Genomic DNA, 72,089 nt, shown 5'->3' with positions numbered 1-72,089 from the left:
CGAAGTTGTGTGTATTGGTTTTCACCCTCGGATCGGGTACAGTTACATGTAGCTGCAGTAGTTGCGCTGGCTTTTTCTGCCGTGTTGGCTGTCCTACAAAAATCGATTGTGGATGTCATATTTAGGTTTGATAGCAACGACTGTACTGACGTTACAATAAGTTTCATAACATTTTTGAAATAAAAAACAAAGTAATGGGTTGGTAACATTTCGCAATGTCATTGATGGTTTCCCTAGAAATGTCAGAAATATATGTAATACCGTCATTTTGCCATTTCCCTTACGTAATGTGCCTATTTACATATGATAGAATTTAGTTAATGTGTAATATTTGTACATTTTTGTTACAAAATCGATAAAAATGGTGTGAAATGTGAAATCATTTTGTGGTATTAATGACACCAATTAATACATAGCTTTCAAAGCCTGTTGTGTCTACAGAAGAAACCTCAGTATTTAGGGGAGAGAGAGAGAGAGAGAGAGAGAGAGAGAGAGAGAGAGAGAGAGGAGAGAGAGAGAGAGAGTAGAGAGAGAGAGAGAGAGAGAGAGAGAGAGAGAGAGAGAGAGAACTTATGCACAGAAACTGATCAGAATGGCTTGTCTCAGGGATACATTGTGGCAGATTTTAAATGCGGCTATAAAGTGAGAACAAGTGTAAAAAACTCTTGTAACTAAATACTTTGTACTGCACGGGACAATTATTTCTCTATCCAGAGCTTTCGACAACTATCCAGCCGTCTTTATCAATGGTGTTGATTAGCAAGTTGATTAGGAAGTTGATACCGTCCGCCATCCCGATTCAGCGTTGGTTTATGTGCTCTTATGTATATCACTTCCTTAATACCTCTCTTGAACCAATCTGGCTCCCGATCCAAGATTTTCACATTTTCTACCATGAAATTATGACCCGGGGAATCATTGTGAATATGTATAGAAACCTCCGAAGTGACGCAGCTTAGACGCCGATGTTCTTTCACTCGGGCTTGCAAAGATCGTTCTGTTTCTCCGATATAGTCCATTTTGCATTCATTATCTCCACAACCCTCACATCGGATGTGATAAATAGGACCACATACGTCTTTCGATGTGTGGGATCCTTCGGGCATACCAGTAGTTGCTGATGGTGTTAAAGGGCTTAGCGTGTAACTGCACACCATATGTTCTGAAAGTGTGCTGCAATATTTCTGTTAGGTTTTTGATGTATGGAGCTGTTACGTGCACCTTCTTTTGATTTCCATTCCTCAGTACTGAGTTAGTGTGGACCTTCTCTCTGGTACGGGTTGCCTGCTTAATTGCTAAGGATGGATAACCACAGTGATGAAGGGCATTGTTGATGTGGGTTTTTTCCTCCAACCTATCAAAAGGATCGCTGCAGATGAGATCTGCCTGGCGATGGAGGGTTCTAACTACCCCCATTTTATGAACGAGAGGGTTATTTGAAGTGAAATGTAAATATTGGTCAGTGTGTGTTGATTTCCTAAATACCTTGGTTTTTATCTGGCCATCTGGGCGTCTGATCGTCTGAACATCCAAGAACGCCGATGCGTTATCGTGCTCCCTCTCCGTTGTGAACTTTATGTGTTGGTCCAAGTTGTTGATATGACGCATGTACAATGTATCTGTTAGTAGTATTGAGACGAGACACGTTCTACATAGAGGTTTAGTGTGAGAGCACAAAGCAACCAGCATGTGAAGTTATTGCTCCGAATCTACCTAACTCTGCATTGTAACGGGTTACATTCTATGCTTTACAATTTTTCGCCATTGGACTTTCCTAACACGATAACACTGAACATGTTTCAAACCTATGCAAACATTGACTACTTTCAAACTAGCCTATTAATCTAATCAAATTTACATACTGACCTATTCCTCTCGATTCAATAACTGGAATTCTGAATGTCGAGTTTTAACAACGTCACCAGCGAGGCAAAATCTCTTGCCCGTGAAGCATCAAAGTAAACTCAGATGTTACAGCCAAAGTCAGTCGCACATCCTGTCACACGTATGAGCAGCTTTTCACATGTGACGAAGGGCTATTTTTCTACAGGACTTTATTTCCTTAAGGTGTTGTGGCATTTTCTACCCTTCTGAAAGAAGAGTAGCTACAGGTCAATAACAAGGACAACAATTGGCAGATGGGGTACCAAAACGAGTAATGAAGTTTTATTTATTTTTGTAAATCTGCCCCGACTCCGGAACAAGCCAGTACGTGATGTCATCAAATGTGTGAATTCAAATTTATTTGCAACACATTCGATCAAAATATTACATTATCTTCTTTGATATAATAAGTAATAACGACACATTGTGTCAACACAGAATCTATCTGCCTTGCATCATTATTCTAGGACTCCACGTCAAGATAGGCGTCAAAAATTGAGCATATATATTCATGTTTGTCGTTTACGTTCCTGTACATGCAGAACTGTGCGTCTGAAGAGAATGTAATCTTCCCCGGTGGATTCCAGTACATTTCTTTGGAAAGTCGTTCTGGACACTCCTACAAAACGTTGATAGGGCAACAAAGGAATAGAGGTAGCTTTATGCACCGGCATTTATTCAGTCATTTGAGCCACAGGGGTTTACCGATACACAAACTGTGTGCGTGTGTGTGTACTCTGATGGCAAGCTTTCTCGCGAAAAAGATGTGAACGGACATGAGAAACATTGCTTGTAGATTTTGAGCAGTCTATGTCGGATGTAAAAAGGAACCTGACAATGCAATGTATTTGCTGCGTAGGTGGTGTCCAAGGAGGCAAGGCAGCTGCTTGGAGAAGACCTGATCAAGTTGTTCATGGGTCTTGCTTCATGATATGTACAATGAAACTTCATTGCAAAAATTGTAAGTATCAGGTCAATCATAACATGAATGTAGATGCTATTGGTATTATTCTCCTGCAATACTTAGTTTATGTTTGGAAAACGTAAATTTACACACCCATCTTTGGTAAAAATGAGGTATTATATATCGGCATTTTGGACTTGCGATGATGTGGAGAAAATTACATTGTTATCATTTTCAATACAAAACGCAAATGTGATTTGTTACGTAATTACTGATAAATATTAGAAAAGTGACGCTCATGATTTTGTAAAATGCTTAGAATTGAGAATCTTTTTTCTATTATTTGGAAAATCTCCAGGATAAACATTACGTATCTCGTTTGAAGAGAAACTATTACGCATGCGCAAGAAGCAATTTCAAATCAACAAATGGCCATAAAATATTTCCACAGTGACTATATAAACGATTTCCTCGACACGTTTTACTCCCAGTAATGCAAAGCTACTCTTTTTCTTCAAAAAGCTATTGGTTGCTTAATTAGTGAATACTTACTTCCATGGTCAGCTCGTTGCATATGGAAACTCCAATATCACCATCATAGTATTATCCATATTGCATTTTAAGCATTCCACAGCAAATGTATCCTTAATCTTTGTTCCCGGAAATCAAAACTTTAAGCGATAGTTTCGACATGGGGATCTTCTGCCAGGGGCCCCTTATATGCTAAATACGAGGAAGAAAATAGGGTGCACGTCATTGCAATGTACGCGCCAGACGATTGTCATTCCTTTGTTGATTAGTGAAATTTATGAGAGAATTGAAACTCGTCTGCTCAAACATGCTGTACAATTTCAAAGTTCATTAATTTTCATACCATAAAAGTCCTAAACTCTTGTTGAAATACGTAATGAAAAATAAGCAAGACATATCAAAGACTCTTTTTCATACATTGACCAACTTGCTATCACTACAACGGCAATTTCAAATAACAAAATGATTCTTCATAAGTATAAAATAATTCTTAAACAGAAACGAGGTCCAGATTCTCGCAGTCACATTTGAAATATAAACAAAACGATAGGTAATGAAAATCATATCTTAAATTAATTACATTCTTCGTCATTAAATAGTGCTTTCATGTTCTCGTATTGTTGTTAGAAATGTTCACGAAACCATATACTGTGAAAAAGTATTTCATATGGATTACATTCACCGTCATCAATTTGAAAAAGCACAATCTGGTAGATAAATCAAGATTCCTTAACAATTCGACACGGTGGTTTCAAGGTGGTACGAGAAATGAGTAGATTAACATACAAGTTGTAACAAACATTTAAAAATGCTAGTCATATACTTTTTGCGAAATAAGATTGTCGTAACGGTCCTAGGATTACCATGAAGGGAAATCTAACCAAGCAATAGAATGTTGAACATTACCAGGTCTAAACTTTCAAGTCCATCTTCCACCACGGCAACAGCTCTGAAAGTTTTACTTTTACCAATATGGGGTCCAAGAACCATGTAGTTCGAAAATGTCTTCATCGGGGTTATATCTTTGATTTTATCGGGCAAGGCCATCAACTCATCAAAGCAGTCGACTCCTGGCGTTGCGACCACATTCCAAATAGCATCATCGTATATTTTCCCGACGAGATGTGTACAAAAATCCACGGCTTAGAATGAAATGGCAGGTCGACACTGTCGTCAGCCAATGTGACAGCAAAAATGGTTGCGATCGCAATTGTAAACCTCATTTCGTTTCCTAAGTGAGAAGAAAATATTTGTTATAAAAAAGACTGCCGATAGATTTTGAATGGTCAATTTGCAGGGCAAAAATTAACATCACAAGGTGGGCATTTTTGTGTTAAATGTATCTTGGGGGATAATGGGATATCCTTAACAAGGTATTAATATGTAGGGTATATTTGCATAATTGATTGCTATAGATGAACTTTTCAAAACATTATTTGTATTAGGGAGGACAAAATCTACCGGGCGTGCTTGCATTGTGTACTTACAAAGTGCAGCGGCTCGAAAGGCTTTATCTGATTGGTAAATTGCGATTACGTACAGCAACTGACCGGATCTTAACCGATGGCTATTGTCTAACCTGATTAGCATCTAATTTGACGAAAGCTTCCAAGATACTGCATATTAGCCCACTGTATTCATGAAAAGAAAAAAACTATGAAAAAATAGTCTAGCAATATTGTTATTGACAAGTTGGACGAGTTAATATATGTTGAACTTCAGTTTCAAAACTAGCACTACAGTAAGGCTACGGAGGAAAATGAAGTTAGTGTTTATCCATTTAAATCAAATAGACCATATGGAAGATGGAAGATCATATTATCGCCTCTTTCACAATTCACAGATGCTTTGCCAAATAGCATTATAAGTATTTTTCACTCACTTACCTTCGCTTTCACTGCTTTGTTGTGAGCACTTCGTCAAACGAAAATGAGAAATTTAATTCATTCAGACACTGGGGGAGGTCTTGTGTCATTTATTGACTTCTGAAATAAACGTCATTTTCAAGCAGCCATTCAGAGATCTATCTCTCAATTATGCAATAAACCACCCTAGCACTGCGACGTACATCAAACTATAATGCATGCAATAAAGGCACACATTTTACAATACCTTTACAGCAAATATAGACATGTATTTTAATTTGTATTTAGGGCAAATAAAAGGCAAAAAATAAAACATCTGGCAACAAATAGTCCACTATGTATTTTCTTCTTGTATTGACCTGTATAAGGACTAAAATAATTATGTTATAACTACTAAAAGAAGGTTCGATTTGTCATTACTTGCACGAACAAACCCTCTTTGAATCAATGACTTATCATGTATGTTTGTGTCCTAAATTCATGCATCTAATGTATATATTTCTCATGTATTTCGGTGGCCTAAATGTATCCTTTATTCTATCTGTACTTTACGTGCACGTGTCGACTTTCAAATATTATATGTATCACAAATCATGTATAGTCATAGGTATAACCTATGGTACACACAGGTTATTGCCTTGACAGGGGCGATTGGGCGATTATTTAGAAAGAAAGCGTCTACTGTCAGATTATCTTTCTTTAAAAAAACACAGAATACAGATTAGAGCCTACAAGCAGAATGTGGCTTGTCAAGTAAAAATGACTATTTTTATGTTTCTTCCTTGTTTCGTTCTTGTTTTTTTTTTATTTAATAGTAAGTGGACATTTAACAATATCCTTGTATGAAGAGTGACCGGAAGCAACCAGTAAAGTCATAGATAATAAGGTAGTAATATATTTGACGGAAATTTGTCTTGTTTTTAATGAGCTGAGTGTACACGTTGTGGAAGGCTTGGCTTGCAACTAATCTGACGCACACAGGAAACAGACAAAATACATAAAACTCCAAGCTACTGGTGAATTATAGTTGAGCTTAAGATGGTTTGTAGTTGCGGGACAAGTCACATTGAGAAAGGTAGGAATTTTGTCTCGAATATTTTACGGGAAGTCTGTGATTTACTGGGTGTGCATAAAAGTTATACTACCCCAGATAATCTTGTGAGAGATACGATTTTTCGATAGTCAGTTCCATGAAAGCTTACATGGTTTCAATAAAACACCAATAAGATTGGTATGAAAATATCAGTCTAGCTACGGTATCATATCGTCCATGCGTACACCCATCTACAGAGGAGACCCAAAAATCTTTTGATGTTGGATAGGAAAATACACTTACCGTCGGATGTCATTTACCACAGATATAACAACAGAAAATGAGGTTCTCATAGTACCGATTATGTCACAAAATCGAAAGATAAACTACATGATGTTGGTGAACATGCTAGAGAGCAATTACAAAATACTACGCGAAGACAGACAAGGCGTTGTGACCGATTTGCTGCAAAGCATGGATAAAAGGTATACAGTCACCTGTAATCTAAATATGCCCATATATGGTCAAAGGGGCGTTCCTTGGTATTCAGAATTCCCATTTGAGGGCGCTGTTTTTAAAAAGCGGCCACCCGCTTTAAAATCTGTGATTGGTTAGATTTTCTCTTTCCATGGTAACTGTGGCAAAATTGGAACAGGTGACAGTACACTTTTAAATGTTGGTGAATTTGTCCGGGTTAAAGGTGAAACACGTCTCAAAGGTTTGTCTCAAAATTACAATGAGCATGAGGGTCCTTATTTGATAGTTGATAAGATCTTGATAAGATCTCAGATGTTGTGGATCAAATTTCATTGCACGGTTTCGACACTTTCATCACTGTTAAAGAAAAGATAATTCTTCATTTTCAACTGTCTGCATAAGCTGTTTTTTTATTTAAACAAAAAAGACGAGAAAAAAACAAAAACTTTATACGAAACGTCTTAACATTCAATCAACATTATCTACAATTTAAAAGCTAGTACCTTGTTTTTGAAGTACATGACTTCCAATTTAAAGTACAGCTTATTGTCGCCGAGTGTGAACAGGTGTTTTTGGCTCCGAATCACCTTCTTACGAAATATTTGGCATATAACACTCAAGTTCATGTTATCAACAGTCAAGTATATATCGGGTTTTACTCACTCTTTATTGAATTCTTTATTCCCAGTAATATAATAAAAGTGATTACAAAATGACGAAAGTGATTACAAAATGCGCACTGAATAATAAATCGTGAGCACAGAATAAATAAGTCGTGCGCACGGAATAATGCAATCTAGGCCTAAGTAACGCTCACGAGAAAGATTATGTTATCTTGGATAAAATGAGGAATAGAGATAAAGCGAGGCCTATACATACCTATTATATACATATTTGCGAAATTCTGTAAGTAGGCCGTTTTTGTTCTATTCTTTAATATCTGCATACCTTTGGCCTTTGACTTGATATTTTAAAACATTATTGCTGATTTGCCCTTCGTAGATAATATCGATGGATGATGCAATGTTAGCAATAATGTTTATGCCATCATCTTGCGACAGACTTGTATCTATGGAGTTTTGTCGTCAGCTACTACAAGTTGGGGAAGAGACAGACAAAACGATGACATTTCTAGGCAAAATAAAGAAAAAGATTCGCCAACAAACACGAGTCAAACCACAGAAACAAGAATCATCATATGAGGAAGTGGTACCTGACAATAACGACCGAAATACCGACAAAATGCCGTTGAGCTAGAAATAAGCGAACCACAAAATCGCTTAAAAAGTTGAACTGAGATGGTTCAACTTTGAATACAACCTCCAGTCCTCTAAACAACTATGCAGTAAGAAAGGTGGTGGTACCAAAAGTCTCTCGGTGGAAATGACAAAGCTGAAGTCTGATCTGCCTGAGTTGGGAAAAGAATTCTTTTCCCCACATGGTAAGCCAGTAAAAGGGGAGTAAATGAGTGTGATTTGAGAGACAGAGATGGAAACTCTGTCGAGGAGGAGTATAATGTAGGTCAGATGCATGATAGAAGCCGTTTCCGGACTTTGCAATTTTCTATGGCCCCAAAGAAGAAAATCAAGTCTGGTGATTATGCAGCTGACCTGGATTGTGCAGTGGCCTCCACATCGACATCTACCACCATGCTAGACACTAACGATGAATTCAACGAAACAGCAAAATGATGAAAAAACGGTAATTCCCGATTGTTACTATGAATTGCCCTGGTTTTAACATGGGTCCGATGAATACCGCTGATGAAGATGTAATCGCCCGTAACACGGAAGATCGTTATGCAAAAGGGTGTGATAACAGTTCAAACATGGGACAGTACGGTAGCATTCAAGGCATTTTTGTAACTGAAGAAAATAACTTATCTCGACCCACCACTTGAACCAAAGGGCTGCATCAAGAGCTTCCAGATAGCGTGTCATTGCTCGAAAGTTACTGATACACCACTGCAACATTGGAGAATCAATGATGCATTCAGTGACCCGAGTATACTCGATGATAGCATTACTCCAGAAGTATGTGGGAGTCGGTTGCTCGAATAATTGTGAAAGGTTGGCAGCAAGTCAATCATTTCCAAATTGGATTGGCCCCATCTTTCATTTACGTGCTTTTCGGTGACTCAAAAACCCTTCTGGATATATACATGCTTTTTTATCCGAAAGTGAAAGAGAAATTTTAGGGAAAGCGATGGATAATTTTCAGGCAGTTGATGCAGAAGAGCTTGTCGATGTGCTTGACAGCCATCAATGTGGAAAGATGCCAACGGCTGACAACGTTCGCGACATAATCATAGAAATCACGCACAAAGAGCTTGTACAGGAGCCAGCTTTTGTAGCTGATTCCTGGAGACCCATACTACGACCTGTTGCCAGTGAAATGGATGCTGTTACTCTCTCAAGAGTCTATGATGAAAAAAATGACGTCGAGAAAAGTAATCAAGAAATTACTTTTCCCTGATCCCATGAGTAGCGAAGGGAAAACTGTCGCAAACCACCTTCAGCGATTTTTAGAGAAGTAGACGGCCAATCTCTGAAGTCCTTTCTACGGTTCTGTACCGGTGCCGATATTATGCCCGACAACCCAATCAAAGTGTGCTTCGTAAAACTTAACGTCCAGTATCACACAATTTGCCAGGCAAGTCGATCACCTCGTCAAAGCAGTCAAGACTGTCCGCAACGACCAGATTCCATATTGCGTCATGTTACACTCTTTTGACCGGGTGTTGACATTCCCATGGCTTCGAATGAATACGTTGAACTGCATGACCGTATACCACAGTGATAAGAGTGGTTAGAACAAAGAAACAACCTCATGCGCTTTCTAAAAATGAGAAATCCTGGCTTCATGTGACGATGGAAATTGGGCAAGTATGGAGTTCTGTCAGACTAAGGTAGACTCGTCGTCATTTTCCTACGTTATGTGATCTGAAGTTTACGTATGCTCTGTTTAAATCCTGTGAATGAATCAAGTTTTAAAGATCTTGGTTTTTGTGAAATACAAAATAAATATTGCTTTGCCTTAGAAATTACACAGGCAGCAACACACTTTGATTCTCAGTTAGGACACTTGCAATGTGCCCTTGCCCCTTATTTTATGCTTGAATTTGAAAAAAGAATGATTTAAAGTTTCTACGCGGGAGTTTGATTAGAGTAACATGAACACTTTCAGGTTCCGAGTGCATAGTACCTTAATGAGCTTGTTACTGCCAAGAATGGAAACAAGTTTACCAGAAGATAAATTCAAAGAAGGAAATACGGTGTCCCAAATCGGGGTTCGAACCTACAACACACGGCATCCAGTCACCTAGCGGAGAAGCAACAGACAGAGCCGCTCGAAATGTTTGTTTGTTGATGAGATGAACAAATCAGTGCAAATTGATTTCATGGCAAAGAAAAAATACCCAATATTTTTAAATCTGTATAGTAACTTTCTAAAGTTATGGATACTGAAACAAATCGACAAGTAGAAGCATTGCTTTTGTATTGAATGGTACTTTTCGTATCGGAATCGATTAACTCTAAGGCAATTGTTTTTTTGTTTTTTAGTTCGTTTCTCATATAGCACACAGACACACACACACAGACTCTTGTTTGCATCATAGTACTTCTTTGCTTTGCTAAATAGCATTATAAATATTTTTCAATCACTTACCTTCGCTGACACTGCTTTGTTGTGATTACTTCGTCGACGCAAAATCCGAAATCAATTAAACTCAGTTATAAGATCTCATGTCATTTATTGACTTGTGCGAAACAAACTCTATTTTGAAGCAGCCATTCAGAGACCTAGCTCTGAAATTATGCAATTCACCATCCTAGCACTGCGACGTACATCAAACTATAATGCATGCAATAAAAGGACACATTTTACACACTACATTTACAGCAAATATAGACACATATTTTAACCTGTATATACGGCAAATGAAGGCCAAAAAACATAGTCCACAAGATTATTACTATGTATATCTGCTTCTGTTGACCTGTATAAGGACCATTATAGATACCTTATATAAATACTTTAAAAGGGTTAGATCTGCCATTGTACAAAATAAACCTCCCTTTAATCAATGATTTACCACGCATTTCTATGTCTAAATGTCATGGATCTCATGTATTATTTCGTATATATTTCGGTGATCTAAATGTATCGTGCATTGTTTCTTTATTTTACATGCACGTGTCGGCTTTCAAATGTTCTATGTATTACAAATCATGTATAGTCATAGGTATAGCCAAGGGTATACAGGTTATTACCTTGACTGGAGCGATAGGGTGATTGTTTGGGAAAAGGGCGTCTACTAGCAGATCGTCTAACTTTAAAAACAAAACACAGAATACGGATGACAGCGTACGCTGAAGCAGTACGTACCTTGTCAAGTAAAAGGTGGCTATTTTGTATGATTGTTCCTTTCTTTTTTTTATAAGTAGTAAATAATGAGTGTAAAAGCAAATTTTCCCTTCTTTTCCTAACTAACAAGCAGTTGACAATGAGCTTAGCGGTAAAATCATATCTTTGCAAAATTGTCTATAGAAATGACAGCAAGGGAAGTTATCAACACAGACATAGGGGATGCCGTTATCACAAGTACTCAATTTGTTTACCTCGCCACTGAGGGCGCGGAATCTCAATGTTGCTCAATTTGTCTACCTAATCACCGAGGGCGCAACTTGACCCCTGACAGAGCAGCAGTAGTGGCAGTATGAACTGTGCCAATGATAAGTGCAACCCCCGGATGCAAACACGGTCACTCCACTAAATTTTGGAGTGACTATGGGACTGGTCAGTTTTTCGGCCGGCGGAGGGGTCACCCTGCTTTTGATTTTGGTGATGGGGGGGGGGGGGGGGGTCGGGGGGTCACCATAATTTTGAAATGCCCAATAGGGGGGGGGGGTCAGTGTGTTTTTGAATTTTGACACAGGCTCATCATTGCCTAAAATGCATCGCGTCAGCCACAATTTCATTATTCTGTTGCATTTTTCGGAGTGCCCTTAGGGTGCGTAACTTTAATAATCAGATATATTTTTCAGCACGCCCAACTTTAACATATCAGGCACACATATATCAGAGATATCTGTATGTTCAATATTTTTCCGTGTGCTCTTCAAGCGCAATTACTTTAATATATCAGACATTTTTCAGCACGCCCTTCCGGTGCATGACTTTAATATGCAAGACATTATTATATATCTTGTAATAATAATTTATACAATACTTTATCTATTGAAGAAAATTTGAACTTATTTTGTATCACACTTAATTGCCACAAATGTGATGTAAAACCTATATAACAAGCAAGCAATAAAATATTATTATATTATATATATCAGAGATATCAGGATGTTTTATATTTTTCGGTGTGCCCTTTGGGCACCATACTTCAATAAATCAGAGATATATGTCAGAGATATCTTGATGTTTGCTAAGTGAAAGTGTACCATCATGAAATCTACAGTTTATATGGAAAGCATGACAAATTCCTGATACTTTTCTGTTCTCTCTATGAGAATTCAGTATGAGAAAGCAACATGCACTATTATTTCACAATATATATTTGATACAGTGACTTATTTTAGAGATAGAAAAATGACAAGATATCTTTCCTTCTCATTGATGCAACTGTTTTCCTTTGTGTCTCAGGTTTTCTGTAAAAAGATGCTTTTTATGACTAAAATAACAGTTAAAATTGCAGTTTTCGTCTTTATTAGCTGTGCTTTTATGGTTTCAATGTTACAAGAAAAGGTCCTCTCAGACACTGCACACATCAGATTTGGCTAAAATAGCTCTCTATGGCTTCTCAGGAGATTTAATAGGATGGCTGGATTCATGGGGGGTCACCCTGTTTTTGACTTTGGTGATAGGGGGGTCACCCATCAAAGTTTTGGATTTACTGCTTTTCCTCTCTGATATCAATGATTGACATCCGTTTCTGTACAACAATTCAGGACATCTGGTTAAGCATAGAAAGTGTTAAATACATTCACCGCTCATTCAAAATGTACTGTATTCAAACTTTAAAATTGACTCTTTGAAATTCCTATCTTACAACTGACATGTCAACAATTTCATTAAAACACAGAATGACTGTTGAAAAAAAAAGAAAAAAATATATATATATAAATATATATATATATATATATATATATATATATATATATATATATATATATATATATATATATATATATATATATATATATATATATATATATATATATATATATATACACCTTTTGTTTTACCGTTGTCTCACGGAGGGGAGAGTCACCCTGTTTTCGAAATTTGGAATAGGGGGGGGGGGTCAGTCACTTTTTGACGTCGGCAAAAAATAATCAACCGGCCCCCTCAGGCTGAAGAAACTGACCCGTCCCTATGAAGAAAAGATATCTTCAGCAAGATTGTTTTATGAGTGGAAAGGATATTGAAATCATGATGCAACTGAACTGCTTGAGTAAAATGCTATTTGAACTAGTTATATGTTAATTGAACTCATTAATCTCAAATTGCACTCAGTATTGATATTAATATTTTGTTTTCTATTCTTTAATGTCTTCTGCCTTTCTGAAAATATCCTTTGCATATTGTTTGCTACACTTTTGTGGAATTATGTATGGATGAAGTTCTTGTTCTACTAGTACCAAAGGCATGCTGGAAAACCAACCACACCACATGGAGTCTATACGTCTGTTAAAATTGCAGTCTGTGATTGTTTATATTTGAATTCTAGTCAGGACTTTAATTTACTTGTAAACAACAACAATGCAATCTACACAAGTACAGGCTGAGTTGACAAGATGAATACTGCGTATTTCAACATACTGTTGGGTGTAGAACAAGAAGCTGTCTGTAGTTGACATTCAAAACAGAAACAGTGAAGTTATCAAAGGATGCGGCTGTTTAACATACCAGTATGATGATGAACAAAATTATTGATTTATGACAAAGTTTTCAAGCCTTGTGAGAATTGAAGATAAAGGATGCATCTTGAAAACATTCCCATATATTATAATATTTATTGGATGGATGACTGCGAGCTTGCAAAGATTACTCAATCTGGGTACCTGGCCAATGAGGGCGCCCTCTTGACCTCAGACAGGGCAGAGTTGTACCTCTCGGCTTTCCTGCAGTACCATTTCCTCAATCACTTCCTTGTTCATTTCAATTGATTTCACGAGCATATGTCAGGTGATCTTCTGCAAATAAAATTGCAAAACGTTTGAAACTCCTGGATCTGGCCACCCTAAATAGGCTAACCTATGAAAATATTTTAATATTAAAAATATTTTAATATTATTTTGACAATAAACTGAATAGTAGGTTACTTCTCTCCTTATCTTAATTTCAAAGTCGACAACAAACAAATTCTAATGCTGAACAGGGACATGTTGAATAACTTGAAGCATCTAGACACCCAAGAGTGATAACCAACATCAAAACACAAGCTTTTCAGTGAAGCTTTGTGATACAATGATAACAAAAAAATGAAGGAAGTGACCTCTTTTATGAAACATGGTCCAAGTGTAGAATTTTAAGGCTTAAAGATATCTGGGGCAAAACAGAAATAACTGGCGTGAAGAATGGGAAATAATTGCAAATATCAAAGGAGATACAAATGGACAAGTGCAATAGGAAATTAAGACAGAGTATGAAACACTCCTCTATTCAATTCCAGATTCCCGGAAACAAATAATCAGTTCAAACACCAAAAATGGAGATGGCTATAATATTTTAGACTGAGAGAACTATTGTCTGACAAACAGTGATCTAAAAACCAAGTTACTTCATTTGAAATTAGCAATGAAGCGTCATAATGTCAAAAGTAAAATTGGCCAAAAGTAGGCTGAGAAATTCTTACTGTCATTGACAATTATGAAGCTTCTTTTATGACAAGAGTTGCGAGCAAGTCAGTGAATGAGTTGAAGAAAAAAAAAATCCATAGAGGCCTAGTCACAGGAAGCATGGCCTAAATATTTAATTTAAGTGATGGGAAATGTCATATTTATTGTAACGGTGAGACCCTGGAACATATTTGAAGTAAGTAAATATATCAAATTGGCAGAAATATATTTTATGGCAGTAAACATAATACCAACAACAATACCAATATCATCAAGAAATTGACAAGAATAGGAATTGCAAATGACAACAATCAGTATGAGATATAATGTACTTTAAATATCGCTTTCTGTGTAGAATACAATATTTGGAATACTAGGTATTCAGCAGCTCTTGGTGGGATTAAGGTTTACCCTTCAATCTTATGTTATGCCACTTCAATTTATCTGTCTTCATGGATGAATATTTTTAATTTCATTTATATGATGATGAACAAAATTGTTGATTTTATGACAAAGTTTTCAAGCCTTCTAAGAATCGAAGATAAAGGATGCATCTTGAAAACATTCCCATAATTATAATATTTTATTGGATGGATGACTGCGAGCTTGCGAAGATTACTCAATCTGTGTAACTGGCACGATGAGGCGCCCCTTGACCTCAGACAGGGCAGTGTTGAACCTCTCGGCTTTCCTGCAGAAGCATTTCCTCATTCACTTCCTCATTCATTTCAATTGATTTCACGAGTATATGTCAGGTGATCTTCTGCCATTAAAATTGCAAAAACTTTTTAAAACTCCTGGATATGGCCACCCTAAATGGGCTAACATATTAAAATACTTTATCACAAATTTTGATATTAAACTTAATAGTATGTAAATTACTACTCCTTATCTTAATTTCAAAGTCGACAACAAACAAATTCTAATGCTGAACAGGGACATGTTGAATAACTTGAAGCATCTAGACACCCAAGAGTGATAACCAACATCAAAACACAATCTTTTAAGTGAAGTTCTGTGGTACAATGATAACATAAAGAATGAATTGACCTCTTTATGAAAAATGGTCTTAAGGCTGAAAGATATCTGGGGCAAAACAGAAATAACTGGCGTGAAGAATGGGAAATAATTAGAGAAAAATCAGAGGAGGTACAAATAGACATGTGCAAGAGGAAATTAAGACAGAGTATGAAACACTCCTCTATTCAATTCCAGATTCCTGGAAGCAAATAATCAGTTCAAACACCAAAAATGAAGAAAGCTATCATACTAGTATTCTAGACTTAGAGAACTACTGTCTGACAAAATGTGGTCTCAAAACCAAGTTACTTTATTTGAAATTGGTTAATATGAAAAGGTATAATGTCATAGGTCAAATTGGTCAAAAGTAGGGTGAGAAATTCTTACTCTCACTGACAATTATAAAGCTTCTTTTATGACGTCCTCATTCACCAAGAGTTGCGAACAAGTCTGTGAATGATTTGAAGAAAAAAATCCACAGAGGCCTAGTCACAGGAAGCATGGCCTAAACTTTTAATTTAAGTGATGGGAAATGTCATATTGATTGTAAAGGTGAGACCCTGGAACATATTTGAAGTAAGTAAATATATCAAATTTTGCAGTGATATATTTCATGTCAGTAAACATAATACCAACAACAATACCATTATCAAGAAATTGGCAAGAATAGGAATTGAAAATGACAACAATGGAACAACAGATATAATGCACTTTTAATATCGCTTCCTGTGTAGTATACAATATTTGGAATACAAGGTATTCAGCTGCTCTTGGTGGGATTAAGGTTTACCCTTCAATCCTATGTTATGCCACTTAAATTTATCTGTCTTCATGGATGAATATTTTTAATTTCATTTATATGATGATTAACAAAATTGTTGATTTTATGACAAAGTTTTCAAGCCTTGTAAGAATTGAAGGTAAAGGATATATGCATCATGAACACATTCCCATAATTATAATATTTTATTGATTTTTTTCTCTTCTGTCAAGCTAAATAGCTACTCTTTCAGCCCAATGACGTGAAATTTCATTTGTTTATACTTAATGTGTGGTATGTAGATCTGATTTTATTTGTTCTTGATGTTGGAATAAATTTTTCTTTAAAAAACTGCATTGATGACTGTGAGTTGGCGAAGGTTACACAATCTGTGTACCTGACCACTGAGGGCGCCCTCCTGACCTCTAACAGGGCAGTGTTGTCCCTCTGGGCTTTCCTGCGGTAGCATTTCCTCATTCACTTCCTTGTTCATTTCAATGGATTTTACAAGCATATGTCAAGTGAACAAAGCATTTGATTCCATGAAAAATAATTCTGATGTTGTTTTTTCGGTAGAAATATACAATTCACATGTAACAATTCAAAAGTAATTGAATAAAATTAAAATTTGAAGGGAAAATTGATATATCTGATCTTTGGAAATTAGTACAAGAGGGACAGTAGCTGTAATTTTTCATTGTCGCTTTTCACAATGTTTGTTTTTTCAAATGTCAACTATAGTTTCTTGCTTTACTCAACGAAACATGTTGAGATAAACATAAACTCAGCTTGTCAAGTCAGCGTGTTCATGTGTAAACTGCATTGTTTGTTGTTAATTCTGGTCGAGGGGCTAGAATTCAATTTTCAAAAATAACATTGCAATAACACGATGCTGGACGAAGAAAATATCGAAATGAAAAAAGGAAGGATATAAATATTTTCCCTTCCCAATCTGTAGAAGAAATAAAATTTCCCTCTTGTGAAGGTTCCCTGGAAAGCATAGTTTGTGATGATTTGGGTCTTCCAGTAGACTGACCATGGTGGCTTGTAAAAAACAGTGATTCAATTTTCATTATCAATACAACAAATATCCAATCTCCGGTATAAATTTTAAAATTGGACTGTCGAGAAACTGAGGCTCACACTGAAGAGAAATTGCCTAAATACAATTGTTATCTTATGGTGAGTTGTTCCTGAATAATAGCTGTTTGACCAATTTGACTTTGACCAATTTGCACCCCAATTTCACAATGTTTTAAACCATCCTATTCATTGAATGTAGTAAGGCATTCATATTTTCCAGATTTCACACACACACACACACACACACACACACACACACATATATATATATTTGCTAGAGTAAAATTCATTCCAATGGGAATTTTGAGTCAGGATGGGAGACAAGGGGATGCTTGGATAATATCAGTTGTTGCTTGCAAAGTCCCTTTTACCATATTACATTCTTAATTGTTGAGACTCATATTTTGATATTATACATTATGTCTTTAACCTGTATTTTTATTGGCTCACAGCTGTTAAGACCTCAATTGGCTTGTTGTGAAGTTTATAGAATTTCTCTGTCATTTTGTAACTTGTTCGACCAGTTCAAAATTGGATGTTTTTAAAAGTAAACTCAAAATCACCTTTTCATGTCTTTTTATTGGTTGTTTAATTGTTTTTATGATGAGCATTTAATATTTTTGTTTCTTTTTACCATGACTTAAAATTTGGATTTTTTTCAATATGAATTCATGAAACAAGACTAATTTGTGGTGACTCTATAAGGCCTGTTAGGAAACTTTAGCCAATTGATAAATTAATACTAGGATTTCATTTTTTCACAACTCAACCTGGTTTTACCCTTGATACAAAACACGCTTGCCATTGAAAAACAATACAGTACTTAGGTTGCCATACCATTGATGTTTTAACTAACCTTGGCTAAATATTGAAATCATATACACAATAGAAAAAGTTACAAATTAATTAATACATCAGTTTCCTAAGTAGAGTTCATATCTTCAAAGATAAGTATATTCTATTTATTCTGTAGATATTTCACATTGTCTCTGCTGAAATGAGATTAATTAATGTATCGGTCTGTGTTTGCCAGAGTCATCCTCATTATGGTAATTGCATTTATTATGTCCCGAGTACTAACATGTAACCCAACAATAAACTTTTCACACAACTCATATATGGTTTCCCCAAACCATATATGACTCTCTTACGGTACATCTATTTTGCACACTTAATTGAACAATTACATGGACATGAAAATTGCATTGTAGAGTCCTGCATCATAGGTTTGCATTATGTTTTTTCAATAACAATACAGTTAATTCTCATTTGCCCTGATGTAACCTTCAACTTGGCACAGCCATCAAGAGCTTATATATGGCAAATAGTTTGTGAAAATGCGTGTTTGATAGTTTTCAATCGGATTCGAACCCACAACATACGGCATCAGTCGCCTAGCATGTTTGATTTTTTATAACCTAGCTAAAGCATGTCAGCTCAGGCTACTCTTGTATCAAATTCGCTGTACAGCACATTTTTGTCGTACATGGCAGCATCAATCATGAACATTTTGACATTTGATTTCTTTAAGTTATGGCACGTGTTTGCACTCAGTAGTTCTAGCTTGATTTTTCAAGACGACCAAATTATTAGAGTGAAACACACAATAATCATCGCTTTCTAATTCAACAGAATAATTCAGCAGAGACAATGTCTGTATATGTTACATTCATTTTAACTGTGTGTTTTTGTAGGTTATGTGAAGGTATAAATAAAGTATTGAAATCAGGAAATCAGTGTTTTGTCATTATTTTTCTGTGCTTTATGGTTTTGAGAGAAAATTGCATCGCTTTTTAGAATGGTATGATTAAATGGTAGCACTCTGAGCTCACTAAATACCTCAATACTGTTTCCCATATAGGACACTAAAATTTAGAATAAACATGATATTTCTCAAAAACAAGTTATTAAGTTCCCTGAAATCAGTTTTCAGGAATTTTAGATAACTTTCACAAAATTAAAGTTGACTAACTTGACGAGATTGATCTTGTGACAAAAAGTCTGTGCAAAATCAAAAGTATAATGTACAGAATGTCAATCATTGTGACTCAATATATTTTGAATGCCCATAAGGAGAGAGAATCTTTGATATTGTGGATAAGAAATGAACAAAGTGAACTTAGTGACATGTGTTTTTTCTGCAAATGTTGGGGTTAATTGTTGAGCATCACAGATGCTCAGTTTCGCCTAGATAAAACAATTTGCTTCACAGTACAGTTTGAAAAAAAATTACTACTGCAGGGGCCAAAAAAAAAATAATGTTGTTGGCCCCATTTCCTGCAGCAATTATATGGGAGCTGTACCTCTAATTTGAAAAGTTAAACAATAGGAGACCAACTCCAGTTAAAACTGTATCACCAAAATGAATCCAGGAACACAACTGCATTAAAATTCTGCCGGCCTTCTCAAAACAGTTGGCACTTTGCTAGGTACTTAAATGCAATCAGTAGGAGCTGTTTACCTGTACAGTGGTGTGACCCTGATTGACGTACAAAGTACAGCGCACTGAGGCCGTATCCATGACACTCCTTCCGGGAAACAGAAGGGGAAATCCCGCAGCCTTGTTCAATGCCTCATTCTTGAAATGTAGGCTTGGCAGTAACAGGTAAGAAAAGATGATGTGTGAGAGTGCTAACTTTTCTTTCGTCATATTTAAAATATGACAGGGCTGACCATTTCTAGGTTCTTCTGAATTGAACTGGCAAATTGTCTTCGGTAAACTGATAAAATTTGACAGAGCTATCACTAAAACCAAAAATTATAGGAAACATTTCTTGAAAGTAATAATTTAAAAGTAAGACAGTTGGGTGCATTTATAGACATCTCAGGCAAAAGCAACTTACTAAAGAGCTACAGTCATTGCCATAAGAGTGTCATACTGTTGGTTGTTGACTTCAAGAGGCATACATAATCTTTGACGCCACACAAGCAAATGAATATTGCACCAGGCAGAAGGTTATATCAATCTCTAGAGCAACAATTTGTTGCCTTTGGATTTTAACATGTCTTTCACTTCTAAAATTCCTTAGTTTAATATATTTTACTTTCATCCTAGGAAAATAGAAACTACATACTTACCTTAGATATACCTGGGAATTACCGGTATACACTTTCTTCAAGGGGGAGCGAAGAGAAAGAGGTTTTCCATTCGGTGATGGGGTCCACCATGTTTTAGAAATGCTCAATGAGGGTCAGTGTGTTGTTGATTGTGAGATATACCAAGCCCATAATTCCATAAAATGCATCGTTTTGGCTTGGAAGGGGTGGGGATGGGGTATCAGCCACGTTTTGATGTTTGCAAATATAATCCACTGCACTCTGAACCCCTATATTGGTGGAAAAAACTGACCATGACTTTATTGGTCCAGGGACATTGTTATAGAAAACTGGGAAAACATCATTTTAAAGTATCACCCAATTTGACATATTTTTATGACACTAGTAAATATGTAAGTACATGGGCCTACAAGAGTACCCCGAAGAATTGACTGCTTTTCATATTTCCATATATCTTTTAGGCACATTGCATACTCCAGGTTTTTGTAGCAGTATTTAAAATGGATGATATGATAAGCCATATTCCTCAAAGAATTCAAAGGACTAGCTGACAAATTCCAACACAGCTCCACTTACCACTGAAAATGTTTTCTAAGTAACATTGTTGATTTAAATTCATTTTACAATTTTTTTTTTGGTCTGGTAGAATCTCTTAGTGAAAACTATATATTTCCTTGCAAATTGGCAAATATTTTATCCCATTTAACTTGAATTTTTGTTTGTTTAATGTGATACCTGTATTCAAACTCTGGTACCCAAAAGCCGGGAGATTTTTGTGGATTAACCTCTAAATTTGTTATCTTGATATGATATTAGTTTACAATACTTCAACAATTATAAATAAAAGGATATTGCCTATATAGTTAAACTTGTTATGAAACAGCCATGAATATATTACTTATATTACAATCTATAAAGTTAATTTATATGTAACTTCTCCAATAGGTATGCTCTTCTAGAACTGTGGCCAGTTTGGAACAGTTTCAGACTCTCCTATTATTTTTAAAAGGGATGATTTATACTTCAATATTTTAACTCCTTAAATCAATATAGCCACAAACTTAGTTTCTCTACTGTCAATGCTTAAATTTAACATATATTCATGGACGAATCTGCACCAGCTAAAAGTTGAACAAGCCAAAATAAACTGTTCAATATTGATAATTTATGCAAAGTTGTTAAGCTGAGGTAATGTCACATCCCTGGCCAAAATTTGGAATGATCCATTGGAAGAGTGCCAGGCATTGTCTTGTGTGGAATAACCCATTGGACGAGTGTCAGGCATAATGTCTTGTGTGGAAGTAGAATCAAGTGAGTTAACCATATTGCATACAGTCTGCTGTGGTTAAATTTCATGAAACTTGTGGTATGCATATACAGATAATAGCATTTTTATTTTCAGAACATGACCGTAAAGTATGCATCAGAATGTAATTCATAGCTTTCTGTTTTGAATGAAATGATATGATTGTGTTTGTGCCTACCTACCTAGTGTGAAATTTATCACTCCTCAGGACACTGTATATAATATCTTTATCAGCAATGATTTACAAGATGATGTGGCTACGAACAATGACCATGTCACAGATAGGTTGACAAAACTGAACTTTAAACCCATTACTGTTACAAATTAACTCAGTCAGTTTGTTATAAATCATGTGACAGAGTTATTTTAACGTAGCTATGTGTACTGAGCAAATACAGAAATCAAAGTCAAGACACATTTTTCAGTCAAACTGTACCAAATTCAGGATCCTGGTACTGTAAGCTTCAATAGAGCGATCTACATCAGTAACTGCTTCTGTTGATAGATTCCTTCAAGCCAAATCACACAAGGTACGTTAAATTCTCTCTACCAAGTGTTACATTGTAATTATATGTTGGTGTTTTCATCAAAAGACAGCCTAGTTTTCATCAAAAGATGGCCTAGTTTTCATCAAAAGACAGCCTAGTTTCATCAAAAGATGGCCTAGTTTTCATCAAAAGACAGCCTAGTTTTCATCAAAAGATGGCCTAGTGTTTCATCAAAAGACAGCCTAGTTTTCATCAAAAGATGGCCTAGTTTTCATCAAAAGACAGCCTAGTTTTCATCAAAAGATGGCATGGTCACAGATCTCTCAAATCTTTCTCGTGGACTTTTATTGAAAATTAATTATTGAATATTTGCACACATTCAAAATGTAGACATGACTAATGAGAGAATTGTTCTGTCATGAAATTCTCTCTGAATAAATTATAAATGCATACATTTAAATATGTTATTTATGACAAAACCATGCAGTTTGATAAAATATTCTCATTTACCAATAGGTTAACCAAAACCAACTGCAGTTGTAGATGATTGCAGATGTTTTGACAGAAATCGGGGTGACTAGATTAACCCTTTGAGTGCCAAAGTCAGGAGTTTTTGTCGCCTATACACCAGTCAACTTTTTCTAAATTTAGCTGAAATTTGATAAAAATCTGAAGCCAATAAAATGTTATGTTCATTTCATTCAAAATTGTCAAAAAAATTACAGAAAAATTCACAAAATTGGTAAAATGTTGCACACAATAAATTTGGTGGAAAAATTGCAGCACTCAAAGGGTTAAATTAATCACCAACTTCTCCCTAGGATATGGTGTACGTGTCAACATAATATTATATATGTCAGTTACTGTAAAAACCACTGTCACCATAAAGGAAATGACTTGTGTACCTCAGCTAGTTCATTTCAATATTTTGAAATCCTGCCACTGTAAACATTTAGAAATTCAGTTTTTTGCATCAGAATGAATGCTGATATCAATATTCACAATTGTGTACTAATTGTTAAATATATTTGCACAGGTCTCTTTCTTTGAACCAAGGAACAAAATCATTATTCATTGTGTAGTATTGGTACCAGGCACTATATTTTCTCTTGAAATCTGTTTTCAATGTGAACAAACTGAATTGAAATTATAGATTATGAAATAGACAAATAGACGACTGCTATAAGTTTCAATACTGGCAATAGACATGACCTCAGGTAACCTTTTGACCTCACCTGTCTTTTAATGTCTGATTTGAATCAAATTTAATGGAAAATTGGCATGCAAATCTCTTCTGATAACCAACTTGTCTTCAAAGTGTTATGAAAATGAGTAACTTTTTAAAGAATTTCATTGTTTTGTTGTTGTTCCTTCAGTGCACAAATTCATGTATATATTAGATTCTCTTAGTTTCTGCTAATTTTGGTCAAAATATTTTATTTTGTTCACCTATAGAAACCTGTATACCAAATTTCAAAGCTATCAGATGAGTAGTTTTGGAAATACACATTTTTGACCAAAAATGACAAAAATTGCCACACAAATACAAAATTACAGATTTCATCAGAAATTCAATTTATATTACTTAGCTCATATGTAGAAACCTGTATACCAAATTTCAAAGCTATCAGACCAGTACTTTTTGAGAAACACATTTTTTGACCAAAAATGGCAAAAATTGCCCCAAAACTACAAAATTGCAGATTTCATCATAATTTCAATGAATATCATTAAGGTGATCTGTAGGAACCTGTATACCAAATTGCAAAGCTATCAAATGAGTAGTTTTGGAAATACACATTTTTTGACCAAAAATGGCAAAAATTGCCCAAAAAATACAAAATTTCAGAGATTTCATCATAATTTCAATAAATATCATTAAGTTCATCTGTGGGAACCTGTATACCACATTTCAAAGCTTTCAAATGAGTAGATTTAGAAATTTACATTTTTTGACCAAAAATGGCAAAAATTGCCCCAAAAATACAAAATTACAGAGTTCATCAGAAATTCAATATACATATTACTTAGCTCATCTGTAGCAACCTGTATACTGAATTTCAAAACTATCAGACCAGTACTTTTTGAGAAAATACATTTTTTGACCCAAAATGGTAAAAATTGCCCTTAAAAATGCAAATTCTCATATTTCTGCACAATTTGAACAACTCTGAAATAGATTATCCCTAGGGACATATGTACCAAATATCAAAGCTATCTGACCAGTAGTTTTGAAGAAGAAGATTTTTAAAGATTTTTTTACCAAAAATGACAAAAATTGCCTTAAAATACAAATATGCAAATTTCACCATGATTTGAACAAATCTGACTGAAGTCACCCTAAGTAAACTGCATATCAAATTTCAAAGCAATCGGACAAGCGGTTTCAGAGAAGAAGATTTTTTTACCAAAAACACCAAAAAATGCCCCAAAAATACAAATATGCAAATTTTACCACGATTTGAACAAACTTAAGTGAGGTCACCCCAAGTGAACTGCATATAAAATTTCAAAGCAATTGGACTTGTGGTTTCAGAGGAGAAGGCAATTGTTGACGGACGACGGACGACGACGACGGAAAATCAACCTATTTGATAAGGTCTGCGTCGCTGACAGTGGAGCTAATAAAAGCAATTTCATTGTCAATTGTTACGTGTGTCATGGATGCTGGTTACACTCCATTTCCTGTAAAACTTAACCAATATCAGAATGAAATATCTCTTTGCTGTATGCAGACGTGACATCTAACTGTGGTGAAAACCAGGATACATTGTAGACATTGGATGACATATTTTTGAGTATGCAAATGCACATGTAAACATATTATGATTCTACTATGAATCAGTTAAAGATTCCACTATATTTGTGAAAAAAATTATGACATTCATTGCAAACTTCACCAATAACCATAACATATTATGGTATGTTATACCTCTGACTACATTTTCATTTCTCCAGGGACTATGGAAAACACACTTTCTGAAACACTGCTTGTATTGACATCATGGAATACAGCATCAGATGACCTGACATCACAACCAACAAGAACACTGGTCAAAGATTTCTGTGAAAACACACTGAAGTCTGATAAAGTGTCTAAACTCTACTGTACTGTCCTTGATGTTGAAGTCAGTGAAGACCAGAAGAAAGATGCAGAGAGAGTAGGTGTTACTCTGATTCCAGCTACAAGAGACAAATGGTCAGATCCAGAAGGAGACCCACCTGCACCAAACTGGTTACTCCGTCATGACATATATTACCCAGGGCTGAAGAAGTTACAGCATGTAAAACACGTTGTCAGCTTTTCATCCAAGACAAAGAATGCTGCAGCTGCCATCCATGAAAGTCTTTTCCTACAAGCACAGCTCCATCAACTATCTGTACCAATTCCACCTGGTGTAGTGTTTGCTTTTGTTGCCTGGAGCAGAGATGCCTGTGGTCTGACTGGATATCACAGAGTTATGATCCAAGATTTCATAGCTAGGAAGGCAGAATCAGGAGAATATCTCAAAGCATACTCCACTGTGGTTGATGTTGAACTCAGTGCAGATCAGATAGAAGACGCAAAGAATTGTGGTGTTACCTTGATAAAAGCAGAAAGACAGAAAGGAGCTGATGAGATGCCAAACATTAATTGGTTGCTGTACCATAATAACCACTTCCCTGAGCTACAAAAGTTACACAATATCAAGTATGTGGTTGGATATGCTCCATTGACTGGATGGGCCGCTATAGACATACAGAAGAAACTATTCCCTGCTGCAAAGCTTGTCTTCTTCAACCATGTCTGTCAGGAAAAAAACTGTCTCTTGGTGAAGGATGAATTTTCAGAGTTAGAACAGGACATGTTGCAGATGGCAAGTCAGGCTGATCTACTGTTTTCCATTGGTCCTCATTTATATGGCCACTTCAAGAGTGCATACAGAGCTGTGATTAATGGAAGAAAGCTGTCTGATATCCCTCACAAAGAAATTCTTCCAAAACCCAGACAGCAATATTTTGACAATGAAAGACCAGAAGCTGAATTAGAGACTGATGGCCGAAACATATTAACATATGGTCAGCTGAACACAGAGGAAGCCTTGAAAAGATGTGACTCAATAGCAGCTTCCATTGGTTCTGCAGTGGAAAAACATAAAGACTTTCACAGAAAGCCACCTAAATGGAAGATACACGGAGTCTCTAAACAGGCGTACAAAGCAACAAAGAGATTTCTTGACAAAAAATTGCAAAATGGTATGATAACATCACACAAACATTATTCAGCAGGAACATTATTACAAGCTCTCCAGCAGTCTGACCTTTGCCTTCCTCCATCATGCTACACTGAGTACAGTTTTGAAGGCTTGGAAGCAATGGCAGCTGGTCTACCAACAACAGTCCAGGATGATTCACACATTGCTGCAATGATTGACAGACACTTTCAAAATCACACGCATTACTGTATTGTCAGTAATGACACCGTAAAATTGACTTCTAAGATAATTAGAAATCTGACAAAAAGCAATGTAGCTGTCAAGCAAGCCAAGGAGCTTAAAGAAGACTTAGCTACGAGTGAGGCTGTGACAGAAAGCTTGGCCACATTTGCATCATTACTCACTGAGAAAGGGCTAGAAACACAAGGTCCTGATAAAAACGGTAAGTGTTCCAGTCTATATATACACACAGTTCAGATAGTTCATGAAGGAAGACAGATTATGTACACAATTATTGTGATGTTCAGGAATTGTGCTAAGAGTGTTTAAATGGACTTTTATGTACATATGACATTATTTGCAATATACAAACGGAGGACAAAATGAGAGTATCATAATTGTAATTATGAGAGAGATAAACATTTACCGGTATGTTAGGTCATTATGAAAGTGGATCCCAATATCAACTACAGCACTGTAGTTGCATTTTAATGTACACATAAAAAAAAATCATTTTACCCTCACTGGTGATCTGATCAAAAGACACAAAATATTTTTATTGATATCTTATCACACACAGTGATTTTAAAGATTCTCAGGTGTTGATCACTTTATTAAAGCAGGATAATACGGTAGTTGATGGAGTATTAAGTAGTAGAAATACACACATGTAAAACAGATTGTCATGTGGCATTGCTTTCATAAAAAGAAAACAAAATTATGAAATATATGACATTCAGTGTTTTTAAGCATGCCATCATGCACATTAATTACACGGAAGGTTGTAAATAATGTTTTATAACATAAAAACAATCCCATTTATACTTGTCTGAAAAATAGCTTTGTGAATTTTCCTCAGAAACCTGTGAAATAGGTTTGTCAACTATGAAACAACGAAAGTGCCTTCTTTAAGAAATTGGTTCAAGATGGATACAAAAATTATGCTTTTAAGACATTCTACACAGTGCACCTGACCTCACTATCTACATTTACCTTGATTCACAAGAATAAGAAAGTTGCAACCTGCTACTTTTTTTTAAATTTGTTCTTATATAGTGGAACTATCATTGAGATAGTATTTTTGAATATAACAATTTCTGTTTTCTGTGCAGATAACATTGAAAAGAAGAAGAAAAGACAAATTACAGAAACAACAGCAGTGCAACCTGAGGTGTCAGTCAAAACACATACAGAGGCTACAGCAACCACTGCAGACTGGATGTCAAGCACAGAAGACCTAGAGATTACAGAAACAACAGTAGAGCCACGGAAATCTAGAAAATTTTCTTTCTTGCAATGCCTACCACTGACACGTTCTTTAAGGAGAAAGGTGGACAATGGAAATAAACAGAAATCCAATACTAGGAAGTTGAAGAAAGCAGAAAAAAGAAGAGAAAAAAGATCGCAATATGTTAGGGTTTGCAGAGCAGACTCTGATAAAACTGGTCCTACGGTCCAAGATACAGTTAGATCTGGAACAGAAACACTGTGTACCAATCCAGATGAGCCACCACTATCACAACCACCATCATCATCTGATGTAACCATACATGATTGCAATGGTATGCTATACTTCCATATCTGATATTTGCATACACCTAGTTAGAGGGAATGTTTCTTCAGTCATGTTAACCAACGGCTTCGGAGGGTACTCTGTGGCGTTCCAAAGGTATTCCCTCGGGATACGGTGTATTCTGCCAGTACTTTTCCTTGCTTCACTCGGAAAAGTACTGGCAGCAGAATACCTTTGGAACACCACTGAGTGCTCTCAGAAGCCATGGGGTTCTATCATTATGATTAGGGGCCCCAGCCTATGGGCTGGGCCCCTATTGTTTTAGTAGGCGATCAATATTCTTTTTCTTCTTCTTCATGTTCTTCCATAACTTTTTTGCTCACCTAGAACTCAAACTTCTCTAACTTGCAGGGCTGATAGGTACCTATGAGTACTCGTGCACCTGGGTATACAAATTTGATTGGTCATGTGACCTGGTGGCCATATTGAATTTTCAGCAAACATAAAAATGACACTTCCTGATGACTTATGGGTCTAGTCGCTTTGAAATTTTTCGTATAGCAAGCACAGTATCAGGTCTCAAGAATTTGCAAATAAAATTACGTTACATGACCTTGGCTGTCATATTGGATTTTTGAAAAAACACCAATTTAATCTTTAAAAATTTTTTTCTCAGGAACCAACCCACAGATTGATCTGAAATTTTACATTTATCATCCCTAGTGTAAGCACTTTGAAGTTTGCAAAACGCATTTGGATCAGTCACATGGTTTAATGGCCACTCTTCGATTTTGCGAAAATCCAAATTTAATCTTTAAGTCTTCTTCTGCGGAAACAACTTACTCTTTAATTTGAAATTTCACTTGTGTCATTTTTTGTTTTAAGTACTATCATCTTTGCTAAAATGATTTCTATCAGTCACGTGGTTTTGCAGCCATATTGGTTTTTGCAAGAAACCTATGATTACCCGCAAATAATATTAAAAAATCATATTTTCAAAAACCATCCCATCATTTGTACTAAAGTTTTGCTCATATCATCATTGGTGTGAGTACTATCAAGTTTGCATTTTGGCGCCATATTGGATTTTCAAAAATACCAATTTAATCTTTAAGAATCTATTTCTCCAGAACCAAATTGGTGTTAGAATTGAAATTTGACTCATATTATCCTTAGTGTGAGCACTTTGAAGTTTCAGAAAAACATTTGAATCGGTCACGTGGTTTGGCGGCCGTATTTGTTTTTGCAAAAAACCTATGTTTACTTGCCAATAATATTCAAAACTCTTAACTTATGAAAATGAAACTGTGCGGCAGCTCTGCTGTAGACTAGCGGCAGCTCTGCCGTAGAGTTGCTGCACTAGTGCTGCACAGGAAAGCTGTGCAAGAGAGGCTGTGCAGGAAAATGCAGCTAGCTGCACAGTTTCTGCACAGTGTTAATCTGAGCAGAAACTGTGCAGCAGGAGACAAAACTGTGCAGCTTCTGTGCAATAATCTCCATACTGTACACCTTGTGTGCCGCAAATGTAAAATGTGTACAGCTTGTGTACAACAGACCTTGAAGTGTGCAGCTTGTGTGTAGCAGGCCATCAAAGTGTGCAGCTTGTGTGCCAGAAATGACATTACATGTACAGATTGTTATTGGTTATTGCTGCAAATATGGAGCAACACATGATGGGCACATTGCCGACTATTTCATTACCGGGAGTACAGTGTACCATTGCACTTCGTGACCAGTCATATTCAAGAAAACAAAACTGACCTTTCATTTATATTTTACATTCATTTATTTTTATAACAGACAATCCAACTTTTAAATTATAAAAACTGTTAGATAATGGACAGCTTTTAAAGCACAGTTCAGCTGGCGAAAGCGACACAGGCCTAAACTCAACAACATTGCAGGATGATGGATATAAAGAGTACATCTGTATTATACAGCAGTGACATGTAACATCATTACATGAGTACCCCCTTCGACGATCTGGTTTGGTAAATCAAGGTTCAATCAACAACTGAATTTTTAGGAAAACAAATTTTTAAAACAGGGACTTGTCTGACTTGCAAGTTAACTCTGTATTTTCTGCGAGTGATACCAAAATGCACTGAAACGGTTTCGAACGAAATCTATGATGGTCTGTAACTTGTGTAAGGACGCGTCGTAGACTTTTGTTACTGCAAATCTGTACCTTAAAAATATCGACAGATGAGAACTTTCCATTGTAGAAACAAACAAATAAACTTCAATGTCGCAGGACCCGCTACCTTGGCTCCAAGCAGGGCCGTGGACGTGCTCAGACTTCACGCTATAGCAGTGTATACAGTATACGGTACGCCCGTACAGTGCCCAGCACTAAGTCTGTGTCCTGTCATCGCTAACAAAATCTCGCTTTCTGTTATGACTGGATTGATATTCAATGCTTTTGTCCATGTTTTCAGCGTTAGATAATTGCCGAGCACAATTTTGGGGTGTTTCACACCCCATCCCGACCGCTGCTTCGCGAACGTCCAGCGCTGAGACTGAGAGCAGCCGACATGTTTACACTCTGAGGTCACGGTTCATCAAGTTCAGTTCGCGCATTGATATTGAATCTTCGTGTTGAAAGAAATTTTACTCTATTTTGAGTCTTTCTATGATGAAAATAACCAGTTTCATTATACTTGTAAATTGGGTGCTCTATCAAGTATAAAACATAACGGATTGGTGAATAATGTAGAGTCAACCCTATGAAAATGAAACTGTGCGGCAGCTCTGCTGTAGACTAGCGGCAGCTCTGCCGTAGAGTTGCTGCACTAGTGCTGCACAGGAAAGCTGTGCAAGAGAGGCTGTGCAGGAAAATGCAGCTAGCTGCACAGTTTCTGCACAGTGTTAATCTGAGCAGAAACTGTGCAGCAGGAGACAAAACTGTGCAGCTTCTGTGCAATAATCTCCATACTGTACACCTTGTGTGCGGCAAATGTAAAATGTGTACAGCTTGTGTACAACAGACCTTGAAGTGTGCAGCTTGTGTGTAGCAGGCCATCAAAGTGTGCAGCTTGTGTGCCAGAAATGACATTACATGTACAGATTGTTATTGGTTATTGCTGCAAATATGGAGCAACACATGATGGGCACATTGCCGACTATTTCATTACCGGGAGTACAGTGTACCATTGCACTTCGTGACCAGTCATATTCAAGAAAACAAAACTGACCTTTCATTTATATTTTACATTCATTTATTTTTATAACAGACAATCCAACTTTTAAATTATAAAAACTGTTAGATAATGGACAGCTTTTAAAGCACAGTTCAGCTGGCGAAAGCGACACAGGCCTAAACTCAACAACATTGCAGGATGATGGATATAAAGAGTACATCTGTATTATACAGCAGTGACAAGTAACATCATTACAGAGTACCCCCTTCGACGATCTGGTTTGGTAAATCAAGGTTCAATCGACAACTGAATTTTTAGGAAAACAAATTTTTAAAACAGGGACTTGTCTGACTTGCAAGTTAACTCTGTATTTTCTGCGAGTGATACCAAAATGCACTGAAACGGTTTCGAACGAAATCAATGATGGTCTGTAACTTGTGTAAGGACGCGTCGTAGACTTTTGTTACTGCAAATCTGTACCTTAAAAATATCGACAGATGAGAACTTTCCATTGTAGAAACAAACAAATAACTTCAATGTCGCAGGACCCGCTACCTTGGCTCCAAGCAGGGCCGTGGACGTGCTCAGACTTCACGCTATAGCAGTGTAGATGTAACAAACAAAAGTTTATCAGTGCCTGTTTGAGGGCGCTCTTTGAACAGCCTCGCTCTGAGAGAGAGAGTGGAAAATTCCCAAAAGCTGTGTTCTGTTGTTGTGTTGAGTTTAGGCCGCGGCTTCTCTGTTTTGTCGATGGAATATACTTTACTGTGAGCTGTATCCTGGCAATAAAGACTTTAAACTGAACTTGGATGTGTTATATTGGTGGCAGCGGTGAGCAGCGACGAACATAATAGCCAAGTATGTCACAGAACTGTTGACCAGGAACAGTCATTGGTGCCGTCGTCAAAAGTGTTTGACTGTGATTGCGTAATACAATATGGCTTCAGCCTACGTACAATTACCGGAGAAGTTTCGAGGTTTGTCAGGTGAGAACTTTAAAGAATGGGTGAGTAAATTGAAGTGGCTGCGAGGTCAGCGAAGGACTTGGCGTCAAAAGAAGCTAAACTTGGCCTTTTGCATGCTTTATTAGACGGACATGCATTCCAAGTGTATGAACAATTAACAGAGGATGATAAAAATGACTACGATAGATTGAAAACTGCCCTCGATGGAAAATTTAGCTGTAAAGAACATGTCAGTTTACATTGACTGCAGTTCAGAGAACGGACACGTCATAAAGGGGAGTCCCCTGATGAGTACCAAACAGAACTAGTGCAACTAGCTGATATAGCATATCCAACATTAGATGCTGCTATTAAGTCAGAGATGGTTATGGATCAGTTTATCTGCGGACTTGGAGATACTTCACTTCAGGAAAAGGTGTTGAATGCAGATAAAAAGACACTTGATGAAGTAGTACTGCTGGTGTGAAAAACTGAAGCAGCACATAATGCTGTTACAAAAATGTCATCTAGTAATGTACCAAACCAATCAGAACTTACCCAGAGTGTCAATGCAGTGGATAATGTACACGTCAATGAATTGATAGATAAACGATTTAAAGAACTGGAGACTACCCTCTTACAGAAAATAGAACAGTTAACAGTTGGAAGGGAGACTGCCAATCAGGATAGCGGAGATATCCAAGCACGAGGGTATGCCAGATTTGCCAGTAGGGGGAACCGGAATTATACAAGTAATCCTACTCAACGGACACAGATAAGAAATGTCTTTAGAGGAAACTGCTATGTATGTGGCGAATATGGCCACCGAAAGCTTCAGTGCCCAAGACAAGGGGAGTATGTACAAAACTCTAATGTTCATAATAATTATGCCCAAGGTGAACGCCAGCAATACAGTCAGCCACAGTCTTCACAGTCTTTATTTCACAGTCAACATTCACAACAGGGAAATTGGTAGCTGCTGATGTAAGGGGCCACACATTAGCAGCGCAAGAGGAGGCCCATCCGAGATTAGAAACTATGAAAACTACCAATGCTATCAACTCAGACTTTACAAATATGATTATGATAGTTGTTGGGGATACCGATGTGAGAGCCTTGGTTGATACAGGTTCAGGTATATCACTCATTAGTGAAGAGTTTCGGATGAAGAGCCCATATTTGAGAAAGAGACATTTGAACACTGCTGTAAATATGGTTGCAACTTCAGTTCTTGGGCAGAAATTGGACATAATGGGGACGCTACAAACCAGAGTGCGCATAGGCAACAATGAATTGTATCACACCATGTTTGTTATTCGTGATATGATCAACCCAGTTATACTTGGTTGGGACTTCTTTAGGCAGCATGCTGGTAATGTAGACAGTGCACATGGCATGTTGTGGATCTATGGCGAGTCAACTCCATTTTTGCATAAAAGCCAGTTAATACCGGATGTATGTGCGGCTATAGCAGATGAAACTGTCACCATACCAGCACGTACTAAAGTGTCAGTGTCAATACGACTGCAAACAGCAACAAGTGGGGGCCACTACCACATGGTTATATGGGAATTGTAGATCCAGATGATGCTTTTAAAGATAGCAGGGGTCTAGGTGTAGCTCGAACTGCTTCCTGTGCTACTAATGGTACTGCATTTGTACAAGTGATGAACATTACAGAGCAGCCAATAGATCTTTTTCAAGATACACCATTGGGAACTTTTGTTGCTGCAACGTCTGGAGAGGAAAATTGTACAGTATCTCGTATACATACTTATGAACTGTGTTACGTGCAGAGAAAACGAACAAAAGGGTGAACTCAGCAGTTAACGTTTAAAACAAAATTTATTACGAAAATAAAACTAATTGCTAGGTTAGGGATAGGATACAAGCTTTAAAGTGTACAGACTACTTATCTCAGCTGGGACGGCAAAGCTCCAGTCTCAGAGTTGTAACAGTCAGTTGGATGAATGAACAGTCCTTGCAGGCTTGAAGCTGCACAAAGTCCACAGTATAAATCCAGCGTTGGCAGTGAAGGTCTTGAAAAGTCTTGAAAATGACTACTGCTGGAGTTAGTAACACACAAGAGACACGATCCCAAAAGTCTGACTGGAAGCTGTGCACGTCCCTTTTATAAAGGCATATAAGAACAATCTAGAACTTTTATTGACATGCTAATTACTGTTCTAAAATTATCTCCCTTACACAACTAATCAACTTTCCAGAACATTCCAAACATGACTAATTGAATTCAAGGTTGTGAGGTCATCAAGGGCAGTGACCTGAGAATGTTCTAGACTAATTGAACTCAGGTCATGATGAGTGTGGGGGAAATGACCTACATAACACACCCCCTCTTCAAAAAAGAAAATTTTTCAAAGAAAAATCTTTCTTTTACAAATGTAATCTTAAAAGGATTTAAGTACTCAAATTTTGTGTTTCTCTAAAGTAAAATTTCTTGAAAGTGAACAGCAATAAACTCTAAATACGAGAGAGACAGTCTGCAATTAAATTGTCTCTGCCTTTGATATGTCTAATGTCAAGATTAAACTCCTGTAACATTAAACTCCATCTTAGCAATCTCTGATTTTTGCCTTTGAATTTCTGCAGAAAAACAAGAGGGTTGTGATCAATATAAACCACTATTGGCTGATTTGAAGAAGTAACATAAACTTCAAAATGCTGTAAAGCTAATATCAAAGATAAACACTCTTTTTCAATTGTAGAGTAGTTTCTCTGGGATTTGTTAAATTTGCGTGAAAAATAGCAAACAGGATGATCTACACCATGACTATCCTCTTGCAATAAAACAGCACCAGCAGCCGTATCACTAGCATCTACAGCTAATTTGAATGGCAAAGTGAAATCTGGTGCAGACAACACTGGGGCACTTTGCAGTATGGCTTTAAGTGTATCAAATGCCTGTTGGCATTGCTCTGACCAAACAAACTTTACTTTCTTTTTAAGTAAGTTAGTCAAAGGCTCAGTAATTGTGGAGAAATTTGGACAGAATTTTCTGTAGTAACCAGCCATACCGAGAAAGCGCATCAGTTGTCGTTTGCAGTTTGGTATGGGAAAACTTGAAATGGCACTGATTTGGCATCAACAGGTTTTACCTCACCCTGTCCTACAGTGTGTCCGAGGTAAGTCACCCTCGCCCAACCAAACTCAGATTTGGCAAGGTTGACAGTCAACATTGCTTTGCTCAGTCTCTCAAAGAACTTCCGCATGAGCTTGATGTGTTCCTCCCAGGTGTCACTATACAGAACGACGTCGTTGATCATCCGTTGGAACGTTGCCGGAGAGTTCTTCATTCCAAATGGCATCACCTTGTACTGGAACAATCCGTCTGGTGTAACAAAGGCGGATATTTCACGAGCACGATCCGTCAGAGGGACTTGCCAAAATCCCTTCAGTAGGTCAAATTTTGTCACATACTTGGCTTTTCCCACTCGGTCGATGCAGTCATCAATCCTCGGGATTGGGAAAGTGTCTGTCTTTGTTAAAGTGTTGACCTTCCTAAAGTCCGTGCACATACGATAACTGTGATCTGATTTGGGAACAAGTATGCACGGCGAACTCCAGTTACTTTTACTGGATTCAATAAAGTCATTGTCCAGCAGGTATTTGACTTCTTCCTGGAGATATTTCGCTTTTGTTGGATTCAGTCTGTATGGATGTTGTTTTATAGGCTTACTGTCCCCAACATCAACGTCGTGATAGATGACGTTTGTCCTCGTTGGAACATCTTGAAACAGGTGTTTATATTCGTGGAGCAGTTCTTTCACCTGTTGTTGTTGTTCTGGCTGGAGGTGTGCCAACTTTGTAGACTCCAGCATCTCCAGGATTTCTGAGTTCTGAAGCTTGACCGAGCCCAGCTTTGAATTTAGAGTATTTTCACTCAAGTCAGTTTCAGTATCACTATCTTCATAATGGTTTGAACTGACTGCACTGACAGGCTGAGTTATAGTAGGATTATCCTATCCAAATATGGCTTAAGCATATTTATGTGACATAGCTGTTTTTGTTTTCGCCTTCAGGTGTTATTATGATGTAATTTAAATCACTCAATTTCTTATCAATTAGGTATGGCCCAAAGTAACGAGCATGGAGTGGTTTGCCAGGAATTGGAAGTAGAACAAGAACTTTTTGACCTGGTTTAAACTTCCGTTTTGAGGTGTTTTTATCATATTTTTGGTTTTCATTGACTGCTGAGATGACTCAAGATTTTCTCTGGCTAATTCACATGCTTTAGAGAGTTTTGTACGAAAATCTGACACATATTGCAAAATATTCAGACAATCATCATCGTCTGATAGGAATTTCTCTTTAACGAGCTTAAGTGGGCCACGGACTGTATGTCCAAATACAAGCTCAAATGGGCTAAAACCAAGAGACTCTTGAATTGACTCTCTAACAGCAAAGAGCAGAAAATGAATTCCTTCATCCCACTGCTTCTCTGTGTCAAAACAGTAGGTCCTAATCATGTTTTTCAAAGTTTGATGAAATCGCTCAAGAGCACCCTGACTTTCTGGATGATAGGCGGATGACCTATACTGTTTAATGCCTAGCTGATCCATTACTTGTTGAAAAATTCCAGACATAAAGTTGGAGCCTTGATCGGACTGGACACATTTAGGGAGGCCAAATAAAGTGAAAAATTTGACTAAAGCTTTCACTATAGTCTTTGTCTTTATATTTCTCAGTGGTATGGCTTCTGGGAACCGAGTTGATGTACACATTATTGTCAGCATGTACTCATTTCCTGATCTTGTTTTTGGTAAGGGCCCAACACAGTCTATTAGAATCCTACTAAATGGTTCTTGAAATGCAGGAATTGGCTGTAAAGGGGCCTTTGGAATGGTCTGATTCGGCTTTCCTACCATCTGACATGTGTGACAAGTTTTACAGAAATGTGTTACATCCTGCCTGAGATTAGGCCAATAAAAGTGACTGAGAATTTTATGATAAGTTTTCCTTACTCCCAAATGACCAGCCCAGGGCGTTTCATGGGCCAGGCGCAATATTTCAGCACGATAGGGCTTTGGAACCACAATTTGATGTTTTATAGCCCAGTCGTCATCAACCAAGACATCTGGAGGTCTCCATTTACGCATGAGAATACCAGATTTTGTATAATAGGAAACAGAGCTATCTGAAGTTTTATCTTCATCATCTACCCTGTCAAACAAAGACAAAATATCTGGGTCTTTGTGTTGTTCTGCAATGAGATTTGATCTAGAAAATGTCTGACTTTGGTCAGCAGAAGTTTTACTGGAAGTTTCAAATCCACGAGGGATAACGGAATGCTCCGTGTCAAACACCTGACTGAGAAAGGTGTCATTTAAGTCAACATCTGTGACATTATTTTTGAGAGTATTTTGATCTCAGAAGTTTTCTTTGACATGGCTCGAGTAATGGCACATGATGGGAAAAGGCCGGGAATGTCTTCCTCTATTGGCTCTGGATTTTGATCTAAACTAGGATTATCAGTCACAAGTGGATTAGTAATGACCTTGTCCCCAGCAAGGTCGTTTCCAAGAAGAAGGTGAATCCCTTCAAAAGGCAAAAAAGGCCTAATACCTAAAGTCACAGGTCCAGAAACAAAGTCCGAAGACAAATAGACATTATGGAGAGGAACAGGAATGTAGTCATTACAATCTACCCCCTTAATAAGAACTTTAGAACCTGAAAATGACTTTTCAGAAAACGGCAGGGTATCTGCCAACAAAAGAGACTGGGAAGCCCCGGTATCTCTTAAATTTTGACAGGGGTAGCGGAAGAAAAATCACTAGAAAGTGATATAAAACCATCATGAATAAATGGTTCGAAAATACCCATAATGCTATCTTGAGAAGAATTGACCTTGACCTCATTAATTGGGGATAAGAGGGGTTTAACCTCAGAAAATGTGTTGCACACATTATTAGACTCTAATTGAGTTGATGAAGAAATAAAGCCGGTGGCTTAGATCCACTTTGAACACTTTGACCTTCACGTTTTCTTTTCAATTTGAAACACTCTGACATTAAATGGCCGTCTTTCTTACAATAATTACAAGAAAGTGTACCGAACTGTTTGTCAGAAGGAGATTGAGACTTGGGATCTGATGATGTGGGAGTGTTACTTGAACTCTGTGAACTGTTGTCATTTGATTTTCTACTGTCCTTTGAAAAATTCTTGGATGAAAAGGACGAGTTAAATTTACCTGCATTGTTTCTGTATGGAAAGGACTGGGATGGTTTGCTGAGAAATGAAGATTTGTGGGTCAATGAATAATCATCGGCCAAACGTGCAGCAACCTCCAATGTATCTGCCTTTGTTCATTGATAAACGTCTTGATGTCACTCCGGATGCACCCTTTTAAATTCCTCAATCAAAACAAGCTGTCGTAATTTGTCATAATTCTGACTGACCTTTTCAGAAGAACACCAACGGTCAAAACAGTTGTTCTTTTGTTCGAGCAAATTCAACGTAAGTTTGATCTTTCACCTTCTCACAATCCCTAAATTTCTGACGGTAAGCTTCAGGCACCAACTCATAACCCTTGAGAATTAATTCCTTCACAGAATCATAATCTGAAGCCTGCTCTACTGACAACTGAATGTAAATTTCTCTGGCTTTACCCACCAAAGCACTCTGCAAAAGCATAGACCAGGACTCCTTAGGCCAATTCAGACTCTGAGCAATTTTCTCAAAATGAAGGAAATATTTATCAACATCCTTTTCTTGGAAAGGGGGAACTAACCTGAAATGCTTAGTGATGTCAAAATTGTCTGAAGGGAAGAATTTTCCTGACTTTCCAAGCTCTAAACGTCTCATTTCTAACTGCAGTCGGTGTTCTGCTAATTCTCTTTCCTTTTCTTTTTCCTCTCTTTCTTTCTCCCTTTGTCTTTCTTCCATTTGCAATTCTTTTTCTTTCATTTCCAATTCCCTCTCTTTCTGTCTTTCTTCCATTTCTAATCTTTCCTGCCTTTCTTTTTCTTTCTGTCTTTCTTCCATTTGCAATTCTTTTTCTTTCATTTGTAATTGCATTTGTATTTTTTCTTTTTCTAATGCCAATTTTTTAAGCTCCAAATCTGCCTGAATTTCTAATTCTAATTTTTGAGTTCGAAGGAAGACTCAGGCTCATAATCTTTTAAGGCAGACTCTTCAAAATGGCCAGAATTAACTAAATGTTTTGCAATCTTGAATTGAATTTCTCGCTTGCGCATAGATCTTTTGACATCTACTTTAAGGAAATTTGCCAGTGCTATGAGGTTGTCTTTTCTGAGGGAATCAAATGCGTCCTGATCAAGGTCATCCATAAATTCGTCTGGCTTGAATTCCGCCATGATTGAATTTCGCTGAGTTCACAGTATATAGTAGTTTTGAAAAGGCTGTCAAAATGTTGTCAAACGGCTCAAAATATTCGTATCCCGGACAAGCCCCCAATTTTGTTACGTGCAGAGAAAACGAACAAAGGGTGAACTCAGCAGTTAACGTTTAAACAAAATTTATTACGAAAATAAAACTAATTGCTAGGTTAGGGATAGGATACAAGCTTTAAAGTGTACAGACTACTTATCTCAGCTGGGACGGCAAAGCTCCAGTCTCAGAGTTGTAACAGTCAGTTGGATGAATGAACAGTCCTTGCAGGCTTGAAGCTGCACAAAGTCCACAGTATAAATCCAGCGTTGGCAGTGAAGGTCTTGAAAAGTCTTGAAAATGACTACTGCTGGAGTTTAGTAACACACAAGAGACACGATCCCAAAAGTCTGACTGGAAGCTGTGCACGTCCCTTTTATAAAGGCATATAAGAACAATCTAGAACTTTTATTGACATGCTAATTACTGTTCTAAAATTATCTCCCTTACACAACTAATCAACTTTCCAGAACATTCCAAACATGACTAATTGAATTCAAGGTTGTGAGGTCATCAAGGGCAGTGACCTTGAGAATGTTCTAGACTAATTGAACTCAGGTCATGATGATGTGTGGGGGAAATGACCTACATAACAACTGTGTGACACAAGGCCAGTTACTGTGGTGTCACACATAGACACTACAAACAATGTAAGAAAGGAGACAGAGTCTATGCCAGAAATTTCGCTTGATGGGACTGCAATTTCAGAACCTCAAAGGATTGAAGCTAAGACATTGTTGAATAGATATAGTCACATTTTTAGTAAATATCCTGGTGACCGTGGACGTACACATCTGGTTCAACACCGTGTGCCGACGGGAGATGCTGTTCCCATAAAGCAGCGACCAAGACGTGTACCGGTACATTTGCAGGCTGAAATACAACATCAGGTGAAAGACATGCTACAGAATGATGTCATTGAGGAGAGCAGTTCTTCGTGGGCGTCCCCAGTGGTATTGGCAAGAAAGAAAAATGGCGCTATTCGGTTTTGTGTTGACTATCGGAAACTAAACTCGGTGACTGTCAGAGATGCGCACCCACTTCCTAGGGTTGATGATACTCTGGATGCTCTATCGGGATCAACTTTGTTCTCAACAATCGATTTAGCATCTGGATACTGGCAAGTTGAGGTTCACCCTGATGACAGAGACAAAACAGCCTTCACGACTGGAGTTGGACTATACAATTTCAAAGTGATGCCTTTCGGCTTGACAATGCGCCGCCAACTTTCAAAGATTGATGGAACTAGTATTGGCAGGGGTAGACTGGCGTACATGTTTAGTGTACCTGGATGATGTGATCATTTTTAGCAGACATTTTCAAGAACATATGCAAAGTTTGGAAGATGTGTTTAAACGTATGGAGGCAGCAGGTCTGAAGTTACAACCAGCGAAATGTACATTCTTCCGAGACACTGTTATCTTCCTAGGACATAAGATATCGAAGGATGGTGTGTCACCAGATCCTGGAATTACCGAGCGAATACAGTCATATCCTACTCCATCATGTACAGCAGATGTTCGCCGATTTATGGGGTTAGCATCGTATTACAGAAAGTTTGTCAAGGACTTTGCATTAATTGCAACACCATTAAATCATTTGTGTGAGAAAGAAGTAAAATTTCAATGGTCAGATGAGTGCGGAAATGCTTTTCATATCTTAAAGACTGCTTTAGCCAATCCACCAGTACTTGGCTACCCTGACTTTAGCAAGCCATTTTACCTGCACACAGATGCATCTTACTCGGCAGTCGGAGTGATTCTATCTCAGAAATCTATCAAGGGTGAGAGAGTGGTAGCATATGGAAGTCACAGTCTGAATAAAACTGAAAAGAAATGGGCCACGTATGATAAGGAACTGTTTGCCATTTTATGGGGTATTCGCCATTTCCGCCATACTTGTGTGGTGCTAAATTTGAAGTTGTGACAGATCACAAACCCTTGGTCGGACTGAGAGATATTAAAGCTGGTAATGACCCTACAGGACGAAGAGAGAGATGGGCAATAGAATTGAGCATGTATGATTTTGTCGTAAGACACAGAGCTGGAAAATCTCACTCCAATGCTGACGCTATGTCGAGATTAAAACCACAGTGTGAGGCAGAAGATGTTTTCCCGGGACAAGAGGAAGATGATGAACAGGAAATCGGCTGGTGTATTCCGAGACCTGTATCAGTAAAACCAGTTCAGAAACAAACTTCCAGCGTTTACCAAATTCAGAGTTCACATCCCTCTACCGGTATGTCACACGGTACAACCTTAGTGAATGACAGTGATTTAACTCAACTGAGAAAGGAGCAACAGGAAGATGAAGTGTTGCAGACAGTGTTCTCATGGTTACAGAGTGGCAAGAAACCAAACAGACATACTCTAAAAGGGAGAGACTGGCAGTTGAGAGTTCTGTGGCGCAACTTTGACAAACTGAGAATTCGGCATGGTATAATGTACAGACAATGGATTTCATTGTCTTCCAGTCCAGTGAATCTAATACTGTTACCAAGTAAAATGATCAGGGGTGTGTTAAGAGAACTTCACGAAGGTGTTGTGTCTGGCCATATGGGAGTAAGAAGAACATTGGCTCGGTGTAGACAGAGATTTATTGGCCAGGGATGAACCAAGACATTCAAGAGTGGATTCAGTGTTGCCAAATCTGTCAACGTAGAAAATCGCCAACACCAAAGGGAAGGGCACCCATGCAGAGTATATCAGTGACACGACCCTTTGAGATGGTAGCAGCTGACCTCAATGAGCTTCCACAATCTAAGAAAGGAAATAGATATGCATTGGTGATCATGGACTATTTCACTAAATATGTAAATATCTATGCACTCCCAAACCAGACAGCTGTTACCGTGGCCAGGAAGATCTTTGAGGAATATATTACGGAGCATGGAGTATTTGAAAGATTTCATTCTGATCAAGGACGCAATTTTGAAGCGCAAGTAATGAAGGAACTGTGTCAACTGCTTCAAATTACCAAATCACATACTACGGCTTACCACCCTCAATCGGACGGGATGGTGGAGAGATTTAACAGGACGGCAGAGGAGATGTTGGCCAAATGTGTAGCACAGTATGGGGATGAGTGGGATGACCATTTGTCCAAAATTGCATTGGCATATAATACTAGTGTGCATGAGAGCACTGGGCAAACTCCGTATTTCCTTACTCATGGGAGAGAAGCTCGTCTACCCATAGACATAGTATATGGTAGTACACCTGATCCACCTACAATGCCAAATACTTATGCCAAACGTGTGGTTGATAAGTTGAGAACTGCCTTCAAACACACCGCTGAAACACTTGGTCAATCTCAACGAAGGCAGAAGACTGGATATGACAGGTGGGCAAATCATCACCCATATAGTGAGGGTGACAAAGTTTGGCTGCACGATCCTAGGGCAAGATGTGGCAGAGTTCAGAAACTAGGACTACCGTGGGTTGGTCCATTTACAGTCAAGAAACGCATTCCAGGCCCAGATGGAAACCCAGGTGTCATATATCGTGTGCAAGAAGACGGTCCAAGGCGGAGAAGGCTGGTAGTCCATCATAATCGCTTAAAGCCTTGTAAAATGGGATGTAATAGTGATGTACAGATGATGTGCCATCAAGAGAGGCAGACGAGTAAACCAGAAAATAACTATCGCAATGTGCCGGCTGAGAAAGTTGCAGAAGAAATGTCCTACTTGCCAAATAGGGGAGTTGTAATTATTCCAGGTGGACAGCAAGAATGTCAAGAGGAAAACCAGGAAGTCGAGACACCAGGAGTGAGTGACAATGACCAACAGGAAAATCATGTAGAGATTGAAAATTTACCAGAAAATGTGTTCCAAGAAGAAGACAGTCTAGAGGAGGAAAATGACCAGCCCTTATTGCGCCCTCAAGTTACTCGATCTGGTAGAATCACAAGAGTACCTGCCAGATACACAGAGTAGAAGAGGAATGTGTTATTGTTGCAGATATGTGGAAAAGAAGAGGAATGTGGTTTATGTTGCAGATATGTGGAAAAGAAGAGGAATGTGTTGTTTGCAGATGCAATTAACAGTAGAGGAATAGGTGCCAGTGTCTTGTGATAGCAGTAGAATTGTGAAATAATTACTGCAGTGAAAATTTTATGATGTGTTTGATAACTGAAACACTTGGTACAATGTTTGTAAACTTTGGGACATGACTTTTGAATATTGATCTTATTTTCGAAAAGATATTTAAAAAAAAAAAAAAAAAAATATCTTTCTAGGAAAAGTATTTATTTCTGCATTTCAATTCAGTTTGATGACTTTGCTTTGTGGTGTGTCCAGGAGGACACTCCTTCATTGGGGAAAGTGATGTAACAAACAAAAGTTTATCAGTGCCTGTTTGAGGGCGCTCTTTGAACAGCCTCGCTCTGAGAGAGAGAGTGGAAAATTCCCAAAAGCTGTGTTCTGTTGTTGTGTTGAGTTTAGGCCGCGGCTTCTCTGTTTTGTCGATGGAATATACTTTACTGTGAGCTGTATCCTGGCAATAAAGACTTTAAACTGAACTTGGATGTGTTATATATACAGTATACGGTACGCCCGTACAGTGCCCAGCACTAAGTCTGTGTCCTGTCATCGCTAACAAAATCTCGCTTTCTGTTATGACTGGATTGATATTCAATGCTTTTGTCCATGTTTTCAGCGTTAGATAATTGCCGAGCACAATTTTGGGGTGTTTCACACCCCATCCCGACACGCTGCTTCGCGAACGTCCAGCGCTGAGACTGAGAGCAGCCGACATGTTTACACTCTGAGGTCACGGTTCATCAAGTTCAGTTCGCGCATTGATATTGAATCTTCGTGTTGAAAGAAATTTTACTCTATTTTGAGTCTTTCTATGATGAAAAAACCAGTTTCATTATACTTGTAAATTGGGTGCTCTATCAAGTATAAAACAACGGATTGGTGAATAATGTAGAGTCAACCCTTATGAAAATGAAACTGTGCGGCAGCTCTGCTGTAGACTAGCGGCAGCTCTGCCGTAGAGTTGCTGCACTAGTGCTGCACAGGAAAGCTGTGCAAGAGAGGCTGTGCAGGAAAATGCAGCTAGCTGCACAGTTTCTGCACAGTGTTAATCTGAGCAGAAACTGTGCAGCAGGAGACAAAACTGTGCAGCTTCTGTGCAATAATCTCCATACTGTACACCTTGTGTGCGGCAAATGTAAAATGTGTACAGCTTGTGTACAACAGACCTTGAAGTGTGCAGCTTGTGTGCAGCAGGCCATCAAAGTGTGCAGCTTGTGTGCCAGAAATGACATTACATGTACAGATTGTTATTGGTTATTGCTGCAAATATGGAGCAACACATGATGGGCACATTGCCGACTATTTTATTACCGGGAGTACAGTGTACCATTGCACTTCGTGACCAGTCATATTCAAGAAAACAAAACTGACCTTTCATTTATATTTAATTTACATTCATTTATTTTTATAACAGACAATCCAACTTTTAAATTATAAAAACTGTTAGATAATGGACAGCTTTTAAAGCACAGTTCAGCTGGTGAAAGCGACACAGGCCTAAACTCAACAACATTGCAGGATGATGGATATAAAGAGTACATCTGTATTATACAGCAGTGACATGTAACACGTGCACCATTACATGAGTAACCCCTTCGACGATCTGGTTTAAATTGGTAAATCAAGGTTCAATCGACAACTGAATTTTTAGGAAATTTTTTTTTAAAACAGGGACTTGTCTGACTTGCAAGTTAAACTCTGTATTTTCTGCGAGTGATACCAAAATGCACTGAAACAGTTTCGAACGAAATCTATGATGGTCTGTAACTTGTGTAAGGACGCGTCGTAGACTTTTGTTACTGCAAATCTGTACCTTAAAAATATCGACAGATGAGAACTTTTCATTGTAGAAACAAACAAATAAACTTCAATGTCGCAGGACCCGCTACTAGTACCTTGGCTCCAAGCAGGGCCGTGGACGTGCCCAGACTTCACGCTATAGCAGTGTATACAGTATACGGTACGGACGCACAGTTCCCAGCACTGGAAGCTAAGTCTGTGTCCTGTCATCGCTAACAAAATCTCGCTTTCTGTTATGACTGGATTGATATTCAATGCTTTTGTCCATGTTTTCAGCGTTAGATAATTGCCGAGCACAATTTTGGGGTGTTTCACACCCCATCCCGACCGCTGTACGAAAATCCAATACGCTGCTTCGCCAACGTCCAGCGCTGAGACTGAGAGCAGCCGACATGTTTACACTCTGAGGTCACGGTTCATCAAGTTCAGTTCGCGCATTGATATTGAATCTTCGTGTTGAAAGAAATTTTACTCTATTTTGAGTCTTTCTATGATGAAAATAACCAGTTTCATTATACTTGTAAATTGGTGCTCTATCAAGTGTAAAACATAACGGATTGGTGAATAATGTAGAGTCAATTCCAACGTTTAAAAACGGGACTACATTATAAATCGCGTAATGATTTACAGATCGCATTCCGTTAACGTCATGAGGCTTGATCGGCGCGAAGTTAGATTTGGTACCATCGGCTGTGTACTTGTTGTTAGGGAGTTATCTAGTGGACAATTTCGTGATCAAGTTTCTATGGAATTGCCAGGCAAATGATATCACAGTATTGGAAAAACGTGTATACAGCACCTGAGATAGACGGGTTTCAAAATTTGTGAACGCGAACAGCAGTAAAAATGCTGACTATGTTTTCTAAGTATGTACACACGGTTCGGAGAGACCTGCAACCGGAACCGGGATCGAATCATCCAGCCTCTGCGAGCCATTCTCAAATGTACCGGTAAGTCAATGTACCGTCCGTCTGTTCATCGCTATAATGTTCTGTAATCGTTGCATTGCTATGTTTAGCTACAGATAAATTTTCGTTGAGTACTGATTCATACTGATTTCACTTTCGTTTCACAACAGTTACAGCATGGAGGTAGCTACCTCCATGGTTACAGTAAGTGCTGAGATTTTTGCAGATTGTCGCCCGTCGCCGCCGTTGGTATGTAAACAACATACGGCGAGCTGTCCGCTGTTTGACATTTGATCATTATTAATTTAATAATCATAAATGTATATGCATTTTTTTGCTTCAAGTTTTCAACTTTTTTGTCTCTTTTCAAATAATTATTGATGTCTTTCATCAATCAAATTGCGATGTTTAAATGTGCGGTAAAGACTTATACTCTTCCCTGAACGATTTGTATTTTTCAGAATGCATAGTGAGGAAGGGACAAGAAATTCAGAGAACAGAAAGCCAAATCGCAGCCTATGACAGTAATGTAAATGTTACATGAAACTTCTCGAGTCAAAAGAAAATCTCTTGAAGATACTTGTGGCATGAAATGAACATGGCATTTAAAATAAATCGTACCACAATTTGAATTTAATCTTTTTTTCTCTATGTCTTTTTATTTAACAATAACTTTATTTGCGCTGACCATTTTTTCTTGTGAAACTGGTATTTCAGAGCTTAGTTGGATAAAACACATCTTGTGCTTTCCACAGTCTGTCAGGTTTTCAACGGTGTCACTAACATTGGCCATGTTTACACAAGCGATTTTACAACTTCTGTGTACATATCTGAGCTGAACGTATTATATCGTTGGAAAAGATAAAAACGTTGAAACTTATGGTACAATACAAGAAATTTTGCTTGTCACTTAATTGTGTTGCTTCTTTGGTTTTCAGTATCTCTCGTCTATTTAATAATGTATTTCGTTTTCTTACTGTTGCTGAAATTGGTAAAAGTTTATCCCAGAGCTGACTGCTGTGGAATTATGCCAACTTATGAAGGAATTATTTTGTAGTTTGCGGCAAATCTGCAGTAACATGCAAAATAATTTGCCGCAAATTTTACCTACTCCTGGTAGCTGTCCTGCAAGATGCCACAATTTTCTGTGAAGTTCCTGCACAGTCTTTCAGGTACTCTGTAGTTCAAAGGGCTATTGTGCAAAACACAGGCTTCAAGTTCACATTTCCAACACAAAGTTACTGCAGTTACTGTTTTCAGCATTTCTTGCACTATATATTTGCTCAGTGCAGCTAATGTGTAAAATGCGAAAGAATCACCTTACAGCAGAGCTGCTGCAACTTGTTGTATTGTTGCACAGTTCCTGCACAAAGCTACCGCACAGTTACAGTTTTCATTGCTTCTTGCACCTGTGCGGCAGCAACTAATTTGCATGAGAAAAAAATCGCCTTACAGCAGAGCTGCCGCAACATGCTGTATATTGCTGCACAGTTCCTGCACAAAGCTGCCGCACAGTTACTGTTTTTGTCATTTCTTGCGCCTGTGCGGCAGCAGCTAATTTGCATGCGAAAAAGTCGCCTTACAGTTGAGTTACAGTAATTGTCTGTTGCACTAGTGCCGCACCTGTGCAGGAACACTGTGCAGCAGGCCAAAAATTTTCATAAGGGTTCCAACGTTTAAAAACGGGACTACATTATAAATCGCGTAATGATTTATAGATCGCACTTCCGTTAACGTCATGAGGCTTGATCGGCGCGAAGTTAGATTTTGGTACCATCGGCTGTGTACTTGTTGTTAGGGAGTTATCTAGTGGACAATTTCGTGATCTTTCTATGGAATCGCCAGCCAAATGATATCACAGTGTTGGAAAAACGTGTATACAGCACCAGAGATTGACGGGTTTCAAAATTTGTGAACGCGAACAGCAGTAAAAATGCTGACTATGTTTTCTAAGTATGTACACACGGTTCGGAGAGACCTGCAACCGGAACCGGGATCGAATCATCCAGCCTCTGCGAGCCATTCTCAAATGTACCGGTAAGTCAATGTACCGTCCGTCTGTTCATCGCTATAATGTTCTGTAATCGTTGCATATCTATGTTTAGCTACAGATAAATTTTCGTTGAGTACTGATTCATACTGAATTCACTTTCGTTTCACAACAGTTACAGTAAGTGCTGAGATTTTTGCAGATTGTCGCCCGTCGCCGCCGTTGGTATGTAAACAAACACGGCGAGCTGTCCGCTGTTTGACATTTGATCATTATTAATTTAATAATCATAAATGTATATGCATTTTTTTGCTTCAAGTTTTCAACTTTTTTGTCTCTTTTCAAATAATTATTGATGTCTTTCATCAAATTGCGATGTTTAAATGTGTGGTCAAACGGTAAAGACTTATACTCTTCCCTGGACGATTTGTATTTTTCAGAATGCATAGTGAGCATGGTGAGGAAGGGACAAGAAATTCAGAGAACAGAAAGCCAAATCGCAGCCTATGACAGTTATGTAAATGTTACATGAAACTTCTCGAGTCAAAAGAAAATCTCTTGAAGATACCTGTGGCATGAAATGAACATGGCATTTAAAATAAATCGTACCACAATTTGAATTTAATCTTTTTTTCTCTATGTCTTTTTATTTAACAATAACTTTATTTGCGCTGACCATTTTTCTTGTGAAACTGGTATTTCAGAGCTTAGTTGGATAAAACACATCTTGTGCTTTCCACAGTCTGTCAGGTTTTCAACAGTGTCACTAACATTGGCCATGTTTACACAAGCGATTTTACAACTTTTGTGTACGTATTATATCGTTGGAAAAGATAAAAACGTTGAAACTTATGGTACAATACAAGAAATTTGCTGTCACTTAATTGTGTTGCTTCTTTGGTTTTCAGTATCTCTCGTCTATTTAATAATGTATTTCGTTTTCTTACTGTTGCTGAAATTGGTAAAAGTTTATCCCAGAGCTGACTGCTGTGGAATTATGCCAACTTATGAAGGAAATTTTGCATTTTGTAGTTTGCGGCAAATCTGCAGTAACATGCAAAATAATTTGCCGCAAATCTTACCTACTCCTGGTAGCTGTCCTGCAAGATGCCACAATTTTCTGTGAAGTTCCTGCACAGTCTTTCAGGTACTCTGTAGTTCAAAGGGCTATTGTGCAATCACAGTTCACAACACAGCTTCCACATTTCCAACACAAACTTACTGCAGTTACTGTTTTCAGCATTTCTTGCACTATATATTTGCTCAGTGCAGCTAATGTGTATAATTCGAACGAATCACCTTCAGCAAAGCTGCTGCAACTTGTTGTATTGTTGCACAGTTCCTGCACAAAGCTACCGCACAGTTACTGTTTTCATTGCTTCTTGCACCTGTGCGGCAGCAACTAATTTGCATGAGAAAAATCGCCTTACAGCAGAGCTGCCGCAACCTGCTGTATATTGCTGCACAGTTCCTGCACAAAGCTGCCGCACAGTTACTGTTTTTATCATTTTTTGCGCCTGTGCGGCAGCAGCTAATTTGCATGCGAAAAAGTCGCCTTACAGTTGAGTTACAGTAATTGTCTGTTGCACTAGTGCCGCACCTGTGCAGGAACACTGTGCAGCAGGTTAAAAATTTTCATAAGGGTTCTTAGCGAATCTCCACCATTTGAACTGAAATTTTATTCATATCATCCTTTGTGTGAGCAGTATCAAGTTTGCGAAAGGCATATGGATCAGAAACGTGATTTGGCAGCCATATTGGATTTCACAAAAACCTATTATAACCACGAGATGTAAAAATTAAACATAGGGCCAAAGTCCCTGAAGCTACTATAGACATGGATACAAAATTAAGTATTTCCTGTCTGTATGAAATTATCTCACTAAGGTCATCCTAGGGACATGTGAACCAAATATTAAAGCTGTCTGACCAGCGGTTTTGAAAAAAACAAGCGACTCAACAGTTGACAGAGCTCTGCTGTGTTATGTAGAGAATAACCTTTTGTGACACATGTATTGATGAAGAAGGTGGATATCTTTGATTGCTCATTTCAGGATGGCCTGACCAAAAATGGAAAAAAATTCCGTAAAATACAGATTAGCTTATTTCATCAGCTAGTTTCTCAAAATCATATTTTTCATCTACACAACAAATATCAAATCAGTAAGTACTGCAGTTCTCAAGATATTTGAGTGGACGGACGCCTCACAAACGGACACAGGGCTCGAAATTAGCGGTGGTCTTGCGTCAAATGACCACCATTTTTCCACGCTTGACCTCCAAATTCTGTAACTGGTGGTCATTTTGACCACCATGAAAAGAATGTAGTATTTCAGCGGTTGCCGGTTTGTCTGATGGCTCGCCTACCACTCGCGCAAATCAAATTCCGCGAGAGCGATTAGCCGCTCGCGCCACGGCTGGGACCCAAGTTTTTGAGACCAAAGGCACACGTCACGTTGTATCCAAAATGTAGCATACTCTAATCTCCTCCGATCGACGCCCGAGGCACAGTGTAGCGAATAAAATTATGCTTTCAATATTCAGTTCATTACATTCTCGGCAAGCAATGGAATGGATTGATTTAGGTGCAACAATGTGATACAGTATTACAATAGCACTGTACTTGTCTAGCGATAGCGTATCGGCATCGGGCCTGTACACTTCAATAGCACCACTACGGTTCGGAATTTACACGTATACAAACAAATGTACAAAGTACAGCCCTTCATTCTTACAAATTCAAACCAACTCCGTTTTCTTGGCTGCTATATTCTTTCTTAGTGTTCAAAACATAAACGGTTATCCTGCCGCAGCAAGATTTCATAGGAAAAATATTACGCTATCGAGATCGAACGTGGAGAAAATGTCTATGACATGATGAATGGCATTACGTCGCAACTCGCGGAAACAAACGCGTAATCTCTGATTAAACAGTTTAGCCTGAGCGACTGCTAGGTCTCTTGGTTCTTGAAAGCTTAAAATAATTAAATTGACTCTGAAAAGTTGGACAGATACCCGATAATTCTGAAAAAAAGATCGCGAAACGATCATGAGTTCATTCTACCGTAAAACTTTGAAAGACGTAAATTTTTGCGACATTTTGGCGCACAGCACATAGGAGTTCTGTGTGACTGTCGTCAAATGGTACCTATTGAAACAATTGGCAGCCCTCAGTCAGCCCTCTTCGCCTTCGAGTGTACACACCGCGGATCGTGTACCTCGACGTGCCTATTATGATAAGTTCGTCTTGTTTTGTGGAATGTAAACTTGTGATCACTTCGATATATCGCGGTAACAATCGGCCAAGTTAACTTTGGTTGAAGACCAACGAGCATGCAGGATGTTTCAGCGGGCCGCAAACGTAAACAAATGAAATATAACTTGACTATGGACTGCTGGTAGCACGATTCACTTCCGTACCACACAAACGTCAGGGCAAGGTTCATGGAGTTCTGTTATTATTACATATGTTCCCAAATTACACACGTTGGTAACTTCGTCGAGCAAGTAAATTCTTGGGTCGGCGGATGGATATTACGTAACCTATAGAGTTATTCGCCCCTCAGCTGGTACACTCAAACAACGTCACTCACACACATGACACTGCAAAATGTTTTCAAGTGAAACCGTTCGTATTTTTTATCATTATAATCGAAATTCATGTACACTGGATTAAGAACAATGAGTAAAACTTCAAAACGAGAAAGTCTAATTATGTTATTGGTTGAATCATTCAATCTGAGTCGGAATCGGAGTAGATCACTGAAGGTCGGCGACGTTTGGAGGCGATGCAACGACGCGTGATATACAGGCGAAGACTGTTGAGATAGGGAATTATTTCCGGTGATGTTGAAGGTAAAGTTGAACGATCCACCACTGATTTGTGCATTTGAGAACATCCCTGGTAGTTGCGGCAACTGATGGAGGGCATTTTGATGCGCTGACGACAAAGCACCTCGAATAGCATACGAAGGACCGGCCACCGGTCGCGGTGTATGTTCGGCCGGCATCAGTACTTCCGGTCGCGGTCGATTGTGGATCAAATGCAGGAGGTTGTATACCGGCGAGTATGTTGCTCATCTGACGCTGCTGGTCTGCACTGGCCATAGAATAGCGGTTGAGTAATGCTGGATTTTTGTGCCCGCTTAATAGCTTAGTTGTGAAGCCACAGTTGGTGGAACGCCGGAATCGAGCAGTCGTTGTACGCAGGCTTTACCGTACGAGCGCTGTCAGTGAGTCCCGTCGCTCAGAAAAAAACGGGCTAGCAATTGATCTACCTCAGGTGGCGGAATGTTCAGAACTTCGCAAGTTTCTACTGTCATGGTGTGAAGCCATTCCTTGAAAAGTGCCACTTCGCGTCTTGTTTTCATTTCCGTGTTTTGGTTTTTCTGCGGTGCAACTTTCGACATGTCAGCTGTGTTGACACGGGCACATCTCCCTGTGCAGTCCCAGACGGCACTGTCAACGACGCTATCGCGCTACCGTCGCGTTATCCTTGGAAAATACTTGTTTCTCAAGTGTCACAAGGTGTTTCATTGTATCTCCGTAATAAAATCACTTTCAAAATGATCAACATATTCGCAATTTGCCAGTCGTAATGTCGGTCCTCCATCGAGCGGGTTTCAATATACAGTAGACGACAATTTTTACCAAAGTATAAAGTAGTCCGCCAAATTTGATACTCATTTGCATAATTTAGCGTGAAATACCGAAAATTATTTTTTTTATCCACTGTACAGACATGTACATTTTGGGTACAGCTATGTTCAAAGACTCCCACCATAACATTGCCCTCTCTTTTCATGAATACAAAAAGCCTGATAATAAAATATGATTCAGTTAAAAAAAATATTGACTACCAGTTGCCTTAGAATGACCACCAAATTTAAATGTGGTGGTCAAAATGACTACCAGGATAAAATGTTAATTTCGAGCCCTGGGACATACATATACATACATACATACATACATACATACAGACTGACGACGGACGCCGGACGGATACCCATCCCAATAGCTTCTATAGACTACAGTCTATAGTAGCTAAAAATTCTTCTGTATAAGAACCAAGAGACTATTTGAGCTCAAAATTTGCTCATAGTATCATTAGTGCAAGTACTTTCAACCATGGCAACCACTTGGGCCCCGCCAAGGCTGCTTGCAGCTTAAATTTTATACTTTCTATTTTATTTGCATGAAGTATTAATTTGTAATACATTAATTGTTATATGTAGATTTTGACATAGTAACTAATCTTGTAAGTTCATAAACCACAGGTGATTACACTCACATTGGTTGTATATTGTTATGTTTTTAAAAGGATATTAAATTTCTATCAGACTGACAGAAATTTAATAATCAGTGTTTCTTCTTGCAAAATTTGTGATAAGATTGGTTTTAGTTTGTCAGAGAAATCATTAGATATCTCAAATATGCAACTAAATCTCACAGCCTACAGGATATAAGAATCAAATTTACAGAAACAGAGATCATGAACATTTGAGTGGGCTTTCTGAATTAGGGCAGATTTTGTTTTCCTTACTGTGAAATATCCAAAACAATGATGCTATTCATGTATTTTATCCATTAATCTCTGTCCTATAGAAACTGGTAATATTGAGGTGCATGTTGAAGCAGATGAAGAATTCTATGAAAAACAAAATGAAAGATCTTGATGAACAAATGAAAGGTCTTGATGAACAAGACCAAACACAGAGCATCAGTTAGTTAGTTTTAGCCATATAACACGTTCTTATCTGATTTCTAAACACCAGATTCATATGCGTTCATGGTGCATGTTGGACTAGATGAAGAATCCTACAAGCAACAAATGAGAGATCTTGACAGTCAAGTCCAAACGACAAGTGTCAGGGAGAAAAAGGAGCAATTGAAAGCAGCATGGGAGATAATACAAGCAGAAATTGACAAAACTGAATGTGAGGCTATAACAATAACACTTCTCTCCAAAGAGTAGATCAAAACTGCAGGAACAGCTTTGGTGAAGGAACGATGACCTTGAGTACCAAAAGAGACAGCTTGGCAATCCACTTGACCTACCTACTCTGTATAACCTGTACAGATTAGAACACACATGTCTATCTGGTAGTTTTCCTGACTCATTTGAACCACTATTGATAACTGATAAGATGAGAGAGGAGGCTGACAAAGTTGGATTAAAACTCAAGTTGAAAGCAACATATGACCAAGCCAGATTTAATGAACTGGAACTGTTCTTCATAAATAGTAAGTTTGCTCTGTCAAATGATATACTCATACAAGTAGTGCAACTACTGGACTTGACCACTCATCTGATGTTTGTCAATGTTTTAAATTATATTATAATGATATGCAATTCTACAATACTTATGAATTCTCAAAAAGCATAATACTTTTAGTTATCTGGTAATTCAGAGTCAGGCCCAGGATTTCAATGCAGAAATAGGGTCTATGCTATATTGCTCAATATTCTAACACTCTGGTTAAAATTCACTTTATTCCCATGTCTTCAACTCTTACGGAAAACCATGCATTATTTCATGTATGGTTGATATTAATAAAAAAGTGAAATATTACCTGCCTACTCAAATTTACCCAGTGGTACTTATCCAAACAGTAAAGGAGTCTATAGCTCTTAACTATTGTCATTCAGGAGATGGTGGTGGACTTAAACCAGTCAAAGTCTATGATGGGTGATCGAAGGAAGGGATGCTGAAGAGATACACATTGATGTAAGTTTGCGATCATTAAAAATAATCGATCACCTGGGCAACTAACAAACAAGCGACCTAGCGGCTGATATAGCTCCGCTGTGTTTATGTAAAGAATAACTATTTTTTACACATGTTGATGAAGAAGGTGGAAATCTTTGATAGCTCAATGCAGTGGCCAGAAAAAAGTGGCTAAAATAGCTGCAAAAATACACAATTGAAGATTTCATCATACTTTGAATATATCACATCGGATCATCCCTAAGAACATGTCAACCAAAGCTATCTGATGAGTAGTTTTTTTGAGAATAAAATTTTCTAACCAAAAATGGCAACAATTGCCCCCCAAAATAAAAATTGCAGATTTCATCATAATTTCAAGAGATCAAATTTAGTTCATCTATAGAAACCTGTATACCAAATTTCAAAGCTGTTAGACCAGTACTTTTTTTTGAGAAACACATTATTTGACCAAAAATGGGAAAAATTGCCCCAAAAAATAAAATTGCAGATTTCATCATAATTTCAAGAGATCAAATTTAGTTCATAACTTCATCTATAGAAACCTGTATACCAAATTTCAAAGCTGTTAGACCAGTACTTTTTGAGAAACACATTTTTTGACCAAAAATTGCCCCAAAAATTCAAAATTGCAGATTTCATCATAATTTCAATAAATATCATTTAGTTCATCTATAGAAACCTGTATACCAAATTTCAAAGCTATCAGATGAGTAGTTTTGGAAATACACGTTTTGACCAAAAATGGCAAAAATTCCCCCAAAAATACAAAATTTTCAGACTTCATCAGAAATTCAATATATATTACTCAGTTCATCTATAGAAACCTGTATACCAAATTTCAAAACTATTAGACCAGTACTTTTTGAGAAATACATTTTTTGACCAAAAATGGCAAAAATTGCCTTAAAAATGCAAATCTGCATATTTCTGCACAGTTTGAATAAATCTGAAATAATAGAATCTCACACCCCCAAGGACCTGGGATCAGATTTCTCACACGAGTTGGGGATATTTTGTCTCACATGAGCCGCAGGCGAGTGTGAGACAAAATATCCCCAACGAGTGTGAGAAATCTGATCCCAGGTCCTTGGTGTGTGAGATTCTTTTTCTCACATGACCACAAAATGCGTTAAATTCATATTGGACACGTACAATATTATAAAAAATCGTGACAACTCTGTCGTCTGCCACTGTACTTTGACCTGCTTACTTTGTAGTTCTAGTCCGTGTGTTACTCGTCATGCCATTGGATAACATTTTGCGCGTGGAACAAAACAGACTGTTTATCATCCAATCAGAGCTCGTGTAATATTTACTGCAGAGTGTGGGACGGTTTCTGAGAGTGTGGGATCGATTTTTCCCACACTGTCGATCCCGCACTCCCAGCGGCCAGGAATGTGAGAATACATCATCCCTAGGGACATATGTACCAAATATCAAAGCTATCTGACTGGTAGTTTTGAAGAAGGAGATTTTTAAGATTTTTTTACCAAAAATGACAAAAATTGCCTTAAAAATACAAATATGCAAATTTCACCACGATTTGAACAAATCTGACTGAAGTCACCCGAAGTAAACTGCATATCAAATTTCAAAGCAATCGGACAAGCGGTTTCAGAGAAGAAGATTTTTTTACCAAAAACACCAAAAAATGCCCCAAAAATACAAATATGCAAATTTCACCATGATTTGAACAAACTTAAGTGAGGTCACCCCAAGTGAACTGCATATAAAATTCAAAGCAATTGGACTTGCGGTTTCAGAGGAGAAGGCAATTGTTGACGGACGACGAACGACGGACGACGACGGATGACGACGAACGACGACGACGGAAAATCAACCTATTTGATAAGCTCCGCATCGCTGACAGTGGAGCTAAAAAGGCAACCTAGGAAGGTATACTTACATGGCAGCTGCTGATATTTGGCAATATGAAAATATAGTTACTGTACAGAAGTAAACTTTTACATGAGTCATAGTAATTAAGTCATGTATTATGATTAAGTTAATACCAATGAAACACTGAACATGTGACAAATGCTGTTTTACTTTGGCATTAAAAATTTCAGGGTGAAGACACTGATCAGAAATCTGACACAACAGTCACAGAAGAAGTTGCTGATAGAACTCCCACTGAACACATACAGTGTAAGTACAGCAGATTTATTTTAGTTTGTACTTCTCATTGAGAAAACTAGTACTTGATATGCAATGCAGAAATTATTCCACATTTTAAGTCCCAAGGATATCAATTATTGTATACCAATAAATAAATTCATTTTTGTTGCCGTCAGCCCTCAAAGACATCGAATCTAAACTTGAGATGGAAAGGGCAACTCTAGAATCTCAACTGAAGGAGGCAAAGGAAGAAAAGGCTACTTTGGAAGAGAGATGTAAGGAACTGAAACAGAAGTTAGAGAGTACTGAGCAGTCATTGGTCACTCAACGCATTGGGAACAGTGCAAAGCAGAAGGCATTACAGTCCGAACTTGGAGAGAAGAAGTTGATCGAGGAACTTCAGGATAAACTGGCAGAATTCAAGGATAAAGTGGAAGCATTGGAACATAAATTGGAACAATTTGAACAGAAGAAATCAGGAGAGAAAGGTAAAGTGTCTTTCATTGTATGTCATATATTGATTAGGATGTGTTTTAATGCATCACTTGCTGAATGGGACAAAGTCGGCCATTTTTCATGAATTTTGTTTTATGCAAGATACTAATTATATTGTTTGACACGTTGAAAGATACTGAATAGATGGGTGACCATGCATATATTTGACCCCGGTTTTAGACAAATTAAATGAAACCATCACAAATTTGAATTCATGGTCATGACCATTAATTCATTTTCACGATGGTTTCATGTATCATATCTAAAACCAGGGTTGAATAATTGCATGGTCACCCATTATTGAATCAGTATCTTTTAACATGTCAAAAAATATGAGTAGTATCTCGTATCAAACAAAAGTCATGAAAAATGGCCGACTTTGTCCCTTGAAGTAACTGATTGACTCTCCTGTGAGTAAATCAGTGTCTTGTGATTGGTCAATGTTTTAGTAGATACATTTTTGAAATTTGGCAGTTCCATGCAGGTATCTAGAATTGCCCCCTGCGACCAGTTCTAGATATCTAGAATTGCACCCTGCAACCAGTTCTATATATCTTGAATTGAATCATGCGACGAGTTCTAGATATCTAGAATTGCACCATGAAGGCAGTTCTATATATCTAGAATTGCACCCTGCAACCAGTTCTAGATATCTAGAATTGCACCCTGCAACCAGTTCAAGATACCTAGAATTGCACCCTGCAACTAGTTCTATATATATCTAGAATTGCCCCCTGCAACCAGTTCAAGATATCTAGAATTGCCCCCTGCAACCAGTTCAAGATATCTAGAATTGCACCCTGCAACAGTTCTACCGGTATATATCTAGAATTGAATCATATGCAACCAGTTCTAGATATCTAGAATTGCACCATGAAGGCAGTTCTATATATCTAGAATTGCACCCTGCAACCAGTTCTAGATATCTAGAATTGCACCCTGCAACCAGTTTCAGATATATAGGCCGGTATGTTATAATCCAGGACCTGTCCTAGATAATGGACTCTCAGTTTGCTGCTTTTCAGGTTGTACCTTACAATATTTACTTCTAAAACCTAGCTACAAAGTACTCCATAATACATTGGGGTTGCATAATGGGAAAATCTACTTACTGTAAAAGCAAAGCTTTGACACAATGAGGTATTACAGGAAATCATCCTTTGAAGTCACAAAACCTTTTACCATTGTATCAACCATGTCTCTGAAACAAAATAAAAAACAAAAGAACTTGCAGAATATTATCAAACACAATGGAAAAGTCATGAGAAATCTAAAGCTATATGAATTTACATCCATTCAAGGTCATGATGTCAACAGAATGTCTGTCTACACTACATCATAAACTATGACACGTAAATTTTGTATTGATATTAACTAATATATATCCCACTTCCATATAGGCAAGCACATAAATTATGGAAATGCCATGAATTGACTCAGCTTGTTGACTACAGTTTACACTAAAGTCATTGATGTCATGCCATGCCTGCATTCATCCTAGGAAAATTGAACTTTAGTGCTGGCTATTTTACCTTGGTAATCTACACAGTGTCTTCAGTCATGGTTTAGAGTTGAGATTGCAGAGACCCACACATGACTGAATCTTACAGTCTGTGTTTCTGATGGATATCATTTACCTTTCAAACGGGACTGGTTGCAGAATGCTAAACAATTTAAATTCTACAATAGGTCCAAATGTTAGGAAATGCACCCAGCAACTAGTTCAAGACATATTTTTTAGCTCATATTTGGTATATGTATAAATACCAAAAAGAGCTTATATGGTGAGTCGGTGGTGTCTGTATGTATGCCTGTATGTATGTATGTATGTATGTATGTGTGTGTGTATGTGTATACGCCAAAACTCCAAAACCGCCGCACCTACCATCTTAGTATTTGTTGTACAGATAGACCCAGGGGTTTAGATGTGAATTTCTTCAAATTAACATGTCAGTGTCAAAAATATGCAAATGAGGTAAGAAAAAGGGAAAATCCAGCAAATGTGCGGGGAGTGGTACAAGGCATTAACTGAAACAGCCTACACATCTGAGTTAGAGTTTCTATTTGACCTATTTGTATGCAGTATACCTATTACGTGTGGGAGCGGTGGCAGTGACTGAAACAGCCTACTCCACAGACCTTGAGTCATTTCCTGTCATTGTTCATGACCTGATACAAATGGCACACCTGCTGAAACTATGAAGGATTGTGTTGAAACATTCCTCTGCTAAGCCTGTTCTTAAAGTTGACCTCCAGTACCTGAAGTTTCAGACCTTATTTACTTTTGTCATTCTTGTATTTTTGGTTTAAATATTTCTTGATGGACCAATTTCAAACAAAATATGAGCACATTGTCCTTGACAGTATTTTTTAAAATTCTGAGCTAGAACTTGTCCCAGATGGACTCTAAGTTTTCTATCTCAGATTGCTTTCAGGTTGTACCTTACACTGTACTTCTTCCATGGCCAACAAAGCAGTCTGTAATATCATGGCAGTTGCATCATAGGAAAATCAACTTACTGTAAAATCAAAGTGTTTTGATTCACCCACCAAATCTATGACATAATGAGGTACTCAGGAAATCATCCTTTAAGTCATGGAAACTTTCACCATTGTATCAGCCATGTGTCACAATCTACAAAACAATAGAGACATTATAAAACTGTCATCAAATCCCTCTGAAAAATTCCTCAAAAATTTGTATCTATTCAATACAGAAAAGTATACATGAATTAATTTATATCAGGCGCCATAAAATAAATTCTTTGTTTGCCGTAAGCGTGCGGGTAGGTTTTTTTGACGAAATATGAAAAAACAAACACAGATCGTATGCTCGAAAATACGACGCGTTGTGTCCTTCCTATGTTGGCAGTGTTGCAGCAATTTACTTAAATTCGCAAAAAACGCAAATGTCGTACGATCGTTTCGATACAAATCAGATTACCTATCGTAAAGGGGTACATCAACCGCTGTACGTAAACTGTACATGTGCACCTCCTGTTGTAGCTAGCGACTGCAGTATAACCGTACGTTAAGATAGATCGACCGTTTCACAAGTTTATTTTCTCCCTCAAAGTTTCCAAATCGGCGGAGTGCGCGAATGGCTTGCTCTCCATACAGGACGGATCGAAAACAATTCTTGACTGGTTTAGCTTCGAATAAGGAACGGAACTGAATTTCCATCAGCTTTTCCGCGATCCGCGATTGATCACGATAAGCTTATTGGATCTGCACTGGGGCAAGCAGTTACCGCCGGTGAAATGTTCGTTGTTGAATGCTCCAAATAGTTCGTACGCAGTATAAGTTGCTCTTACTTTGAACATTTTTTGGTGCTAAAAACGATGTGGTCATTGTATAAGTCCGGATTAGAATTCAGTTTTCAAAAATAGCAATGGCCATTCGGCATTGCTGTCTGGACAAGCAGAATATTCAGCTTTTTAGTATGCAATAGCGTTGATCACTTAATGTCATTTTTCTTGCATTAACCCCTTGACTACCTATGGCGCCGGATATATCCGGCGCCATATTGAATTACCATATACCTTGAGTGCCGGAAATATCCGGCACAGTTAAATAGGCGTATTTGCTTCGTTTTTGTTGCTAAAAATCCCGTAATTTCGGCGTCGGCACGCAGCACGACTAAGATTGATGTATTCCGATCTGGCCTGAATGTGATTGCGCCCCCGTACGTCCGAGTATGGCCAAAATCCGGAAGCAAATGTCGTGACCCATGACCTCGACCGTGAAAGGTCAGGCTGATCACAGAAGTGTCAAGCTGATTGTTTAAAGTTTCGGAGTTTTCAAAAGTACGGACGATCGCGAAGATGTTTATGGTTTGTTTTTTAATGAAATGAAATGTTTATTTATTGAAAACAAATGATTTATATGTAAATATGTTCTATTAACAGCAATATTCGTGAATGAAACTAGAGGAAATACAATTTTTTACTATAAGCCAGTGAAATTTTATAGCAGCCATATTATCAATATGACTGGTCACATGACTGGTCATGTGTTTGGTCATGTGATATGTTGTTCAGTAAAATGTATTTTTAAATATTGTGAATTAATTTTTGATAAATCATAACCATTTTAGATGCATGTTTCTGCAAGGAAGACATAAAGCAGGTGTTTACAAATATAAAATGTGTTGATTTTCAAATACAGAATCACATCAGATGCTGATGTTTGTGGTTCATTTATTCTGCCTTTTATTAGAAAAATCTTAAATAGGTACATCTATAAATAAAGCAAAGGGTAGTTATTATTACATATATGTAAAGACAATGCCATGAAAATTGCAACTGTATTCAAATTTGCGTCATTTTATGGAAAAAACGATTCAAAACACGACTGATGCTTCAAATATTCATATTCTTTGCCAACTCTGGTCACATGATTTGTCATGTGATCAGTCACGTGACCTGGAAATACAAAACTTATGTATGAAAAAGTGGGAAATTTCATGCTGATTCAGAAAATATATGGTTTATTGGTACTTACTTAATTTTTACTCTAAGCAGTGTTCATGCAATGACCACACCCACGATTTTATCAATATTTACATAAGGGGCCTGGTATATAGGAATACATTGGCCTTGGTAGTCAAGGGGTTAATATGCAAAAATGTGTCCGCATTTTCGGCAAGAACGATGAAATTAAAACTGCTAGTGTCATAATGCATACAGAAAATCACACTGATTCATATTAATTTATGGCTCAGACTACAAGTTGCAACAACAACCAGCAGTAACACAATTTGTCGATTTTCAGGCAGCGGTGTTCAAAGTCGCGCGCGCAGCTATATATAGTAACAATCCTGACACGGAGATCAGCGCTATTAGAATTCGCATAAAAGACTAGTTGATACACAAAATTCAGAATAAATACCGGTAGTCTTTAAAGTTACGGCTAATGGAGCATTTAACTCACCAGAAACAGTGCTCAGGACTTGTATTTATTTGACACTTAAAAGGAGGATTTGTACTCAAGGCTGTTATGATTTGCTCAGTTACCCACTCTTCTTACTGCAAAAATTCTAATTGTATGGAAGAGATAGTAGTTTCACCTTTTACCAGAAGATGTCTAGCATTTGTTTTCTGAGTGACAACTATACTTTGTTATACTCAATAACTTTTGCAGTTTAATATGTGGAATTTTCAGGTTTTGCAAGAACACCTTTTTGTTGTAAGTTTACCCCAACATTTCGAAATTTATAGTGTTTCGTTGGTACTATGTAGACTTTACTTCTCGATGACAAGCTTGACAGGTGCTGTTCAACATGCGCTTCTCCAATTGTCTAAATGCCCTGGACTACTCGTTGGTCGTTGTGTCCTCCTGCCCTGCTGTTGTATTTTTCTCTCATGTCCTTTCCCGTATTATTTAAGAATGGGATTTTAAACTAAGTTTAAAGCTTGGTTTTGATCATATGATAGATATAAATTAAAGATAAAAATATACGTCCAATCGTAAACATCAATACAGGTCTCGATCTTAAATTTACATGTTATAATTAATATACAAATGTCACTTAGACACGTTGCAAAATTGAACCCATTACATGAAATTCTCAGGTTCCTTCATTAGGTGTTTATCAAATATATTTTGTTTCCTTCAAAACTTCGTAAACATCCTAGTAATACGTAGTTGCATCTTTTATATTTGTCGCAAATATGCTTTTTATTCATATTTGAGATCTTGTTATTTTAATTAATAGTTTTACTGGCACCTATGACCACCTAGTGCATAAATCTCCGTCAGAGACAATCTGTAGATCTTCGTAACACAACCAGTGATTACTATCACACTGTACATGTTGTACATTATGTACTGGTATAGTGTTTATTGCCATTGTTTATTATGGAATTTTTGTTCAGACTCAGAGTACTCTAAGTATGCTTGTTGTATTTACACAAGTATAACCTTTGTTTCCACGCATTATTTTCAGCGTGCTAATGAAGAGCATAAGTAACACTGCATTGTAAATGTAACAGATTATTTTTTCATACTTGTGACCCATAAACCGATGGGAAAGTTAGAGTTTATGCGATTGATCTGGTGTTGTGTTTTTTTTTCTGTGTTTGTTTTTTTTGCTGGCTGGCTGGTAGGTTTTTCAAAAATCCAAGGACGGCAAACAAAGAATTTTATTTACACGGCCTCATATCCTAATATAAAGAGATTTTATCTACTTCTATCTTTAGTACATCAAAAACTATGACATGTACAACTCAAACTGACACAGAAGCTACAAGCACTGCCTAATGTTTCACAAAGGTAAAGGCATGAACTATGGTATTGACATGAATTAAATTGCCTCAATCAGATTGCTGACTACAGTTCATATTAAGGTCATGTCATGCCATGACTGCATTCATGCTAGGAACGGTTACTTATGATCTAAGAAAGTAGCCTTAATGTATTAGGGGTTGGGATTTGAAAATGGCAAACTGAAAATTACACTCCAGAAATTAGCTGCACAAGTGGTAGGAAAGTGACTGAAACCTCCCCTGAAAACAGTAAGCGAAATGAATGAATACAATCTATTATGAGAACATCAATCATTATGTCTTTTTTAATGTAATGTAAAATGTATTTTGATATGATGTATGGAATAGGATAAGCAGTGTTCTCCCACCAAAATTTTTCCCAGCATACTGGTACCATTGACCAGATTTCAACATTTCTCAAATAATAAATATGCATAAATGAGGCCTCTGTTGCATTCATGAAGAAATACATGAAGTTATACTTTTAAAAGGATAAGTATAATAACTTTTCATGAGTTTTTCACACAAGCCTTTACAAAATCTGTATGCATACACTACGGCCCAAAGGCGCCTCATTTTGTACGGTAATAACGTCCCGAATTTTCGCCATACATAGGTGGAGTGCGCGTTCAGAGAGTCAATTTCACCTCCAGCGTCATGTTGAAAATTTCGCCGTATTTCCTTGTTGCACATCTAAATATTAATGAAAGAGCAACAGGTCCTATTTCCGTATATGCTGCCCTAACAATTAAAATATTTTGGGAAGAATTTCACGAGGGAATTCCAAAAATACGTAAGCGATAAGAGACATATGCAAAATCAAGTAAAAACACAGTCAACAGCAAAAAGATCTTCAACTCGTCATTTCATAAAAATAAGAGGGAAACTCAAAAAAATAAAACCATAGAGTTTTAGTTATCGTTCATGATGTGTGTCATACCAAATATTATAGAAAATAACAGCGAAATGAAAAAGTTAAACCAACGGTTTTTTTAAAATGTATTTTCATTTTACGATGTGTTTAATCTGCTCGCTTTCCCATAGAAAACAATGGCGTTCAATGTACTGAACAGACCGTACAACTCTCGCTCGTTCAAATTTCTCAATTCTGAACCAATTATAGTGAAAAGTGGCACGCTGTTCCCTTGATATATATACAATATTGCTGTCGTTATAGTTTTTCTGAATTTCTCGAAGAAACTTGTTTTAGTTGCATTTTATTTTTCCGATCGCTGAATTTTTGCTCTTGCCCTCAATAAAATGGCGATCTTACGGCGTTTGCATATGCAGAATCAGGGTCTAATATTGACCCATTTTAATCGGTTAGCGTCTCTTAAATTGTACAGACCGAATACCAGTCAGGTTGTTGTAATTTATACCAAATTTTGGCGAATATCAACCATGAAAATTCCAGTAAACTGCAAAAATAACACAGAACAGAGGCGAACGGGTGTAGAGTCTCCACTGTAATCGTGCAGTGAACGTTATCGATCGATATCCTTTTGTCCGAAATTGATACATTGTTGTCTCGCTCACTCGCATGTAGTCCCCCGTTCACAATGGCGCCAAACTACGCCGAGGTGCGCCAAAATGTGCTGAAACGTACGTAAAGGTATCACCAAAACTGAAAAAAGTGTTGTATATTTACTGTCAGTACAGGAAACCAAGGGATACCTTGATGTTAAAGTGTATAAGTCAATATATGGGTTATTGTGGAAATGTTTATGACGTGACCTCAACACACGAGCGCCCGGCACAAGCGGCGCCCAAACAGATTTTCGATCGATAATCTATTGAAAATAAATTGATACAATGTTCGCCGTTGTCAATAGCGACCGGCTGAGAGCGCTGTTCGATAGAAATTATGCTTCGCGGAATACCGTACACTGAGGCATACTTTTGGGCCGTAGTGATATAATAAATGACATTGAGACAAAAAACCTAGTGAGAGAACAGTGCTGTTGACAATAATGGGCTCCAGAAACACTCGAAAACTTATGTTTATCATGCATATCTCCACATTTATCATAAAATATCATGGCTGATATTTTATGTTACTTGTCACCAAAATGGAGAGATATGGATATGTGTATATGATAATGGTATATATACTGAATGACCTGACAAATGGTTGAAGTCAAATATTGAAAATTACACATTAGACATTCAGAAGAAAAAATTACTTCCCCAGAGACTATCTTCACACAAAATATTTAAACAATCTCTTAAACTGCAATGCCATGCCAGACAAGTGAAATCTGTATGACTAAAATGGAGGGAAATCACATTATGTTGTACACTCAATGCAATATTTGTGTGTGTTTCGACTAAGGCTATAGGAATATGTAAATGATCTAGGAACTTTGATAACATTACTACTGCCTCCTAGTAAAACTATTTCTGTACAGGCCTGGTCAAAATTACTCAAAAATTCCAAGAAAATTGACTTCAAAGTCACGAACATACAGTGGCATATGGAACATAAAAAGTTATGATAAGAAAATTAGAATTTTTGAGTTACAATCTTGAAACTGATGCCATGGAAAATAGACATTCTATGACTGTATCAATTGATTAAGTTATCATTGAGAATTTGACCACAGTCGGAGAACTATTCATACTAGAGAATTTTCATTTTTTTTTGAATAAGAGAAATGTTATGAGGAAATGAGTAATGTTAAAGTAAAGATTTGTGATGACACAGATCTAGTTTGTTAGTTCACAGAGCTTCCCCCCAACCCCCTTCCCACTTTCAGGATGCAGCAGTCCTTAAGCCATGTACTTAATGCGGACATAGACATCTTGCCATGTGTTATATATTTACCTGTGTTTATATTGATGGCACTTGGCATCACCAAGCCTTTGTTTCAGGCTCCATGTCCAGTTTCATTCATTGTAAGCCATGCTGTTGGACTCAATGTCTCACTGAGAATAATGTTGCTATGGTTACCAGTAATGCATAATTGTATTAATATACTGATACGTGATTAGATTGTTTTCTTCAGTCCTTAAACTTTTGAAAAAAAAAATTCATTATATTTGAACTCCTAAAGGAGTTTTGAAAAAAAGCAAATTTTAAATATTTATGTTGCCATGGTTACTTGATTACACTACTGCACTTATGTATTTATGTACAAAAGTAAGTCTTGGTCAAACTAGAAAATTCCAACAAAATATTCATTGAAAAGTAATATTTAATATGTTTATTCAAACTCACAAATCTCCAGTAAAACACTACAGAATTTTCACTGTCTACAAATTCAAAAATTTTCGACAGAATGAGAATTTTTGAACAATAATTTAAAATACTGCCACGGATACCAGCCATGCATTCTATGGGTATTTCCATTTATTGAGAATCATTGTACAGTGAACTACAGTACCGGTATGTAAATACTTCCTAGAGAATTTTTATTTCAACCTCAAACCATGTACTAAGGAAATAGCAACTTTTAGCAAACTGAATAAAATCTGTTGCCATGGTGACTAATAATAATGAAATGTAGTAATGTATTCCTACACAATGAGCAAGGTTACTTCAGTCTTACAACTTTGGGAAAGAATTTTCATTTTACTTCAACAGCAAAACAGAATATGAAGAAAAGCATATTTTGAACATTTATATTGCCATGGTAACTTGTTATGCACGACAATACTATTGCAGGAATATATAATAAACAAGCTTTTATCAATCTCTAATTTTTGCAAAATAAAATTGGATCTACTGCATGAAATACAAAAGTTAAAGGAAAACAAATATTTTGAGCCATTGTCATCATGAAATGTTGCCATGATTACAGTTATTAGAGAATGAATTGATATTTTTGTACATAATAGGTACATCTCTGCAAATAAACAAATGTACTAAATTTGAAGAATTTGAAAATTAGTTTAACGAATATTATTAAAAATTTATGACAAAAATACTTATTTTGCCTATTTCTACTGAAAATGTTGCTATGGTAAATTTGCAAAATGACCAATAATTGAGAAAAGTTCCAAAAAATAGTATTATACTGTACTTAAAAGGATTTATTTTAGTTCTTCAAAAAATTCTGGGGCAGTGGAAAAACTTTGAATAAAAGTATGTATCTTTTTACAGCAGAACAAAAAGCAAGCTGTGCAACAATCAATGCATTCAATAATTTTCACAAATTTGACCTTTGCCTTTCAGGTGACTGGTCAGTGACATTGGTCAATGGTCAACATCAAGACCAAGGACAAAAGTTCAAGGGACCAAGAGGTTTAGCCTTCCACCGTGATAAACTTGTGGTGTGTGACAGTGATAACAATATTGTACAGATATTGAACAAAGATTATACCTGTGACAAAGTCCTAGGAAGCTTTGATGGTCAGTTTGCAGAGCCATTCCGGCCACTGAGTGTAGCCATCTCACGTTTAAACCACTATTTCATACTTGATGATGCAAATAAACAAATTGTTGTTTGTGATGAAAATGGTAAAATTATCCAAATAATTACTATACCTAAAAAAGTCGAAAAAGTCTGGGACATAGCACTGATGGGTGACTTTGTTTTGGTCACTTTGCATTTGACCTCTCCGGACACCAGAATGAGACCTGAGGACACAGGTGATAGACTGGTCAAGTACACTCAAAGAGGATATTATCTCAAAGAAGTCAATGGTCAAATTAGAGGCCAAGGACAATTCAACTGGCCGGTGTCTGTGGTTGTAAGCAGCAACAATGTCATCATGGTTTATGATTGGGGCAATGGCTGCATCAAGTGTTTTGACAGTGACCTGAATTTTTTACATCAATTCGGACAAAGTCAGCTATCAGGGGCATTGTGGGACACCACGGATGCATTGCTGTGGATGAAGATGATAATGTTTATATTGGTGACTTTGATACAATCGTAAAATATCGATGTGATGGAAAGTGGATCTGTTATCTGTTGGAAGGTAATGTGAGTTACCCTGCGTACATTGCAGTCATGGGTGATAAAATTGGTGTTGTAGAGGCTGGCAGTGACCAAATCAAAGTATTTTCCAAGTAGATAAAATACACCAACATGAAGTGTATGTCTACATGACATCAAAATGTCAGAATTTGGAGGAATTTTTGAAAGGAATAATTTGTGAGCGTTGAAGTTTGAACGCATTGCATTGCCTTGACTGCATTGTTGACAAGGATGTCATGGCAACAAGTTGATTGCAAGGTTATTTTTACAAATTTAGAAATATGGTTGTTGACAAAAATTGTGATTTTTGTCAGTCGATTCATCTCAGGGATGTTAGAAATCCAAAACGGAGATGTTTTGTGGATTTATCATCAACAATTTTGACCAATTTTGTCATGGAGGTATTTGACTGCCGCTGTACATGGTATACCCCAATGACAACATTGGTCAAAAATGTTTGTTGATATTTAAATGTTGGCGTTATTTTTCACTTTGAAATTAAATTTATGGATCGGACAATCGTAGAGATACAGTTGCTCACTTCTTTTGTATGACGATGGAACAATCTTTCAAATTTTGTAAAATTTTAGCCAAAATTTGGTCAACTTCAACAGAGGCCCGGGGATGTCTTCAGTCAATAGTACAGATACACCTTCCAGCACATCGCCATAAATATCGGGCGAAATATCAATTGTGTGTGCAAAATAAGATGAGATAAAATACCTGCATATCTGATGATGTTAATTTTGTTGTAATCTGTCGATATTTCCATCCGATGGAGGAAGATTACTCCGATTTAACTACTTGAACCTTAGCAATCAGCGCCATTCTAAGTTCAAGTGCGCCGTTGAGGGCGTTGTACGGGTCGAGCTCACTACGTCAAAGGAGGTCAACAAAGGACGACACATCTTTGTACAAGTTGTACAGATTTTTATAGGGTAGTTTCATAATATTCACAGTGCTTTCTTTCTCTACCAGTGTATTGTTTTTAACTTGTATTTTAAATAGTTTCTAGACAGTTTAATCGTGATCTTTAGGGAGAGAATAATCACCTTATCCTTCCTAAGAAAATGGTTGCTGCCCGTATATATGAAATTACAATAGTGTGGAGAACCATTGTAAAGTTAGAGCAGTTAATAAGGACGCTTACATCCCAGACGACCTGTGTAAGATCATGGAGGTAGTAGAGACTACTACTACCTCCATGGTAAGATGTAAACAAATAAAATGAAATTTGGCACCAGCGTAGATCACGATTTGTAACGTTGTCGTTTATTTCTTGTGAAGTTCATGGCATAGACTGACTGTTTTAGTAGATTCATTTGTCAGTCAGTACAATTTGAAGTGTATTTTGAACCCTAGACATTATAATGTATTGTATAAATTTTGCTGCATGTAGTTTGAATACAATGAACCAGGACCACAGTGTAGTAGTGGCAATATTTTTGTCTGATGGGAAGTCTTTTAAAATCTTGAAAAATACTTTATGTAAACAAACAGCGATTTATTTTGAGTATGTTCAGGTGGTAATTTTCCACACAAGTATGTATGTATGTCAATTTTAAATAATCTGAAATAGAAATAAAATACTTTTATTTCATCGTTGATTTTCGAGTATCGGCTTGTTTTTTTCTCAAAAAAATATCGCCCAATGTTGCTACGTTTGCCATGATGAATACATGCGGTTCCACAGGCTTTCTGTTGAGTGGGTAGTTTGTAAAAGTGTAGTTTATGCTACGTTCCGACGTTCTGTCCCGTAGCCTTATCATCAGGGGTGATAAGATTACGGGAGGTTGCAGTGGCGGGCATATCTACTACGGGATCGATAGATCGAGCCGAAAATCGATCTATTTAGCAGACTACCCAGCTAAGGAGCGCCTGTGCACTGCGCACACGTGAAATCATCTGCTGCATTCTTGCAGAAACAAGTTTGTTATCATTGTTATCAAGTTGATTAGACACTGTGGATGATGTGTTGTTCATACACAGACTCAGAGCAACATTCACTGGATGAAAAGAACCGAGTGGGGAGAGTATCGCGGGCTCGTCAGGGCGCCCTCAGTTGTCAAATAGTATTAACTACTTTTGTTTCACAGAAAGTTTCACAGAAATCAATCACGCGGCGATCACTTTGAACAGGTAATAGCATATGAACTATGTGTGTTGAAAGGAACAGCCGTCGTACTTAAATAGCAATTCTGGAAAAATCAAGAACTCTTAGTCATAAAAAGAGCTGTACGAATTGGATAATTATATTCTTCCTGTCTTTGCCAATCAGCGATCCTGTACATAATGATAAGGCTTCGTTGCTTAGTCTACTTTCGCTATAAAATCTACCTTTCTACTGGACTAAGGTACTCTCCCGGACATAGATGTCAAATATTCAAGATAGCTGCCGTCGCTGCTAGCGATAGCGGTCCGATCCGCTGATCTGTTTAGCATTAGAAGTTTAGCTTACACAGACTAGGTAGGAGACCACAGGCACATATACAGTCGCTACGCGAAGCCGGCCTGTAGAGTGACGGCTAATAGCTTAATAATTTGCACATTAATTTAGATAGTTTAAGCTATGACATGCTGTAGGTTAAAAGATTACTGTCAATACCTTCAAAATGCAGGATGTGTTATGATACATGTAACATGCAACAGCCTTCGACATATCCACAGACTAAAAGACCAGTTCTATTGAATCTTGTTAATAAAGTAGTTACCTTTCTGGCAGAAAATCCGGTAAAAAGGGATCTACCACCAGACCCAATGCTGGTAAGATTATTCAGGGATTGTTATCAAGATGAATGAGGACTGTAAATTACTTCAAAACAATCGGCATTATTTTATTTTCAAAGTATACTCCGACCACTGAACAAAGACATAAGTAATGTATTTTTCTCGACTTGCTGACCCTCCGTTTCAAATAATTCTAGTCTTAACAAACAAGTCTTTGAAACATTAAAGGAAATCAGGCTTCCGCTTGACTGCCTATGATCAAAGGCGAATAAACCTTCCGAATTCAAAGTTTTAGAGTGGACGTACGGTAGACCACGGACGTCCATGGGTAGAAAAACACATGTATCCCGGGCATGTACCGGTATCCAATCGTCAACCGATTTGCAAACAGTCGGAAAGAGAATGGAAAG

At 37.5% G+C, this 72,089-nt stretch overlaps 2 protein-coding genes and 1 long non-coding RNA gene across 4 annotated transcripts in view; all 3 read left to right on the top strand.

Moving 5' to 3' along the window:
* Positions 1-302, top strand: part of LOC139124206 (uncharacterized) — a 75,326-nt gene extending 75,024 nt beyond the window's left edge. The window contains exon 23 of one of the 2 annotated variants that reach the window (XM_070690342.1): positions 1-302. This exon is cut by the window's left edge and continues 891 nt beyond it. The gene's annotated coding sequence lies outside the window, so the exon portion shown is untranslated. The other variant, XM_070690343.1, reaches the window with a different exon arrangement.
* Positions 303-19,942: 19,640 nt separating this feature from the next.
* LOC139124198 (uncharacterized) lies at positions 19,943-69,238 on the top strand. The gene is made up of 8 exons (XM_070690338.1): positions 19,943-20,018; positions 25,223-26,902; positions 54,025-54,142; positions 54,292-54,663; positions 55,070-55,148; positions 57,221-57,299; positions 57,455-57,757; positions 68,205-69,238. Exons 2-3 carry the CDS (start codon positions 25,228-25,230, stop codon positions 54,093-54,095), a joined length of 1,746 nt encoding a protein of 581 aa, XP_070546439.1. The 5' UTR covers positions 19,943-20,018; positions 25,223-25,227; the 3' UTR covers positions 54,096-54,142; positions 54,292-54,663; positions 55,070-55,148; positions 57,221-57,299; positions 57,455-57,757; positions 68,205-69,238.
* Positions 46,292-47,067, top strand: LOC139123915 (uncharacterized). Its single transcript, XR_011549791.1, has 2 exons — positions 46,292-46,472; positions 46,892-47,067. It is a non-coding gene; the product is annotated as an uncharacterized lncRNA (long non-coding RNA).
* Positions 69,239-72,089: the final 2,851 nt, after the last annotated feature.

This window comes from Ptychodera flava (genome assembly GCF_041260155.1).
Source record: "Ptychodera flava strain L36383 chromosome 23 unlocalized genomic scaffold, AS_Pfla_20210202 Scaffold_23__1_contigs__length_28996876_pilon, whole genome shotgun sequence".
NCBI classification, from domain to species: domain Eukaryota; kingdom Metazoa; phylum Hemichordata; class Enteropneusta; family Ptychoderidae; genus Ptychodera; species Ptychodera flava.
Note: the sequence above shows the minus strand (reverse complement) of the source record. Positions and strands in the feature narration are given on the sequence as shown.

Bases quoted from the DNA above. Each gene is read 5' to 3' on its own strand.
- LOC139124198 (XM_070690338.1), top strand. From the start codon at position 25,228: ATGGAAAACACACTTTCTGAAACACTGCTTGTATTGACATCATGGAAT. The intron at 26,903-54,024 runs GTAAGTGTTCCA...TCTGTCCTATAG, and splicing joins ACAAGGTCCTGATAAAAACG to AAACTGGTAATATTGAGGTG.